Source organism: Hippocampus zosterae, unplaced genomic scaffold, assembly GCF_025434085.1.
Source record: "Hippocampus zosterae strain Florida unplaced genomic scaffold, ASM2543408v3 HiC_scaffold_22, whole genome shotgun sequence".
Taxonomy (NCBI): Eukaryota; Metazoa; Chordata; class Actinopteri; order Syngnathiformes; family Syngnathidae; genus Hippocampus; species Hippocampus zosterae.
In genome coordinates this window covers 2,134,381-2,206,469 of record NW_026262818.1, presented here as the reverse complement: position 1 = coordinate 2,206,469, position 72,089 = coordinate 2,134,381, and the positions used below count along the sequence as shown (strand labels likewise).

At 47.2% G+C, this 72,089-nt stretch overlaps 2 long non-coding RNA genes across 5 annotated transcripts; one reads left to right on the top strand and one right to left on the bottom strand.

Moving 5' to 3' along the window:
• Positions 1-7,483: 7,483 nt before the first annotated feature.
• Positions 7,484-19,445, bottom strand: LOC127594607 (uncharacterized). 4 transcript variants are annotated; one of them, XR_007960841.1, is made up of 3 exons: positions 18,967-19,445; positions 7,819-7,932; positions 7,484-7,717 (listed from the first exon to the last, which is right to left on the bottom strand). It is a non-coding gene; the product is annotated as an uncharacterized LOC127594607 (long non-coding RNA). The 4 variants fall into 4 exon arrangements; XR_007960842.1 differs by lacking the exon at positions 7,819-7,932 and adding an exon at positions 18,692-18,805 and having other exon boundaries at positions 18,967-19,443; XR_007960840.1 differs by lacking the exon at positions 18,967-19,445 and adding an exon at positions 8,098-8,625.
• A 4,158-nt stretch (positions 19,446-23,603) lies between these two features.
• On the top strand, positions 23,604-39,099 carry LOC127594611 (uncharacterized). Its single transcript, XR_007960846.1, has 2 exons — positions 23,604-23,752; positions 39,042-39,099. It is a non-coding gene; the product is annotated as an uncharacterized LOC127594611 (long non-coding RNA).
• The last annotated feature ends 32,990 nt before the right edge of the window (positions 39,100-72,089 follow it).

The following is a 72,089-nucleotide window of genomic DNA, read 5'->3' as shown; positions in this document are numbered from 1 at the left end:
AGTTCTCGCTTGTATCAAGTTTCACACAAGGAACAAGAAGCATTGAGGGAGTACATCGACAGCTGCCTCTCCGCTGGCCTTATTAGACCATCTAGATCTCCTTTGGGGGCCGGGTTCTTTTTTATAGAAAAGAAAGACAAGTCACTACGTCCTTGTGTAGACTATCGGGGGCTTAACAAAATCACCATAAAGAATAAATATCCAATTCCGCTATTAGATTCTGCGTTTGCCCCTCTCCAATCTGCAACCATCTTCACTAAACTGGATCTACGTAGCGCCTACCATTTAGTCCGCATACGGGAGGGGGATGAATGGAAAACTGCATTCAAGACCCCACTGGGACGTTTTGAGTATCTAGTCATGCCTTTTGGGTTGAGCAACGCCCCCGCCGTTTTTCAGAGCCTTATTAATGACGTGTTGAGAGATTTATTGAATGTATTTTGGTTTGTGTACCTGGACGACATATTGATTTTTTTCTCGTACGCCCCAAGAGCATCAACGCCACATCAGGCTCGTCTTGCAGCGTCTCTTGGAGAATCGACTCTTCGTTAAAGCAGAGAAATGCGAGTTTCATGTGGAGTCAGTTTCGTTTCTTGGTTTTGTCATAGAGAAGGGTCAGCTGAGAGCGGATTCCGCCAAGACTAAGGCTCTGTGTGTATCCTGTCATCTGCCAGCGGAGGACAGCTTCATGACAGGCAGGACATAACAGGTGAGGCAGGGGGTGGGCGGGGCGATATCCTCAACACACACCATCAGCACCAAAGGCCCCCAAGGATGTGTTGTCTCTCTGCTCCTCTTCTCTCTCCACGCAAACAGCTCCACCTCATCGCTCTCAGCTGTAAAACTCCTGAAATTGGCAGACAATTCCACAGTCATCGACCTCATGAACGATGGGGACAAGCCTGCATCTTGACACAAAGTGGAGCGGCTCAGGCTTTGGTGTGGCCAACACAACTCAGGGCTGAACATGTTCAAGACTTGTAGAGATGATTGTGAACTTCAGGTGACATCCTTCAGTCGGGTGGCATCCTCAGCTCCCACTAACGCTGTGCAAATGCCCTGTGCCAATCGTTGAGACCTTAAAGGTCCTGGGAATTACTGTCTCTCAGGAACTGAAGTGGGAGACTAACATCAACTCTATCTTGAAAAAGACACAGCAGAGAATGTACTTCTTGCAACTGTTGAGGAAGTATGGTCTGCCACAAGGCATGACAAAGAATTTGTCCTGAGCGTGTGTTAAAGACAGTTTTCCATTCATCTCCCTTTCTGATTTGAACCAGGTAATAAGCTTTTATCCCGTCTATCCATCCATCTATTGATTTACGAAAAAAACACTATTTTAAAGGTCGCCTCCCTGGTGAAGTGTTCTGGGCATGCCCTACTGGCAAGAGGCCCCGAGAAAGACCCAGAACACGTTGACAAAGAATTACAGGCATAAACTTACAGTTCCTCTTTTCTGTCAAAAATAAATCTAAACAGACAAGATTGTACACACAGTGATCCACACATGAACCTATTCACCGGTATTCCCGGGAAGGAAATCCATCTCAATATTCAAAGGTTTAGATACTTGAATGGCTTTTTAATTCTGGGGAAATGTGTCTCCGGATAGATATCATCGATGTAAGGCTTTTTCATCCACTTTTTCATAACAACTGCAGCATGAGTCAAAAGGGTTAATTTTACCTGAGACATGTCCTGCTCATTCTATGAAGAAAGCCTCCGCATGGCTCAAGGTTATGCTCTATTACCAGGAGAAATCATTGGAGGGAGACAAGGAGACACATCGATGGAGCCGAGTCCCTATTCCCCAACATCTGTCATGTTCCGGTCCTGGGCCTGGCCAGCAGGTGGCAGACTGAGCAGACTTTCTGGCTGCACACCTCCTGCCAATCTTTCAGTCAAGGAACTGTGTATTTAAGAACCAACAATCTGTCTGCTGGTTGTCGCGATATTGTTATGCCTTGATGCTTCCTTGCCCATAGACTGTTTTTTGCTATAGATCTCGTCGTGTTTCGCTCTTGAACTCTCGGTACCAATGGTTTTGTGAGTATTGGATTTTTTTTTTTTAGAATTGTCTTTCTCTTACGTGTGTTTTGATACATTGTTTTTGTTTGTCTTCGCCATCCTTATTATCCTCCCTTGCCTTTTGTGCAACCGCTTTTTGTTGTTCGTTGTTTGTGCCCTCTGGTCCTTGTTTTGACCAGCGCTTTATGTTTCTACTTTGTCGGTGCGATTTTTGTACATTAAATATTTTTGCTTCGGAGACCTTGTCTGGCGTCTACACTTTTGGGTTCCAAAAACTTGATTCGGTTAGACCGAATCGTGACAGAATATCCCGACCAACATGGAACCCGTAGACCTCAACAAGGTTATGACCGCCTTGACCAGCCAAGGACAACTGGTGGGTCAGCAGGAACAAGCGCTCGCGGAACTCCGGGGCACGGTCTCCCTGCTGGCCCATCGACTCGAGATTTTGGGTTCACCGGTGGAGCGGGAACCCAATATCCCACACTCACCGCGTTGTGGTGACATCCCCAGCTTTGCGAACGTGAGCCAACGGGCTCTGTTTTGCTATGGCTCACTTGGGCACGTAATCGGTTCAACAAGTGACAGTGATCGCCCGACTTGCTTGAAGTTTTTCCCCATCGTTTAACAACATTGAGAGGTCGACCAAGGAAAATACAAAAAAAGAAAGCGAATATGACATCAAGACAAAAACGGAACCCATCCCCTATTTCCCCCAGGCTGCAGAAGAAGCGAGTCCTGTGTCAGGCAGTGATGTCTACACCGACTGTCAATCCACTTAATGTTCTTTAAAAACGCACCCCAAAAAGATGCACGAGAGGGACAAAAAAAAACCACAAGAAGCATTCCACACCGACAGTCTGGCCACTGTGTGTTCCTTCGGAAGCATCCCCAAAAAATGCATGGGACGGCCAAGAAAAGCACCGGAAGCCTTCCGTACATCCACACCTTTGCATAGGTTGTCCACCGAACGACTGCCCAACATTTGTGACATTCGCTCTGAAGAAGAGGATGGGAAGGATAAGAAATCAGAGGTTGAGTCACCATGCGACACGCCAAGGTCTCAGAACAGGAAGAGGAGCATAGAGGCTGCCGAATCCAGACGACTTAGAAAAAAACTACCAGTGACGCAAACCACATCTTCTCCAGCAAAACGCCGCCGTTCTAAGAACCTGAAAAATAGGGTTATCACTCCTTCATCATCTGAACCCTCACGACCAAGATTCGAACTAAAGGAAGATGAGTCTTTGCTGTCGTCAGATCTGTCAACTGAGTTAAGTGACCACAAGGAACAGATGCCTCTTCTTTCTTTCCTGGAGGATGAGGAGAGTGTTGATGAAGAGGAGCTGCCAAGTTTATTGATGCAGACAAGACCACTGTCTATCACAGAGGGAGTTTTTGTGTGGTGCAAATTTAGACGCTTTCCTACATGGCCGCCACAAGAGGAAGCCCTGCAAGGAAGACGTTGATTAAGCTTCAGAGGATACCAGGAATCTATACAAAGAGTACTACAGTTTGAAACTGGCCAAAGAGAAAAGCAGCAGCAGCAGCAGCAGCACAAGTAACGTTGCAACCAGACATAACAGTGAACAATCTGATTCTGCCCTTCAGAAGGCCTGCTGGGGTTCTCATCTTGAATCGCAGTGCTTTTCCGGCGTCTTCGCCCAGACCGCTTAGTGCCCTGGACAGAGATGCTCTGAAGGCCTCTGCGCAATATTACGGCTTCAAGCTCAAGAGCAACCTGACAACGCTGACTCACAAGGAGAAACCCCTCTCGTTGAAAAAACCCGGACGTGTGCCTGTGAACTCCTTAAAAAAAGATGCTCCAAGTGTTCAGAAAGATAACACTGTCACCACAACCCCTGATGCGGAATCCAGCCCCCCCGGGCGGGTGGAGCCGAACCCTGAAGAACCTCTCGAGCCATTTCGGCACATTCCAGAACCGGCCAAAGGTTCTGTGAGTCCTGGTAGGACGCAAGTGTCACCTATGTCCAGTGGAGATGTAGAAAAAGATTCAGAGACTTTACCTGGAGCAGTTGGACCTGCAGATTTTGGAGGGCTTCCTCGTAACGACCCGCCGGAATCTATTTGTTTCGATAAAGTCCCGAGTATCTATCATGATTTATGACAAGTGTTCAGTAAGGACCGAGCTCAGTCTCTGGTACGATTGTGCCATCAACTTGCTCGCTAACACCCCCCTTCCGAGTTCTCGCTTGTATCAAGTTTCACACAAGGAACAAGAAGCATTGAGGGAGTACATCGACAGCTGCCTCTCCGCTGGCCTTATTAGACCATCTAGATCTCCTTTGGGGGCCGGGTTCTTTTTTATAGAAAAGAAAGACAAGTCACTACGTCCTTGTGTAGACTATCGGGGGCTTAACAAAATCACCATAAAGAATAAATATCCAATTCCGCTATTAGATTCTGCGTTTGCCCCTCTCCAATCTGCAACCATCTTCACTAAACTGGATCTACGTAGCGCCTACCATTTAGTCCGCATACGGGAGGGGGATGAATGGAAAACTGCATTCAAGACCCCACTGGGACATTTTGAGTATCTAGTCATGCCTTTTGGGTTGACCAACGCCCCCGCCGTTTTTCAGAGCCTTATTAATGACGTGTTGAGAGATTTATTGAATGTATTTTGCTTTGTGTACCTGGACGACATATTGATTTTTTTCTCGTACGCCCCAAGAGCATCAACGCCACATCAGGCTCGTCTTGCAGCGTCTCTTGGAGAATCGACTCTTCGTTAAAGCAGAGAAATGCGAGTTTCATGTGGAGTCAGTTTCGTTTCTTGGTTTTGTCATAGAGAAGGGTCAGCTGAGAGCGGATTCCGCCAAGACAAAGGCTCTGTGTGTATCCTGTCATCTGCCAGCGGAGGACAGCTTCATGACGGGCAAGACATAACAGGTGAGGCAGGGGTGGGCGGGGCGATATCCTCAACACACACCATCAGCACCAAAGGCCCCCAAGGATGTGTTGTCTCTCTGCTCCTCTTCTCTCTCCACGCAAACAGCTCCACCTCATCGCTCTCAGCTGTCAAACTCCTGAAATTGGCAGACAATTCCACAGTCATCGGCCTCATGAACGATGGGGACAAGCCTGCATCTTGACACAAAGTGGAGCGGCTCAGGCTTTGGTGTGGCCAACACAACTCAGGGCTGAACATGTTCAAGACTTGTAGAGATGATTGTGAACTTCAGGTGACATCCTTCAGTCGGGTGGCATCCTCAGCTCCCACTAACGCTGTGCAAATGCCCTGTGCCAATCGTTGAGACCTTAAAGGTCCTGGGAATTACTGTCTCTCAGGAACTGAAGTGGGAGACTAACATCAACTCTATCTTGAAAAAGACAGCAGAGAATGTACTTCTTGCAACTGTTGAGGAAGTATGGTCTGCCATAAGGCATGACAAAGAATTTGTCCTGAGCGTGTGTTAAAGACAGTTTTCCATTCATCTCCCTTTCTGATTTGAACCAGGTAATAAGCTTTTATCCCGTCTATCCATCCATCTATTGATTTACGAAAAAAACGCTATTTTAAAGGTCGCCTCCCTGGTGAAGTGTTCTGGGCATGCCCTACTGGCAAGAGGCCCCGAGAAAGACCCAGAACACGTTGACAAAGAATTACAGGCATAAACTTACAGTTCCTCTTTTCTGTCAAAAATAAATCTAAACAGACAAGATTGTACACACAGTGATACACATATGAACCTATTCACCGGTATTCCCGGGAAGGAAATCCATCTCAATATTCAAAGGTTTAGATATTTGAATGGCTTTTTAATTCTGGGGAAATGTGTCTCCGGATAGATATCATCGATGTAAGGGTTTTTCATCCACTTTTTCATAACAACTGCAGCATGAGTGAAAAGGGTTCATTTTACCTGAGACATGTCCTGCTCATTCTATGAAGAAAGCCTCCACATGGCTCAAGGTTATGCTCTATTACCAGGAGAAATCATTGGAGGGAGACAAGGAGACACATCGATGGAGCCGAGTCCCTATTCCCCAACATCTGTCATGTTCCGGTCCTTGGCCTGGCCAGCAGGTGGCAGACTGAGCAGACTTTCTGGCTGCACACCTGCTGCCAATCTTTCAATCAAGGAACTGTGTATTTAAGAACCAACAATCTGTCTGCTGGTTGTCGCGATATTGTTATGCCTTGATGCTTCCTTGCCCATAGACTGTTTTTTGCTATAGTAGTGATGGGTCCATGAGGCCTCATGAGGCGTGTCGACACACTGACACACTGTGTTGATACTGTGCTGATACTGTGTCACTGACCACTGCCACCTGCTGGACCTTCAAGATCCCTGCATCCAACCCACTCAACAGACTGAACTGACTGATAATTTTTTTTGTATATTGAACATATAATATAATATACAATTCGGTAATAAATTGGCAAAAAGTGAATGTAAGATATAAAAAAAGGAAAAGAAAATAGTCATCATCACAAATATGTGTTCAAAGGAGTAGAAAGAAGTAAAAAAAAACCCTAGAGTCCTACCCCTTCTTATATATGAATTGATCATTTTTCAAAATAGAAAAGAAAGTCTACATATCAACAAATGCTTTTACCCTTATGTATGCTGTACTTATACATTTTTACAACTTTAGGTTTGTATATACAGTACATACTCATTGGAGCACAAGTATATGTCGATTTTCTCATATTCATAATGGATGCTACATTTCATTAATATATTAAATAATCTCATCAATGTATTGCTATATTTCATGGGTGTATCGAATTTATTAGCTTAATTCTGATTTGTGTAGTTGTCTTGTACTACTCTCAAATTCATTTTTAATCTCAGCAAGAGAGTTACTCATTTTACTGGTCCGTTTCAGAATCATTCCACAGATTTACACCTATTACAGATACACTCCTTTGCGTGATGTTTGTTCGTGTTTTGGATTCTTCTGTATAGGTTAGTACCCCTTAAATTATGACAACTTTCTCGAATTTTAAAAAGCTTCTGGATGTTTTGGCAAAGGAGGTTATTGTGTGCTTTGTACATTGATTGGGCGATTTTGAAGTCAACCAGGTCATGAGATTTCATTGTTTAATTTGATAAACAGTGGATTTGTGGGTTCCGTCTATTTGGAGCCAGTGATTGTTTTAAAACTACAATACAAAGCTATCAGAACAGTGTTTTACTGGCATTTCCCCATATTTCCACACAATAGGTCAAATATGGAAGTAATAAAAGTGTGTACAAGGATTTCTTATTCAGCACATCCTTAGTTTTGGGAGGATCCCTATGGTTTGGGATATTTTTCTTTTATTATCTATTATGTAGCTGCCAGCACAGTTTTGCATCTACAACTGTTCCAAGACATTTTCATAAGGTCATTCATCGATTTGATGAAGTGTATACAATATCATTCACATCCATGCATTCATTCATTTTGCAACATTCAATGTGTTCAAATAATGTGAAGATCATTTGAATGAGGATGCTTGTGGGCTTTGATTTCACATGTTTATTGAGAAAAATAAGATGCTCCAATGTTTTAAACTTCAGCCTGTTGAGTCTTTTACAAGCAATTTCTCCTGCTGTGAAGAACACACGCTCACAAGGGATGGATGTGGCTGGCGTACAAAGGAACTCCTTTGCGAGGTGGGAGAGGTTTGGGAAAGAAGTGTGTTGGTCCTTCCAGTACAGCTGCTTCCTGGAACCTTGATTGTCAAACATGGAGTGGAGAGTCAACCAATAATTACTGATTGTCAATTAATCATCAACATAGCAACCGTGAAAAGATGAGTGAACGTTTGTATACCTGGCGTAATACCGGGTGTATCGCGAACTTCATTCTCATGCTTGGCCCGATAATGCCTCAGCATGGTGGAGGTGCTTCTGTTGGCGAATTGACTTGGCAAATTCGACATTTCACCTGTAATGAAATGTGAATAAGAAGTAACTATGAGTTACCTTGAAGTGTATTCGGATTAGAATGGTACAACACGTCAATAATCTGAGAGGCACTCGGCGAGTGCCTCTCGCCGAGAGGCTCTCGGCGACAGAAGGCGATTTGAATAAATAAATAAATAAATAATACCTTATTCTCCAGGACATCAAAATGGTCCCACACGGCGGATGATTTGCGTCTCTGCTCCATAATCGGCAAGGAAGGCAAGGCACGAACACGAAGTCTGCACTGACACGAGCTTCGACAAGCGAGCGTGAGTGAGGTCTGGCTTGTTTCGGCAGGTGTTCCTTATAAACACTGTGTGGCGGGCTTTTGCTGCGTCAACGCCCTCTGCACTGAGTCGACGCCCCCTGGACTAAGTGGCGCAGCCTGTACTGTGCCAAGCAGCCGATGCAGGTGCAGTTCACGTGTCAATTAGCAGCCTGGACTGTGTCAACGCAGCCGATGTGTCAATTAGCAGCCTGGACTGTGTCAACACAGTCGATGTGTCAATTAGCAGCCTGGACTGTGTCAACGCAGCCGGTGTGTCAATTAGAAGCCTGGACTGTGTCAACGCAGTTCACGTGTCAATCACGTGACGTAATGAGCCAGCACATGCATCGACACGTGGTTTGCTCTGTGAGCCCGGCGCATGTGTCAATGCATCGGTGTCGCTGGACCCATCACTATGCTATAGATCTCGTCGTATTTCGCTCTTGAACTCTCGGTACCAATGGTTTTGTGAGTATTGGATTTTATTTTTTTGGAATTGGCTTTCTCTTACGTGTGTTTTGGATACATTGTTTTTGTTTGTCTTCGCCATCCTTATTATCCTCCCTTGCCTTTTGTGCAACCGCTTTTTGTTGTTCGTTGTTTGTGCTCTCTGGTCCTTGTTTTGACCAGCGCTTTATGTTTCTACTTTGTCGGTGCGATTTTTGTACATTAAATATTTTTGCTTCGGAGACCTTGTCTGGCGTCTACACTTTTGGGTTCCAAAAACTTGATTCGGTTAGACCGAATCGTGACAGAATATCCCGACCAACATGGAACCCGTAGACCTCAACAAGGTTATGACCGCCTTGACCAGCCAAGGACAACTGGTGGGTCAGCAGGAACAAGCGCTCGCGGAACTCCGGGGCACGGTCTCCCTGCTGGCCCATCGACTCGAGATTTTGGGTTCACCGGTGGAGCGGGAACCCAATATCCCACACCCACCGCGTTGTGGTGACATCCCCAGCTTCGCGAACGTGAGCCAACGGGCTCTGTTTTGCTATGGCTCACTTGGGCACGTAATCGGTTCAACAAGTGACAGTGATCGCCCGACTTGCTTGAAGTTTTTCCCCATCGTTTAACAACAATGAGAGGTCGACCAAGGAAAATACAAAAAAAGAAAGCGAATATGACATCAAGACAAAAACGGAACCCATCCCCTATTTCCCCCCAGGCTGCAGAAGAAGCGAGTCCTGTGTCAGGCAGTGATGTGTACCCCGACTGTCAATCCACTTAATGTTCTTTACAACGCACCCCAAAAAGATGCACGAGAGGGACAAAAAAAACCACAAGAAGCATTCCACACCGACAGTCTGGCCACTGTGTGTTCCTTCGGAAGCACCCCCAAAAAATGCATGGGACGGCCAAGAAAAGCACCGGAAGCCTTCCGTACATCCACACCTTTGCATAGGTTGTCCACCGAACGACTGCCCAACATTTGTGACATTCGCTCTGAAGAAGAGGATGGGAAGGATAAGAAATCAGAGGTTGAGTCACCATGCGACACGCCAAGGTCTCAGAACAGGAAGAGGAGCATAGAGGCTGCCGAATCCAGACGACTTAGAAAAAAACTACCAGTGACGCAAACCACATCTTCTCCAGCAAAACGCCGCCGTTCTAAGAACCTGAAAAATAGGGTTATCACTCCTTCATCATCTGAACCCTCACGACCAAGATTCGAACTAAAGGAAGATGAGTCTTTGCTGTCGTCAGATCTGTCAACTGAGTTAAGTGACCACAAGGAACAGATGCCTCTTCTTTCTTTCCTGGAGGATGAGGAGAGTGTTGATGAAGAGGAGCTGCCAAGTTTATTGATGCAGACAAGACCACTGTCTATCACAGAGGGAGTTTTTGTGTGGTGCAAATTTAGACGCTTTCCTACATGGCCGCCACAAGAGGAAGCCCTGCAAGGAAGACGTTGATTAAGCTTCAGAGGATACCAGGAATCTATACAAAGAGTACTACAGTTTGAAACTGGCCAAAGAGAAAAGCAGCAGCAGCAGCAGCAGCACAAGTAACGTTGCAACCAGACATAACAGTGAACAATCTGATTCTGCCCTTCAGAAGGTCTGCTGGGGTTCTCATCTTGAATCGCAGTGCTTTTCCGGCGTCTTCGCCCAGACCGCTTAGTGCCCTGGACAGAGATGCTCTGAAGGCCTCTGCGCAATATTACGGCTTCAAGCTCAAGAGCAACCTGACAACGCTGACTCACAAGGAGAAACCCCTCTCGTTGAAAAAACCCGGACGTGTGCCTGTGAACTCCTTAAAAAAAGATGCTCCAAGTGTTCAGAAAGATAACACTGTCACCACAACCCCTGATGCGGAATCCAGCCCCCCCGGGCGGGTGGAGCCGAACCCTGAAGAACCTCTCGAGCCATTTCGGCACATTCCAGAACCGGCCAAAGGTTCTGTGAGTCCTGGTAGGACGCAAGTGTCACCTATGTCCAGTGGAGATGTAGAAAAAGATTCAGAGACTTTACCTGGAGCAGTTGGACCTGCAGATTTTGGAGGGCTTCCTCGTAACGACCCGCCGGAATCTATTTGTTTCGATAAAGTCCCGAGTATCTATCATGATTTACGACAAGTGTTCAGTAAGGACCGAGCTCAGTCTCTGGTACGATTGTGCCATCAACTTGCTCGCTAACACCCCCCTTCCGAGTTCTCGCTTGTATCAAGTTTCACACAAGGAACAAGAAGCATTGAGGGAGTACATCGACAGCTCCCTCTCCGCTGGCCTTATTAGACCATCTAGATCTCCTTTGGGGGCCGGGTTCTTTTTTATAGAAAAGAAAGACAAGTCACTACGTCCTTGTGTAGACTATCGGGGGCTTAACAAAATCACCATAAAGAATAAATATCCAATTCCGCTATTAGATTCTGCGTTTGCCCCTCTCCAATCTGCAACCATCTTCACTAAACTGGATCTACGTAGCGCCTACCATTTAGTCCGCATACGGGAGGGGGATGAATGGAAAACTGCATTCAAGACCCCACTGGCACATTTTGAGTATCTAGTCATGCCTTTTGGGTTGACCAACGCCCCCGCCGTTTTTCAGAGCCTTATTAATGACGTGTTGAGAGATTTATTGAATGTATTTTGCTTTGTGTACCTGGACGACATATTGATTTTTTCTCGTACGCCCCAAGAGCATCAACGCCACATCAGGCTCGTCTTGCAGCGTCTCTTGGAGAATCGACTCTTCGTTAAAGCAGAGAAATGCGAGTTTCATGTGGAGTCAGTTTCGTTTCTTGGTTTTGTCATAGAGAAGGGTCAGCTGAGAGCGGATTCCGCCAAGACTAAGGCTCTGTGTGTATCCTGTCATCTGCCAGCGGAGGACAGCTTCATGACAGGCAGGACATAACAGGTGAGGCAGGGGGTGGGCGGGGCGATATCCTCAACACACACCATCAGCACCAAAGGCCCCCAAGGATGTGTTGTCTCTCTGCTCCTCTTCTCTCTCCACGCAAACAGCTCCACCTCATCGCTCTCAGCTGTAAAACTCCTGAAATTGGCAGACAATTCCACAGTCATCGACCTCATGAACGATGGGGACAAGCCTGCATCTTGACACAAAGTGGAGCGGCTCAGGCTTTGGTGTGGCCAACACAACTCAGGGCTGAACATGTTCAAGACTTGTAGAGATGATTGTGAACTTCAGGTGACATCCTTCAGTCGGGTGGCATCCTCAGCTCCCACTAACGCTGTGCAAATGCCCTGTGCCAATCGTTGAGACCTTAAAGGTCCTGGGAATTACTGTCTCTCAGGAACTGAAGTGGGAGACTAACATCAACTCTATCTTGAAAAAGACACAGCAGAGAATGTACTTCTTGCAACTGTTGAGGAATTATGGTCTGCCACAAGGCATGACAAAGAATTTGTCCTGAGCGTGTGTTAAAGACAGTTTTCCATTCATCTCCCTTTCTGATTTGAACCAGGTAATAAGCTTTTATCCCGTCTATCCATCCATCTATTGATTTACGAAAAAAACACTATTTTAAAGGTCGCCTCCCTGGTGAAGTGTTCTGGGCATGCCCTACTGGCAAGAGGCCCCGAGAAAGACCCAGAACACGTTGACAAAGAATTACAGGCATAAACTTACAGTTCCTCTTTTCTGTCAAAAATAAATCTAAACAGACAAGATTGTACACACAGTGATCCACACATGAACCTATTCACCGGTATTCCCGGGAAGGAAATCCATCTCAATATTCAAAGGTTTAGATACTTGAATGGCTTTTTAATTCTGGGGAAATGTGTCTCCGGATAGATATCATCGATGTAAGGCTTTTTCATCCACTTTTTCATAACAACTGCAGCATGAGTCAAAAGGGTTAATTTTACCTGAGACATGTCCTGCTCATTCTATGAAGAAAGCCTCCGCATGGCTCAAGGTTATGCTCTATTACCAGGAGAAATCATTGGAGGGAGACAAGGAGACACATCGATGGAGCCGAGTCCCTATTCCCCAACATCTGTCATGTTCCGGTCCTGGGCCTGGCCAGCAGGTGGCAGACTGAGCAGACTTTCTGGCTGCACACCTCCTGCCAATCTTTCAGTCAAGGAACTGTGTATTTAAGAACCAACAATCTGTCTGCTGGTTGTCGCGATATTGTTATGCCTTGATGCTTCCTTGCCCATAGACTGTTTTTTGCTATAGATCTCGTCGTGTTTCGCTCTTGAACTCTCGGTACCAATGGTTTTGTGAGTATTGGATTTTTTTTTTTTAGAATTGTATTTCTCTTACGTGTGTTTTGATACATTGTTTTTGTTTGTCTTCGCCATCCTTATTATCCTCCCTTGCCTTTTGTGCAACCGCTTTTTGTTGTTCGTTGTTTGTGCCCTCTGGTCCTTGTTTTGACCAGCGCTTTATGTTTCTACTTTGTCGGTGCGATTTTTGTACATTAAATATTTTTGCTTCGGAGACCTTGTCTGGCGTCTACACTTTTGGGTTCCAAAAACTTGATTCGGTTAGACCGAATCGTGACAGAATATCCCGACCAACATGGAACCCGTAGACCTCAACAAGGTTATGACCGCCTTGACCAGCCAAGGACAACTGGTGGGTCAGCAGGAACAAGCGCTCGCGGAACTCCGGGGCACGGTCTCCCTGCTGGCCCATCGACTCGAGATTTTGGGTTCACCGGTGGAGCGGGAACCCAATATCCCACACTCACCGCGTTGTGGTGACATCCCCAGCTTTGCGAACGTGAGCCAACGGGCTCTGTTTTGCTATGGCTCACTTGGGCACGTAATCGGTTCAACAAGTGACAGTGATCGCCCGACTTGCTTGAAGTTTTTCCCCATCGTTTAACAACATTGAGAGGTCGACCAAGGAAAATACAAAAAAAGAAAGCGAATATGACATCAAGACAAAAACGGAACCCATCCCCTATTTCCCCCAGGCTGCAGAAGAAGCGAGTCCTGTGTCAGGCAGTGATGTCTACACCGACTGTCAATCCACTTAATGTTCTTTAAAAACGCACCCCAAAAAGATGCACGAGAGGGACAAAAAAAAACCACAAGAAGCATTCCACACCGACAGTCTGGCCACTGTGTGTTCCTTCGGAAGCATCCCCAAAAAATGCATGGGACGGCCAAGAAAAGCACCGGAAGCCTTCCGTACATCCACACCTTTGCATAGGTTGTCCACCGAACGACTGCCCAACATTTGTGACATTCGCTCTGAAGAAGAGGATGGGAAGGATAAGAAATCAGAGGTTGAGTCACCATGCGACACGCCAAGGTCTCAGAACAGGAAGAGGAGCATAGAGGCTGCCGAATCCAGACGACTTAGAAAAAAACTACCAGTGACGCAAACCACATCTTCTCCAGCAAAACGCCGCCGTTCTAAGAACCTGAAAAATAGGGTTATCACTCCTTCATCATCTGAACCCTCACGACCAAGATTCGAACTAAAGGAAGATGAGTCTTTGCTGTCGTCAGATCTGTCAACTGAGTTAAGTGACCACAAGGAACAGATGCCTCTTCTTTCTTTCCTGGAGGATGAGGAGAGTGTTGATGAAGAGGAGCTGCCAAGTTTATTGATGCAGACAAGACCACTGTCTATCACAGAGGGAGTTTTTGTGTGGTGCAAATTTAGACGCTTTCCTACATGGCCGCCACAAGAGGAAGCCCTGCAAGGAAGACGTTGATTAAGCTTCAGAGGATACCAGGAATCTATACAAAGAGTACTACAGTTTGAAACTGGCCAAAGAGAAAAGCAGCAGCAGCAGCAGCAGCACAAGTAACGTTGCAACCAGACATAACAGTGAACAATCTGATTCTGCCCTTCAGAAGGCCTGCTGGGGTTCTCATCTTGAATCGCAGTGCTTTTCCGGCGTCTTCGCCCAGACCGCTTAGTGCCCTGGACAGAGATGCTCTGAAGGCCTCTGCGCAATATTACGGCTTCAAGCTCAAGAGCAACCTGACAACGCTGACTCACAAGGAGAAACCCCTCTCGTTGAAAAAACCCGGACGTGTGCCTGTGAACTCCTTAAAAAAAGATGCTCCAAGTGTTCAGAAAGATAACACTGTCACCACAACCCCTGATGCGGAATCCAGCCCCCCCGGGCGGGTGGAGCCGAACCCTGAAGAACCTCTCGAGCCATTTCGGCACATTCCAGAACCGGCCAAAGGTTCTGTGAGTCCTGGTAGGACGCAAGTGTCACCTATGTCCAGTGGAGATGTAGAAAAAGATTCAGAGACTTTACCTGGAGCACTTGGACCTGCAGATTTTGGAGGGCTTCCTCGTAACGACCCGCCGGAATCTATTTGTTTCGATAAAGTCCCGAGTATCTATCATGATTTATGACAAGTGTTCAGTAAGGACCGAGCTCAGTCTCTGGTACGATTGTGCCATCAACTTGCTCGCTAACACCCCCCTTCCGAGTTCTCGCTTGTATCAAGTTTCACACAAGGAACAAGAAGCATTGAGGGAGTACATCGACAGCTGCCTCTCCGCTGGCCTTATTAGACCATCTAGATCTCCTTTGGGGGCCGGGTTCTTTTTTATAGAAAAGAAAGACAAGTCACTACGTCCTTGTGTAGACTATCGGGGGCTTAACAAAATCACCATAAAGAATAAATATCCAATTCCGCTATTAGATTCTGCGTTTGCCCCTCTCCAATCTGCAACCATCTTCACTAAACTGGATCTACGTAGCGCCTACCATTTAGTCCGCATACGGGAGGGGGATGAATGGAAAACTGCATTCAAGACCCCACTGGGACATTTTGAGTATCTAGTCATGCCTTTTGGGTTGACCAACGCCCCCGCCGTTTTTCAGAGCCTTATTAATGACGTGTTGAGAGATTTATTGAATGTATTTTGCTTTGTGTACCTGGACGACATATTGATTTTTTTCTCGTACGCCCCAAGAGCATCAACGCCACATCAGGCTCGTCTTGCAGCGTCTCTTGGAGAATCGACTCTTCGTTAAAGCAGAGAAATGCGAGTTTCATGTGGAGTCAGTTTCGTTTCTTGGTTTTGTCATAGAGAAGGGTCAGCTGAGAGCGGATTCCGCCAAGACAAAGGCTCTGTGTGTATCCTGTCATCTGCCAGCGGAGGACAGCTTCATGACGGGCAAGACATAACAGGTGAGGCAGGGGTGGGCGGGGCGATATCCTCAACACACACCATCAGCACCAAAGGCCCCCAAGGATGTGTTGTCTCTCTGCTCCTCTTCTCTCTCCACGCAAACAGCTCCACCTCATCGCTCTCAGCTGTCAAACTCCTGAAATTGGCAGACAATTCCACAGTCATCGGCCTCATGAACGATGGGGACAAGCCTGCATCTTGACACAAAGTGGAGCGGCTCAGGCTTTGGTGTGGCCAACACAACTCAGGGCTGAACATGTTCAAGACTTGTAGAGATGATTGTGAACTTCAGGTGACATCCTTCAGTCGGGTGGCATCCTCAGCTCCCACTAACGCTGTGCAAATGCCCTGTGCCAATCGTTGAGACCTTAAAGGTCCTGGGAATTACTGTCTCTCAGGAACTGAAGTGGGAGACTAACATCAACTCTATCTTGAAAAAGACAGCAGAGAATGTACTTCTTGCAACTGTTGAGGAAGTATGGTCTGCCATAAGGCATGACAAAGAATTTGTCCTGAGCGTGTGTTAAAGACAGTTTTCCATTCATCTCCCTTTCTGATTTGAACCAGGTAATAAGCTTTTATCCCGTCTATCCATCCATCTATTGATTTACGAAAAAAACGCTATTTTAAAGGTCGCCTCCCTGGTGAAGTGTTCTGGGCATGCCCTACTGGCAAGAGGCCCCGAGAAAGACCCAGAACACGTTGACAAAGAATTACAGGCATAAACTTACAGTTCCTCTTTTCTGTCAAAAATAAATCTAAACAGACAAGATTGTACACACAGTGATACACATATGAACCTATTCACCGGTATTCCCGGGAAGGAAATCCATCTCAATATTCAAAGGTTTAGATATTTGAATGGCTTTTTAATTCTGGGGAAATGTGTCTCCGGATAGATATCATCGATGTAAGGGTTTTTCATCCACTTTTTCATGACAACTGCAGCATGAGTGAAAAGGGTTCATTTTACCTGAGACATGTCCTGCTCATTCTATGAAGAAAGCCTCCACATGGCTCAAGGTTATGCTCTATTACCAGGAGAAATCATTGGAGGGAGACAAGGAGACACATCGATGGAGCCGAGTCCCTATTCCCCAACATCTGTCATGTTCCGGTCCTTGGCCTGGCCAGCAGGTGGCAGACTGAGCAGACTTTCTGGCTGCACACCTGCTGCCAATCTTTCAATCAAGGAACTGTGTATTTAAGAACCAACAATCTGTCTGCTGGTTGTCGCGATATTGTTATGCCTTGATGCTTCCTTGCCCATAGACTGTTTTTTGCTATAGTAGTGATGGGTCCATGAGGCCTCATGAGGCGTGTCGACACACTGACACACTGTGTTGATACTGTGCTGATACTGTGTAACTGACCACTGCCACCTGCTGGACCTTCAAGATCCCTGCATCCAACCCACTCAACAGACTGAACTGACTGATAATTTTTTTTGTATATTGAACATATAATATAATATACAATTCGGTAATAAATTGGCAAAAAGTGAATGTAAGATATAAAAAAAGGAAAAGAAAATAGTCATCATCACAAATATGTGTTCAAAGGAGTAGAAAGAAGTAAAAAAAAACCCTAGAGTCCTACCCCTTCTTATATATGAATTGATCATTTTTCAAAATAGAAAAGAAAGTCTACATATCAACAAATGCTTTTACCCTTATGTATGCTGTACTTATACATTTTTACAACTTTAGGTTTGTATATACAGTACATACTCATTGGAGCACAAGTATATGTCGATTTTCTCATATTCATAATGGATGCTACATTTCATTAATATATTAAATAATCTCATCAATGTATTGCTATATTTCATGGGTGTATCGAATTTATTAGCTTAATTCTGATTTGTGTAGTTGTCTTGTACTACTCTCAAATTCATTTTTAATCTCAGCAAGAGAGTTACTCATTTTACTGGTCCGTTTCAGAATCATTCCACAGATTTACACCTATTACAGATACACTCCTTTGCGTGATGTTTGTTCGTGTTTTGGATTCTTCTGTATAGGTTAGTACCCCTTAAATTATGACAACTTTCTCGAATTTTAAAAAGCTTCTGGATGTTTTGGCAAAGGAGGTTATTGTGTGCTTTGTACATTGATTGGGCGATTTTGAAGTCAACCAGGTCATGAGATTTCATTGTTTAATTTGATAAACAGTGGATTTGTGGGTTCCGTCTATTTGGAGCCAGTGATTGTTTTAAAACTACAATACAAAGCTATCAGAACAGTGTTTTACTGGCATTTCCCCATATTTCCACACAATAGGTCAAATATGGAAGTAATAAAAGTGTGTACAAGGATTTCTTATTCAGCACATCCTTAGTTTTGGGAGGATCCCTATGGTTTGGGATATTTTTCTTTTATTATCTATTATGTAGCTGCCAGCACGGTTTTGCATCTACAACTGTTCCAAGACATTTTCATAAGGTCATTCATCGATTTGATGAAGTGTATACAATATCATTCACATCCATGCATTCATTCATTTTGCAACATTCAATGTGTTCAAATAATGTGAAGATCATTTGAATGAGGATGCTTGTGGGCTTTGATTTCACATGTTTATTGAGAAAAATAAGATGCTCCAATGTTTTAAACTTCAGCCTGTTGAGTCTTTTACAAGCAATTTCTCCTGCTGTGAAGAACACACGCTCACAAGGGATGGATGTGGCTGGCGTACAAAGGAACTCCTTTGCGAGGTGGGAGAGGTTTGGGAAAGAAGTGTGTTGGTCCTTCCAGTACAGCTGCTTCCTGGAACCTTGATTGTCAAACATGGAGTGGAGAGTCAACCAATAATTACTGATTGTCAATTAATCATCAACATAGCAACCGTGAAAAGATGAGTGAACGTTTGTATACCTGGCGTAATACCGGGTGTATCGCGAACTTCATTCTCATGCTTGGCCCGATAATGCCTCAGCATGGTGGAGGTGCTTCTGTTGGCGAATTGACTTGGCAAATTCGACATTTCACCTGTAATGAAATGTGAATAAGAAGTAACTATGAGTTACCTTGAAGTGTATTCGGATTAGAATGGTACAACACGTCAATAATCTGAGAGGCACTCGGCGAGTGCCTCTCGCCGAGAGGCTCTCGGCGACAGAAGGCGATTTGAATAAATAAATAAATAATACCTTATTCTCCAGGACATCAAAATGGTCCCACACGGCGGATGATTTGCGTCTCTGCTCCATAATCGGCAAGGAAGGCAAGGCACGAACACGAAGTCTGCACTGACACGAGCTTCGACAAGCGAGCGTGAGTGAGGTCTGGCTTGTTTCGGCAGGTGTTCCTTATAAACACTGTGTGGCGGGCTTTTGCTGCGTCAACGCCCTCTGCACTGAGTCGACGCCCCCTGGACTAAGTGGCGCAGCCTGTACTGTGCCAAGCAGCCGATGCAGGTGCAGTTCACGTGTCAATTAGCAGCCTGGACTGTGTCAACGCAGCCGATGTGTCAATTAGCAGCCTGGACTGTGTCAACACAGTCGATGTGTCAATTAGCAGCCTGGACTGTGTCAACGCAGCCGGTGTGTCAATTAGAAGCCTGGACTGTGTCAACGCAGTTCACGTGTCAATCACGTGACGAAATGAGCCAGCACATGCATCGACACGTGGTTTGCTCTGTGAGCCCGGCGCATGTGTCAATGCATCGGTGTCGCTGGACCCATCACTATGCTATAGATGTCGTCGTATTTCGCTCTTGAACTCTCGGTACCAATGGTTTTGTGAGTATTGGATTTTATTTTTTTGGAATTGGCTTTCTCTTACGTGTGTTTTGGATACATTGTTTTTGTTTGTCTTCGCCATCCTTATTATCCTCCCTTGCCTTTTGTGCAACCGCTTTTTGTTGTTCGTTGTTTGTGCTCTCTGGTCCTTGTTTTGACCAGCGCTTTATGTTTCTACTTTGTCGGTGCGATTTTTGTACATTAAATATTTTTGCTTCGGAGACCTTGTCTGGCGTCTACACTTTTGGGTTCCAAAAACTTGATTCGGTTAGACCGAATCGTGACAGAATATCCCGACCAACATGGAACCCGTAGACCTCAACAAGGTTATGACCGCCTTGACCAGCCAAGGACAACTGGTGGGTCAGCAGGAACAAGCGCTCGCGGAACTCCGGGGCACGGTCTCCCTGCTGGCCCATCGACTCGAGATTTTGGGTTCACCGGTGGAGCGGGAACCCAATATCCCACACCCACCGCGTTGTGGTGACATCACCAGCTTCGCGAACGTGAGCCAACGGGCTCTGTTTTGCTATGGCTCACTTGGGCACGTAATCGGTTCAACAAGTGACAGTGATCGCCCGACTTGCTTGAAGTTTTTCCCCATCGTTTAACAACAATGAGAGGTCGACCAAGGAAAATACAAAAAAAGAAAGCGAATATGACATCAAGACAAAAACGGAACCCATCCCCTATTTCCCCCCAGGCTGCAGAAGAAGCGAGTCCTGTGTCAGGCAGTGATGTCTACCCCGACTGTCAATCCACTTAATGTTCTTTACAACGCACCCCAAAAAGATGCACGAGAGGGACAAAAAAAACCACAAGAAGCATTCCACACCGACAGTCTGGCCACTGTGTGTTCCTTCGGAAGCACCCCCAAAAAATGCATGGGACGGCCAAGAAAAGCACCGGAAGCCTTCCGTACATCCACACCTTTGCATAGGTTGTCCACCGAACGACTGCCCAACATTTGTGACATTCGCTCTGAAGAAGAGGATGGGAAGGATAAGAAATCAGAGGTTGAGTCACCATGCGACACGCCAAGGTCTCAGAACAGGAAGAGGAGCATAGAGGCTGCCGAATCCAGACGACTTAGAAAAAAACTACCAGTGACGCAAACCACATCTTCTCCAGCAAAACGCCGCCGTTCTAAGAACCTGAAAAATAGGGTTATCACTCCTTCATCATCTGAACCCTCACGACCAAGATTCGAACTAAAGGAAGATGAGTCTTTGCTGTCGTCAGATCTGTCAACTGAGTTAAGTGACCACAAGGAACAGATGCCTCTTCTTTCTTTCCTGGAGGATGAGGAGAGTGTTGATGAAGAGGAGCTGCCAAGTTTATTGATGCAGACAAGACCACTGTCTATCACAGAGGGAGTTTTTGTGTGGTGCAAATTTAGACGCTTTCCTACATGGCCGCCACAAGAGGAAGCCCTGCAAGGAAGACGTTGATTAAGCTTCAGAGGATACCAGGAATCTATACAAAGAGTACTACAGTTTGAAACTGGCCAAAGAGAAAAGCAGCAGCAGCAGCAGCAGCACAAGTAACGTTGCAACCAGACATAACAGTGAACAATCTGATTCTGCCCTTCAGAAGGTCTGCTGGGGTTCTCATCTTGAATCGCAGTGCTTTTCCGGCGTCTTCGCCCAGACCGCTTAGTGCCCTGGACAGAGATGCTCTGAAGGCCTCTGCGCAATATTACGGCTTCAAGCTCAAGAGCAACCTGACAACGCTGACTCACAAGGAGAAACCCCTCTCGTTGAAAAAACCCGGACGTGTGCCTGTGAACTCCTTAAAAAAAGATGCTCCAAGTGTTCAGAAAGATAACACTGTCACCACAACCCCTGAAGCGGAATCCAGCCCCCCCGGGCGGGTGGAGCCGAACCCTGAAGAACCTCTCGAGCCATTTCGGCACATTCCAGAACCGGCCAAAGGTTCTGTGAGTCCTGGTAGGACGCAAGTGTCACCTATGTCCAGTGGAGATGTAGAAAAAGATTCAGAGACTTTACCTGGAGCAGTTGGACCTGCAGATTTTGGAGGGCTTCCTCGTAACGACCCGCCGGAATCTATTTGTTTCGATAAAGTCCCGAGTATCTATCATGATTTACGACAAGTGTTCAGTAAGGACCGAGCTCAGTCTCTGGTACGATTGTGCCATCAACTTGCTCGCTAACACCCCCCTTCCGAGTTCTCGCTTGTATCAAGTTTCACACAAGGAACAAGAAGCATTGAGGGAGTACATCGACAGCTGCCTCTCCGCTGGCCTTATTAGACCATCTAGATCTCCTTTGGGGGCCGGGTTCTTTTTTATAGAAAAGAAAGACAAGTCACTACGTCCTTGTGTAGACTATCGGGGGCTTAACAAAATCACCATAAAGAATAAATATCCAATTCCGCTATTAGATTCTGCGTTTGCCCCTCTCCAATCTGCAACCATCTTCACTAAACTGGATCTACGTAGCGCCTACCATTTAGTCCGCATACGGGAGGGGGATGAATGGAAAACTGCATTCAAGACCCCACTGGCACATTTTGAGTATCTAGTCATGCCTTTTGGGTTGACCAACGCCCCCGCCGTTTTTCAGAGCCTTATTAATGACGTGTTGAGAGATTTATTGAATGTATTTTGCTTTGTGTACCTGGACGACATAATGATTTTTTCTCGTACGCCCCAAGAGCATCAACGCCACATCAGGCTCGTCTTGCAGCGTCTCTTGGAGAATCGACTCTTCGTTAAAGCAGAGAAATGCGAGTTTCATGTGGAGTCAGTTTCGTTTCTTGGTTTTGTCATAGAGAAGGGTCAGCGGTGGTAGAGTGGCCTGCACCCACCACTAGGAAACAGCTACAACGTATCTTGGGTTTCGCCAATTTCTACCGACGATTCATCAGGAACTATAGTCAGAGAGCCCTTCCGTTAACCTGGGTGGAATATGCCCATAACACTCTCGTCTCGTCAGCCACAGGTCGGTCTCCTTTCATGTCTGCCTGTGGCTATCAGCCGCCGCTTTTTCCGTCACAAGAAGGGCAGGTGGAGGTCCCGTCAGTGCAGCGTCATCTGAGACGGGCTCATCGCATGTGGAAAGAGACCAGGGCCGCGTTGTCTCGCACCGCCTCCAGGAACCGGATGATCGCAGATCGTCGTCGTCGCCCGGCGCCAGCCTATCAGGTGGGCCAGGAGGTGTGGCTGTCGACGAGGGATCTGCGTCTGGCCGGCACTTCGAGCAAGTTAGGGCCCCGCTTCACGGGACCGTTCGTGGTGGACGCGATCGTCAGCCCCGTCTCCGTCAAGCTCCGGTTGCCGCCCACCATGAAGGTCCACCCAGTCTTCCACATCTCCCTGCTTAAGCCGGTGGCCACCAGTCCCTTGGCTCCGCCTCCCACCTCGCCTCCTCCTCCACGGATTATCGATGGTGACCCGGTGTACATGGTGCGGGAAATATTGGACTCGCGGTGCAGGGGTAAGGGGTTCCAGTACCTGGTCGACTGGGAGGGCTACGGCCCGGAGGATCGGCAATGGGTCTCCCGCTCCTGGATCTTGGACCCGTCCCTTGTCCGCGCTTTCCACGCTGCGCACCCATCGAAGCCGGGTGGTCCGCCAGGAGGCGTCCGTTGAGCCTTGAAAACTTGATGTCATGCACTTGCACCATCAATTCCCAGCGCCTTTCACTTGATAGGCCAAGGCCTTCTTCGTCCTTCATTCCAACAGAGAATTGCTGACGAGCAAAGGACTTTAAAGCCAAACTGATTTATTCCCGGACTAATGGAATGGCAGGTGTTTGAAGTACACTTATGATAACCAAATGATAAGAGCAAAACTAATGCTTTCAATAAAGATATATCCTTTATTATTTACTCACATCTATAATCATTATATATTCTTCATTATATGATCACTTTTGCTTGCTGTACTGTGTGAAAGGTTAGGGTCGCAAACACCTTTCCGAGGACGTGGTTGGGAAGAGATAACTGTTAAGACTAAACAGTGAGTAAGGGTGAACAGTGAATGGAGACATCAACACCAGCTGCAACGTGATGTTCATGTGACATTTGCACACATGTACGTAAATTGCACTCACATACACACACATAGTCAAACAAGTTCAGTGTGTGTTCAACAGCCCCCACCCTTTAGGTTGGACACACCTATGTAGTAGCTTTCCCAATAAATGAGGAGGTGAAGGGGGAGATCGTTAGGGTTACGTGCCGAGAACTGAAACCGAACGCTTTTCCTCGTTCCCTCCTGGTACCAGAATCGAGTCTCCTGTCTCCTCCTTTTGGTTATTCCCGAGTGTCAAATTGGACCAACCTAACAATTTGTGTCCCACATGACATCCTTGCACGTTGCTCCTGCACCACAACAATCCACCCCCAAATTGGAAAGTTTGAAATGGCAGCAATAAACAGGGGGAGGAAAACAAAAAAGAATGGGAAAACAAAAATTGAAAGAGTTGCTATCCGGCCAAGTGGCACCGGTGCTGCTGCACAGATGAAGGTGCCAAAGCCTGTCAAACACAAGGCACCCGCCCAATCCAGTGGCTGAGGGTAGACCTGACTGCCACTCATCCAAACCTACAGAGGAGAGACACAAAAAGGACCAACAATCACCACTGTGTACTGTAGAGGTGTACGCATTCCTAAAAATGTCCAATGCGGCACAAACTGGCTTTGAAGTGACCTGAACAGCACAAATAAATGGTCGTTTGTCAACTTTTTCAATTATAGGGGTGTATTTGGCTGAGGATAAGCGCTAGCATTTTTAATAATTTTTCGACGAAGAGGCATTAATTCACCAAACCATATACGATTAAACGAGATGTTCTTCCCTATGTTACTTCTATTGCACCATATAGATCACTTTAAACATAGTTGTAAATGGAAAACGGAACAAACTGAAGACAAACACACACACACTGATGTGTCGGCCCGGAGCCAGACCCCCACGCCTTCTCCCAGGGACCAGGGGCGCGCCGAGGCGTTCCCGGGCGTCAGCTGAAGGATCCAGTGGGCCGACACCAAAGAGGCGAGAATCAAAAGGTTTCTTAATCAATCCGCAGCTAAGAGGACACACCAGAAGTTTCAAAGTGCTTGAAGCCGAGATCGTTCGAAGTCCAAAAATAAACTAAGTCCAGAGGCCAAGGTGCAGGCTGGTCACAAACGAGTTTATTCAATCAAACTCGGAGAGGTACAGATGTGCACATCGGAAGAGCTCTCAAAAACTCCCCGGAACATACACAGGTTTTATAGCGATATGAGGGCAACCCCTCTAGCGATATGAGGGGCAACCCCTCTCTTTCCATTGGTTAGTTTCCAAGATCGTTTGTTAACTTAATGGTGTCATATTGCGTTGTGTATTCTGATTGGCTGTGGCTTTTCTTGTTATGTAGATTTTAATGGTATCTATAATTATTCCATAACTTACTTTGTAGATTATAATGGTAACACAGTTGTTCTGTTTATTAAAATATAATAGGAGCCCCTACTGGGCCTTTTTATGATTGCTTATGGTTTTTACCATGTCTGTGTGGCTGCCTAGTATTGATCCTTCCTGAGTAGACAATGACCGTTTTTTTTGTTTGCTGATCTCAGCAATAGCTTGTCGGGGTGATCTACCTGTTTTCGCCATGTTTTGCTTATCTTGTGCAGATGGTGCCTGTAGATTTCCTCAGATGACGGACAACTTGTTTTTCTTTAAGGACGGGTACTATGCTTTGCTAGGTTCTGTTTTTTTCTTAACAATGACCTTTTAGGGGCGACCATCCTGTTTTGCTCTTGACAACCATACTTATTTTCCACTTGCTTCGTAGGAAAATGCAAGGTTTGCATTCTTCACTCACACCGTTTAACATAGGACGCATATTCTTATGTCCTTGCACTTCACCTTTTGCTAAGTAAGCCGTTGGTGAAATGATATAGCAATGCATTGAGTGTTTTGTCCGAATGAAACCTATTAGAAGAGATCAAAAGCGGGTAGCTAATACAATTCGTTAATATACCATTAGCTCCTGGGTTCTGCACTTGCTTGACATTAATTCCCCTGTTTGACAACCGTATGCCCGTTTTTTCTCTATCAGCTATGGGTTATTAACGTGGTTTAACACAGTATTAATATAAAACACACACACACACACAAAAGACTATTAATGGAGGGGCATCGAGCAATGGTTGTTTGAGATAACGCCAAACAAACATTAACCGAATACATTTGCATCACATACCTCTTCATAAATATCCAAAAGACCTGCCAAAACAATGACATTTTTCAAGTGAGTTGTGACCTAAGCTATGAATCTTTTCTGGAGATGAAAAAAAATGTGTTTGCAGGCGGTGTACAGTTCTTCCAGTTCTGGAATGAAGCAGTGAGCTAGTATTGATGAAAATGCAAAGTGCAAATGACTGGTTGAGACCCCCCCCCCCCCTCCCATCACTAGTTTGTCCCACTCCAAAAGGCGTAAGGATGATTTCCTTCTTACATTTGTAAGAGAACGTGGTAAGAATTTCGGACTAGTTATGTAAAGCTTGCACATAACCAGAAAAGAGAGCTTAGTGACCAGCCATCTCTGCGACCCGCGTCCTAGACGCATCATTTTCCTGCGGGACGCACAGTTCCAAATAATGTGCGATTTTGGAACGCAAGGAAATTTCTCAATCAAAACAAAAAAATATTTTTTTTCCAGCAATGATCGCAGTTTGACAATCGCCGCCATTGTTGTTTTGATCTCACGTTAAGTAATCTTGTGTGACGAGATTTCTGTTCTCGCGAGACGAGATTGGCGAGATCGGCAGACGATTGCCAAGATGAAACAAGTGTTGCGAACACGTGTTGTGAAAGTTTATTGCGGAGATATCGCAGAGGAAGCAGCTAAAGTTGGATAGTTTTTTTGCGATAAATTGACTTTGAGAAAGCCTTGCATCTGCCATGTTCCGTTTTTGGCACCAGGTGGCAGGTGTTTCATTTCTGCCGCCTGCACACCTGCTGCCTATTTGGTCCGTGATTGCACCTGCTATATCTAAGCGCTCCGGCGGTCGACTCATCGCCGGTGTATTGCATGTGTTGGGAAACAATGTCTTGTATCCTCATTTTTGTAATGATGTGATGTGTTCTTTATTTTGAACGGATCTGGCAAGCCAAGACACTACGCCATATCCGGTCTGTACTCGGCGCGAAATATTTTTCTTTTCTTATTCCTGTTCAGTAGCGATGAGAGGCGGCTGCTCTCTGTGCAGACGGCAAATCAAACATGCCACGTGTGTGAACTAAACGAGTAAATTCATCTCTCGTCGTTATTCTCCCAAATACATCCGGAAGAAGCGCACACCTCAACAGCATGCCATGCCACTCCTGTTGCCCATGATCGTAAATATCAATCGAGACCATTCGTTGTTAGTTGTATTTTCGCCATCCCAAGGGAATCATTATATTAGCACGCGTGAACTAGTATTTGTATTAAACATATCTTCCTTGCCGTTTTTTGCAAGCGTTTTCTGTTGTCGCGTTTTCCTTATTTCCTGGTTCTCGTTTTTTACCAGCGCTTTCTGTTGTTAATTTGGCGGGGGTTTTGTTTGTAATAAACATTTTTGTTTTGACGAAGTCCTTGTCGGTGTCTGCTCTTTCTGGGATCCACTTATTCTCGTTTGCTCTGTTACGTACGAAGCAATTCCTTTTCCTGCTTCGTGCGTAACGTGACAGAATCATTGGAAGCAGAGTAGAGAGAAGAATTTATTAACTCAAAAACTGAACCATGGGATGAAATAATAATAATACATTTTATTTAGAACCGCCTTTCATGCCACCCAAGGACACTGTACAGACAATACAATGTAAAAATAAATAAGAGAAATATTGTATAAAAACAGGACATAAAATCACAAGACAGAGGAAATGAATTATGTGTTGTAGACAGTCCTGAACAGGTGTGTTTTTAGATGGGACTTGAAAGTGGAGAGAGGTTTGTTTGTTTGATTATTGAGCATATATAGTACACACAATAACAGATTGACAAGTCAAACAAAAATTATGGAAGGAAAATTAAAAAGTAAGTAAAAGAAAGAGGGCGGCCCGGTAGTCCAGTGGTTAGCACGTCGGCTTCACAGTGCAGAGGTACCGGGTTCGATTCCAGCTCCGGCCTCCCTGTGTGGAGATTGCATGTTTTCCCCGGGCCTGCGTGGGTTTTCTCCGGGTGCTCCGGTTTCCTCCCACATTCCAAAAAAAACATGCATGGCAGGCTGATTGAACACGCTAAATTGTCCCTAGGTGTGAGTGTGAGTGCGCATGGATGTTCGTCTCTGTGTGCCCTGCGATCGGCTGGCAACCAATTCAGGGTGTCCCCCGCCTACTGCCCGAAGACGGCTGGAATAGGCTCCAGTACCCCCCGCGACCCTAGTGAGGATTAAGCGGTTCGGAAAATGAATGAATCAATAGGAGTCAATGTGTGACTGTTGGGACAGTTTTTTTTCATCTTCCGAACCGCTTGATCCTCACTAGGGTCGCGGGGCTGTCGGGATAGTATGTCGTAGAATTAAAAAAATAAAATAAAAGTATACTTATCTCTTGAAAATGTATTCACTTTTTTTCCTGTGTTTAATGAATGCATTTTTTAAGATCTTCAATTTGTAAAAAAAACTAGAGCTGTCAAACAATTAAAATATTTAATCTAATTAAAAATGCAATTGTCATAATTAACACAAATGAACTAAAAAATTAATCGTGATTACTCACATTATTTTATCGTTTCTGAATTTCCTTTTACATTTTTTGTCCTATTTTTCCCCATTTTAATGCTCTCATCTCAAAACTACTGATATACTCTAAAATGGTTCAATGAATTTGTTGTTTACGATGATACTAGTGCAGCGTGTTATACCGGAGACAAATTCCTTGTGTGTTCTACATACTTGGCCAATAAAGATGATTCTGATTCTGATCAACTTGGAATCATGAATCAGTTTTCTATGTGCCAAATGCAAATATTTACTGAAATAATTTCAATTTTACATGAACATTTTTCACTTGGAGCAGTTGTTCACACATAATCTCTCATACAATATTACTTTCCATCAACAACAGTGAAAAAAATATTTTGTCACACAACAGCTGCTTTAACAGTTTTTTTAATGAAATCAAAACAAAGCAATATAACATTATAAAGTGCACATCTAAGGTAAACTAGTACTCAGCCTATAGTGGATTTAAACCATAGTTGCATACTTCGTTTTTCTCAAGTTTGCTTTTAAGACAGCAGTCTGTTTCTGTATGTTTGTTGGAGAATAACGAGACCCTGGACACCAGTGTTCGTTATGTGTCGCTGTATTCAAAACTGCCGTGTCCATATAAATAGAGCGGGTGGAGCTTCTCTGTGTTCGTCTGACAGTGACGGTTCAGCGGTGCAGTGGTAGCGACCTAGCGAAAATAAAACGTCTCCAGTGTTGTCATCGAACCAAGTGCAGTGGTCCGAAATGAGGTAGACACAAAAACCGTAGAGAGACTTCCGCGAAAGAAGTACCAACATAATCAACATAGCCTGACTTTGTTAGGGGGAGTGAAACCCCCCTCTTTCAAAATGGTTTGGCCCGACCTAGCGTTTTATTTTCGCTACGTCGCTACCACAGCACCGCTGAACCGTCAATGTCAGACGAACACAGAGAAGCTCCACCCGCTCTATTTATATGGACACGGAACGCTGTAACCTTCCACACAAAATAGTTCCAAACAAGTAACAATCGCGTCAGTGGCATACACCGTATACCTGTATGATACACAGAGAGAGAAGAACAGGTAACTTTGATCTTGTCAGTGGAGCAATCTGGCAACTTTTCAAAAGTAAACTTTGCATTCATAAACTCTTTAAGTATCCGTTTTCGGTGTCTCGCGCTGCCATGGCTGGCAAGACATGGGCGTGGACTTCTGCAGCGCGCTTGTTGTTTTGTTCTGGTGTATTTATAGAGCAACGTAACATCCGCTTGTGACGTGTCCCACGTTAATCTCGCGAGAAAAATGTAATCCCGTTAAAATTCATTTAAATTAATGCCAATAAAAACGCGCTAAACTGACAGCTCTAAAAAAACATATATTATTTTTGTCACGAATGAAGGGTTCTGATCTAATGCATAGCGATGATGTACATATCATACAAACAGCTCTTACCTAGATTTCTTCTGGTCTTCCTATATTCAAATCCACCCCCATTGAAGTGGGAGTAACAAAGGATATTTGGTGGACTGTACAACAAACAGCATAGAGCTGAGGCACTCCACTCGACGTGAGGCAGAGTCGCTACTTTTCGGATCGCTACTTTTCGGATCGACGATCTACTTTTCGATCGACTAACCTCACGGGATCTACCCTTACCGACGTGCGCGCGCACACGCACGCACGCACACGCACACACACACACACACACACACGCCATGATGAGAAACAGCCTGAAACTGAGGCATGCGAAGCACTTCTGCAGCCTGTTAACTATCGTAGCTCACAAGTACCATTTTAAAGTGCTTCCCTGGACAAACCTAGATTCCTATTCTTTGCCCGTGCCCTCTGTGAATTGTACACGAAGCAAACTGAATGAGAAGAATGACGATAAAAGATAGAGCGCAACAGCTCTTATCACAAGCTGCAATTGCAGACTGCTAACAACTTCCGGTGATGTAATCAGGCGCCACCGTAAATTCAAGATTTACCTGCTTTATTTTATTTTTTAAATATTTATTTTGTCAAAATGAGACTGATAGGATGATTAGGGTGCAGCATACATGACACAAAAAAATATATTACTAACATGTACAAAGACACACAAATGGTTGTTTGTTTTTTTTTCTCCTCGACACTCTTCAGATCTACTCCGGACCTGTCTTAGATCTACCGGTAGATCAGGATCTACCTAATGAGCAGCCCTGTGCTAGATAGTAGTCAAGAGGACAAATAGTCGGTGTGGACGGGTACGATGGAAATGTGCTACGTACAAATAGAAAAAATTTGAGGCCAGTCATTTTTACTCTCGGACAAGGTGATCAAATAATACAGATGTGTAATCTACAAACAGATGCCTAACACCCCAAATTGCTTTTTTTGGTCCAGATGGAGAAAGGTCTTGTCCATCAGAGATGGTTCAAGGAGAACATTTGCTTCTAAAGGGGTTAGGAATTCCTCGATGAGGCCACCAGGCGAGAGGCCCTTCTGCCTTGGCAGAGAAAAAAGTATCCAAAGTGGAATTCCTACACCTTGGTTCTTAAAATGTTTACAGGTGATATTGTCCATCCATTTTCTGATCCGCTTCTCCTCACAAAGGTTGCGGAGGGTGCTGGAGCCTATCCCAGCTGTCTTTGAGCAGTAGGCGAGGAACACCCTGAACCGGTTGTCAGCCAATCGCAGGGCACACAGAGACGAACAAGCATCCACACTCACACTCATACCTAGGGACAATTTAGAGTGTCCAATCAGCCTGCCATACATGTTTTTGGAATGTGGGAGAAAACCCATGCAGACTTGGTGGGGAACATGCAAACTCCACACAGGAAGTCTGGAGCTGGAATTGAACCTGATACCTCTGAACTGTGAGGTCGACGTGCACACCATTGGTATTGTATTCAATGAAATTAAAACACACTGAACTTGTATTTGAGTATTTAATGCAACAAATAGTAAGTAGCAGAGGTGGGCTAGTTGCAAAAGTGTGTCATTCCTCAAAGGCCTGGGCACCTGTTCAACATCGTCAGTCCGTCATTATTTCAAGCCAAACCAAACTGTAATCATCAGTCAGTGACATTTTTTTTTCCCCATCCATGTACGTTGAAATACTAACTCCTTCTGTGAGATATAACACTTGTATTTAGTGCCCCATCATCTTCTACTCTTGGGAAAGATGTAAAATTATATTTATACATTTTAAAGGAGTGATCTGCATTGCTTATTTTTCCAATTTGAAACAGTTCTTAGTATCAAATGTATCAAAACCCATGCATCAAGGACTAATATGGCATTTTGTTTGGTGGCTGGCCAGTAGGCGCCAGACGATCACCACCAAGAAGACCTTAGAAAAATTCCACTCAAAATGAAAAAAAAAATGTATATATATAAAAAATGTATATGTATATATATATATATATATATTAGTGTATCTGTCTATGTAGTCTACTGTATCTATTTTATATCTCTATGTATTTGATACATATTATAACAATTTTAGATAAGCAGAATACATCGATCACTAATGATAAGAAATGTTTCCTTCATCTGCGCGTCTGATTTTGTACGGAGCCCCTAAGGGGACATGGAAGGAAAAAAAAAACTTTGCGAGATCTCGCAAAGTAATGCGAGATCTCGCAAAGAAAGATTGCGAGATCTCGCAAAGAAAGACTGCGAGATCTCACAATACTTTATTTATTTTTAATGGTCGTTGACGTGCTTCCGGGTCATCGTACGTGCTTCCGGGTCATCGTACGTGTAAGCGCACACAACAGTTATGGAGCGTGTTCAACCGTTCGTGAATTTAATAGAATTTTACTTTGAAATTGGCTTGAAATACAAAGACATTAAATCTGTTCTTGATGTTAAGTACGGTTTCCAAATAAGTGAAAGACATTTGAAGCGAGTGCTGAACCAAAGAGGACTATTTCGTCGGAAAACGTTCGATGACTGGTGACTACACGATGTTCTAGGCACAAGACTGGAGACGTTTCGTATTTTTCTGTGGTCGCTACCACTGAGTCGCTGAACACCCAACGTGCCTCAATGCATCGTCACTGCCAGAAGCGAACTGCAGGGAAGCTCCACCCCCTTTATTTATATACACCCCATAACACGGTATCCCTCCACACAAAATAGCACCAAACATTAAGCAATAATACCAGTGGCATACATTGTCACCCAACAAGGACGTTCGTCTGGTCCTGAAAGAGTTGGATCCGAGAGGAGTGTCGTTAAGGCAAGCAAGACGTCTGAGACGGCGAAACTACTCCTCCAAAGGGCCATATTTTATATGGCACATTGACTCCTATGACAAAATGAAACCATTTGGAATTTGTATCAATGGACCTATTGATGGTTTTTCAAGGAAAATAATGTGGCTCAATGCCGACATAACAAGTAGTGACCCGAAGTTGATTGGAGGTTACTACATCAACGTTGTGCACCGTTTGGGGGGGTTGTCCTCGTATCGTTCGAGCTGATCTTGGGACTTAAAATGGTCACGTTAAAGGCTTCCAGCGTTTCCTGGTGCCAATACCACCAGGCAGCACTCTTGACAGTTACTTGGATGGAGCCAGCACCGCCAATCAAAGAATTGAATATTGGTGGCGGTTTCTTCGCAGCCAGTGCATGGAGTTCTGGTTATCCCTCTTCACAGACCTCAGAGACAATGTCTTCTTTGATGGTGGATTTCTGGACAAAAACATACAACTACAATTTTGTTGCATGGGACCTATTCAGGTGAGTTCATACATTCTGGTAGACTCATTAATTAAATGTGTATTTTTGTATGTGAGAGTGAGTTAATGGGAAAGTGGACAGGAACACCCAAGAAGATAATGGTGTGTGGTGAAGGTGAAGGAAAAGTGGGGAGTGGTGAGATCTGGTACATATGAGAGGGGAGGAGTGAGACAAAAAAGCAGCTTCATGCTAAAATTTCTTGCTCATAATAGCTTATATGACTGTGCAACTCTTATTTAATCTGTCTGTATATTATTTTCAACAGGATGAGTTGGATGACACGGCCCTAGTTTGGAACAGCCATCTCATCAGGCCCTCAAAGAACATGAATGTCCCCAGTGGTCGGCCCAACGTGATGTATACGTTACCTGAACTTTATGGTACAAGGGACTTCCTCTCCCCAGTTGACAATGAACAAGTTCAACTGTGCAAATGCCAGTGTGTCTTTCGTTTGACCATGCCTTGTGATCCAGATGTATTTGCATTGTGTGCTTTTTTAATGGCCCAGTATGATCTAATGCCACCAAAAGACCCATTTCAGGCTGTGAACTTGTATTTACACCTCAGAGAGCCCCTCACCGCTACTCTTTAAGATAAGATAAGAAAACCTTTATTAGTCTCGCAATGGAGAAATTCCCAATTCACAGCAGCAAATTTATGAAGGGAAGAATATAAAATATACAAAATATAGGAGCTGCCTGTAAAGGCAGCCACTCTCGCGGCGCCATTTTGAAGTCAAAATAACACAACACATAGGACAGACAGCCGTGCAATCTTCACCAATTTTCTGCATACACTTTATAAATTACAGCCATCTATGTATTGCTTGGTGTTTGGACCAAACTATATTACGGCTCCTCAACTGGTGTGAGAGGTAACATTTACTGAAGCCTGAATTTGACCATTGTCATTTCTTTGATCACTTCACCTTCAAAGGATAATTGAAACACTTTTGATGACAAATAATATATAGCCATCATAATTAAAAGCATTGTTTATCTGCTGTTTTTCTACCTGTATATGGACAACATATTTGATCTACAATATAAAATGTTTGTCAAAGCATTATTGGTGTAAATAAACATTCTTTCTTGGTTGCTGACTTTATACACAAATACTTAATCAACGTGGATGCTGAGGAGTATTCCTGCATAATTGTACATCATCCCAATAGAATTTTCACCTGCCTATAAATGATGACTACGTAATCATCACTCCTCACTTTCGTCAGCAGGTGGTTTGTTGTGTTTAAAAAAACTGTTAAGAATGATTTGGAACAAATTTTATTCACATTGACAAATTCTTACAAACATCAATCTCAACATTTTAAATGGAATATAAAACTTCAGACCTTTGGGTAAAACTGAAAACTCCCATCTTGCCTGAAACCATCATGAGAATAAGTGGTAAGTATATTTGCCCATTTGCTCTTCAGTCATTAGAGAAATTACTGCCATGTCAACCTGCAAAGATAAATTGTGAGAATGAATACTTGAAATTTTGACTTAATAACTTTTAACAAATGTAACATGAGTGATGGTACAGAGCAGTCATTATTTGTATTCAATATCACATAATATAATAATAATAATACATCAGGAAGCAGCAGCACATTTACTTACTGTGATGTCTTTTTTAAATTGTGTGACATAAAGTCATTATTGTAAGAACTAAGAACATCAACAGTAGAGGTAGAGTAGATAGAAATGCTAGCTTCACTTTCCCCGCCAAGTTAGTTTCTCACTGTATTTGGAGGTCTGCATGACCAATTACTACTACGATGACTACTACTACGATTAATAATAATAATAGAATTTATGTAATGCTTTTCTTACTTCTCAAAAGAATCAAACGGTTTGCACTACAGTAGCGTATTTACAAAACAGAAAATTAACAGTAGGGAAAGTGACCGTGTCGGAGCCAGCGTCCATTTTGCTCTTGTTACGCTTATTATGTTAGTGTATGGCTGTATGCCCACCTTGTCTCTTTTCATGCGTGTAATGTCCACCTGAGTGACTTTTCTTGATCGCAAGAAGTGTTCCAAGTCCTCCTCCATGATTCTCTCCTCCCCCGAGGTAGTGTTGACTCTCAAATGAGCCGCGCACGTGATTCTCTCCTCCTCCGAGGTCGTGTAGTCTCTCAAATTAGCTGTGCACGACAGTCAACATTCGCCAAACTGACCCGGAAGTAGATCAACGCGCATGAAAAGATTGCGAGATCTCGCATTACTTTGCGAGATCTCGCAATCTTTCTTTGCGAGATCTCACGATGTTTTTTTTTCCCTTCCATGTCTCCTTAGGGGCTCCGTAGATTTTGTGACTTTTCCAGTATGGAGGGTTGAGGGGGCTAGGGGGGAGGTCTTCACCAGCAGACTCTTGTTACAAGTTGGACAACATCTGCAGTACATATTTTCAAGCCATTTGAGCATTTATTCCAAATCCCTGATATCAAACATGAGTGTGTTACACTAGTTCGATATCTTTCAGCACATGTTCGACACTCAGCCACACTAGTGACACACTTTGTCGAACTAGTTGCACAGAAATCCTCACTAGCCACTCATTGTTGGCAACTAGTGCCACTTTTGTCCAACTAGTGCTGACAAAATTCTAACTAGTGACTCCTGGAAGCACACAAGCAGAAGGAACTTCCCAGCTAGTCAGCTTTTTTTATGCCCGAGTGGCACACTAGACCAAACTAGTGAGGTTCAAAGTCTTACTAGTTTACTAGTAAGGTTTAAAAAGTGTTAACATGTTAACTAGTGAAACATGGATTGTTCTAACATGTTAACTAGTGGCCTATGATTTCCTGCACTAGTTAACTAGTGGGAGCTGAAATATCCACTAGTTAACGAGTGGAGGGTAAAACATTGATAGTGCACTAGTTTAAGACCGTTAAAGCCTTGATATCCAACTAGTGAGTCCAAAAATGTTACTTACTCACCAGTGATGCCCCATATATCCACTAGTGCATCATTTTGACTTCACTAGTCAAACTAGTGAAGTCAAAATGTTGCACTAGTGGAACTAGTGGATGTCACCCTACTCACTAGTCAACTAGTTAAATGGTCGTTTGATTTAACTAGTGATGGCAAAATGTTCACTTGCACAACATGGGAAACACTAATGGCTCACTGGTCACACTAGTACGCTAAATGCTAATCAGGAGGCAGGACAGTGCCAGAAGTGAACACCTCCTATTGGCTCCATGATAAGAGCTCCACCCAGCAAAAAAGTAACCCTTTAAACCCTGATGCTGAGCTTTCACAATTATTTACCACCATTTGCGTAATATCTACAGTATACAGAAGGAATCAAGCAATTTTTACCAGTCAATGTATCTGTAGGTGATGTTTATTTATTATGTACACAGAGATTAAGAGTAATGGTACAGCTCTGCAGTATCTTTCCACTTTTATATATGTATGCTAAATAAAATTAATAGGGGGCCGTATAATGCGCATAATGAAGATGAATGAATGAATGAATAATGCAACAGTTCTGCAACTCCCTAAATAATGATGTGAATTTTCAGTTGTTGCTAAATCAGTTAGGATGCTATAATTTGTGGTGTAGATGCGAATTTAGGAGAGCAGGACAATATATCGCATTGCAATTGGAGCAGCAGCTTAGTTGATGATGTCCCCAAACCGGCTCATCTATTATATTTGTCGTGCAATACAACGAAAATGAGCACAATTGAAAAACAAAGGCTTCTTATATTTTAAAATAAAATAATCACATGTTTACCGTTCTGGGGTTTCTACAATCATGAATGAAGGCATGATTTACAGCAGGTTGACAGCAGTGTGATCGAGCAAATTAGATGGAGTAAAATTTGATTGGGGCTTCACTGATTTATTTCATACAATTCATATCGAAAACACAGTTGAAAAATATTTGATTGTTAAAATATTTAAATACAAGAACCATATCAAGAAATTAACAAAACATACAGTTTTTGTAATGAGGAGAAAAGTCTAAAAACATATCACAAATGACAAATGTTGTGCCTCCTGATCACCCTCCAGCTCCCGTTAGAAACATAGTGCTGCTGAAGGTGTGCCGGCAGAATGGTTGTGATGCAGGAGGTGCTGTGGACTCTCCCAGAAATAGTATAGGTCTCCCAGGACCTAGTTTAGTTTAGTTGGAGATCCAGTAAAACACAGTGCAAATGTTACATTATTTATAATGCACAGTTACAGTCTTGTGAATATTAAAAAATGTACTTCATGTAATGCAGGCAGCGAATAATTCAAACGAACTAAGGCAGCAAACAGTAAGAGCAAAATCGTGTTCCAAACATTAACTTTAACTATTTTTTAAATGTCTGTTGAGGTGTGCGCTTCTTCCAGATGTATTTGGGAGAATAACGACGAGAGATGAATTTACTCGTTTAGTTCAAACAAGTGGCATGTTTTATTTGCCGTCTGCACAGAGAGCAGCCGCTTCTCATCGCTACTGAACAGGAAGAAGAAAAAAAAGTATTTCGCGGCGAGTACAGACCGGATATGGCGTAGTGTCTTGGCTTGCCAGATCCGTTCAAAATAAAGAACGCATCACATCATTACAAAAATGAGGATACAAGACATTGTTTCCCAACACCCCCACTTATACTCAGTTTGCTGTAATGTCAACAAAATTAAATGCACCAAAATAGAAAACAATGTGGACCCTCTCACACATTTCAGATTCCAAAAACAATAGGTGCAACCTCAATCAGCTTTGACTTGGTGGCTGGCTTCGTCATAATGTCAGCAACCATAGCTTCAGTAGGACAGTACAGCAAATTTATTTTACCCTCATTAACTGTGGACCTGATAAAGTGGTAATTTATGTCCACATGCTTACACCTCTGTCTATGAACAGGATTTTTAGCAAAGGCAATTGTCCCCTGGTTGTCCTCGTACACCGTTGTTTTTGTGTATTGGTAGTTGTCAATAGCCTCTAGCAACTGTTCTAGATACAGGCACTCTTGTATTGTTGAAGCTAGAGCCATATATTTAATTTAAGGATATCATCATAATTGCAGTGGCCTAATATCTCGTGCCTTTTCTGAATGTTGTGACATGTATTTTTTAATTTGTCATTAGGCTCATTCTCAGTATGCAAATAATACAACTTGCCATACACATGAATATCATATTTTGTACCTCCTTTTGTAATCCATCTTTGCCTTCTTTGAATACAACTGTAGCTCCGCTGGTGGTCGCCTTCTTCACGGAGAAAATATCTTGGGGATATGAAGGAATGTATAGAGCATCCCTCAGCGTCGTTTTGTGTCTCAGTCCTTTGCTGTCTATCAGAGAAACCTCAGCATTCCCCCTCCTCTGTGCGACCCCGCTGCATCGCGTGCCGTCCGCCAGCTCCACACTGTGTTTTTTGGCCTGAACGTGCTGTTGAAATCCTTAAACATGGTCACGTCTGTGATGATGTGAGAAGTGGCCCCTGTGTCCACCATCAGCCCTCTCTCCAGGATGTCGGCGTCCAACCGCTCTCTGCACCCGGTGTCGCTGTGTTGGATTTATTATTTTTTAGTAATCATACATTCGCGTATTATTCGATTGTCAATTTATGCTCGGAAAGAAGAATGCTTCTGCCTGTCATGATAGTTTGATTTTGCTTGCAAAGAAGAACGCTTATGCTTGCAATCATTAGTTGGCTTTGCCTGCAATGAAGAACGCTTATGCTTTCAATAAAGATATATCCTTTATTATTTACTCACATCTATAATCATTATATATTCTTCATTATATGCTCACTTTTGCTTGCTGTACTGTGTGAAATGTTAGGGTCGCAACCACCTTTCCGAGGACGTGGTTGGGAAGAGATAACTGTTAAGACTAAACAGTGAGCAAGGGTGAACAGTGAATGGAGACATCAACACCAGCTGCAACGTGATGTTTATGTGACATTTGCACACATGTACATAAATTGCACTCACATACACACACATAGTCAAACAAGTTCAGTGTGTGTTCAACAGCCCCCACCCTTTAGGTTGGACACACCTATGTAGTAGCTTTCCCAATAAATGAGGAGGTGAAGGGGAAGATCGTTAGGGTTACGTGCCGAGAACTGAAACCGAACGCTTCTCCTCGTTCCCTCCTGGTACCAGAATCGAGTCTCCTGTCTCCTCCTTTTGGTTATTCCTGAGTGTCAATTTGGACCAACATGACATTTTTGGGGGCTCGTCCGGGATCGCAACATACCTGACGCCTCCAGACGCTGAGTCGACAGCCAGGAAGACCGTGGCCACGGTCAAAGACACCCTTTCTGGGACTGGGTTTCGGCTCCTCGTCTGGGGGCTGAGGGTTGAAGCGAATCCCAGAGGAGAGAGGACTACTCTTGGTGGTAAGTAGGGCGGCGGTGTCCTGTACGTACTTAAACTCCGCATCAACACTCTAGGTGAGTGTTTGCGCGCCGGGTTTGTAAAGACGGAGGTCAGGGTGGTCTTTAAACCTGTTTTTAATTGAAACCCTCTCAGAACAGGTATTCGGATGTCGCAAACTGCAACATCCGAATACCTAGACTACACCTGGTTCGAGAACCTATTTGAGCCTGAGAGGTGTTTGTTGGGAAGGAACTCTTTCAACGGTGATTGAGTGTTTGCGCGCCGGCAAAAAAAGGATGTGGTCTTTTTAAGCCGCAAAGCCCTGAGCCATACTAGTCCCTATCAGGCATACAGACCGGCAAGTCTCATTGTCACGTCGCGTGCTCGCCAGCAGGTGGCGGGTTTTTCCCTCCGCCTGTTCGGCACACCTGCCCGTTATTTCGGGCTGATTACCTGCCTTTATTAGGCGACTCCGGCAGTCACCTCACTGCCGGAGAATTCCTTACCGTGCCATTGCTCTCTATTTGCTATTCTCGTCGTTCGACTATTTCTCGCTGCCCTATTGCCTTACGGCCTCAATCTTCGCGTACTTCTTATTGTGATCAGATTGTTATCTCGGTAGTTCCTCGCCCTTTATCGTTTCGCGAGCGTTTTCGGTTGTCTTCCTTATTTTTTCCTGGTCCTTATTTGACCAGCGTTTTCTGTTACCGTTTTCCCTGTTCGGGCTCCTTTTGTTCTTTATTAAAACCCCTTTGTTCTCACAAGATCTTTTCGTTGTCTGCTTCTCCGGGGATCCACCTCGTTTTTTCTGTTGTGCACGAGGCGATTTCTCATCGCCTCGGGCTCAACGTGACAGAATTCTCCGGCCACCATGGATCCCGCAGACGCCGAAAAGATCTTGTCCGCTCTTGCTCGACAAGAGCGGCAAATGAGTCAGCACAGCCAAGCCCTTACGGAACTCAACGGCGCGGTCTCCATGCTGGCCCATCGGTTCGATGATCTCGAACCTCGCCTTATTCGGGTGGAGGAACGAAGACCACCTTCCGGGCTTCGTCCTACCACCCCGGAGGCTCCCTCTTCGTACCCTACTATGTCGAGGGAGCCCTCGCTTCCACATCCCCCTCGTTACGGGGGTGAGCACGGGCAGTGTGGACACTTCCTACACAATTGCTCGCTAATATTTGACCAACAGCCGTCCGCCTACGCTACTGACGCCGCCAAGGTGGCTTATGTCATGAGTCTTTTAACAGGTCCGGCAGCGTCGTGGGCTATCGCGACCAGTGACGCTAAACCGAATCTCCGCACCTCCTATCCTGACTTCGTGGCAGCCTTCCGTCGAGTGTTCCACCATCCCGTGCGGGGCAGAGAGGCGGAGGGTCGGCTGCTCGCCCTGCAGCAGGAAGGGCGGTCGGTCGCTGACTACTCCATCAAGTTCCGGATCCTGGCCGCGCAGAGCGGGTACGCCGATCGGGCCCTGTGTGGACTGTTTCGCCGTGGTCTGAACTCACTACTCAAGGACGAGCTGGCGACCCGCGACCACAGCACCGATTTGGAGGAGCTGATCGACCTCGCCCTCCTTATGGACAATCGCCTGAGGGAGCGAGGCCGGGAGCGTGGAGGTGATCGGTATCCGTCCCGCCGCACCACGTACCGTGAGGAACATCGTGGGTTCGGTGATCACTCCCGGGGCCGGGAGACAGCAACCACGGACGAGCCGATGCAGCTGGGCGGCAAGGACGGTGGTGCGGAGGAAGGAAGGCGCCGTCATCGCGACCATGCTGCAACAAACGGCGCCCAACCATCCCCCCGCGCCGCATCCAGCTATCCGGGATCGTTTTTCCACGCTCCTCCCGAGTACTGTGAGTCACGGCCCCGCGCGTCGCCCCCCGAGCCTAGGCGAGTAGACAAGCGACCAGGACACCCCAATAGACTCGAGCTCGAGGCGGAGGTATTCGGCGGTTCCCGGTCAAGACGGGTTCGGGCCCTGGTGGATTCGGGAGCAGATGACTGTTTAATGGACACTAATCTCGCGTCCGAACTGGGGTGCTTTTTAGAGGAGTTGGTTGTGGCGAAGCGGGTGCGTGATCTGGATGGGCGCCTCCTGGCGGTGGTAACGCATCGAACGGAGCCGTTAAAGCTTTCGTTATCCGGTAATCATATTGAGCATCGCCGTTTTTATGTTATGCGGTCCCGGAACGCCCCGATCATCCTCGGTCTACCCTGGCTACAGACGCATAACCCGGTGATCTCATGGGCGCGCCCCGCTATCGATAGCTGGAGCCCTTATTGTTACCAGCACTGCCTGCAGTCAGCCGTCGGGAAGCACGAACGCGTCACGCCCCCCGAGGAGATCTGCCTTGACGGAGTGCCGGAGTGCTATCGGGACCTTAGGGAGGTCTTTAGCGAGGATCGCGCGCGCTCCTTGCCCCCACACCGCCCCTACGATTGCGCGATAGACCTGCAGGCGGGCGCTCCGTTGCCAACCTCGCGTCTGTATCAGGTATCCCATCCCGAGCGTGAGGCGTTAACGGAATATATTAACAGCTCGCTCGCTGCAGGTCTCATCAGACCATCACGCTCACCGTTAGGGGCGGGTTTCTTCTTCGTGGGGAAGAAGGATAAGTCCCTACGACCCTGCGTAGACTATCGTGGATTAAATGAAATTACAATTAAAAATAGATACCCGCTACCCTTGTTGGACTCCGCCTTCGCTCCATTACAATCAGCCACAATATTCTCAAAATTAGACTTACGCAGCGCTTACCACTTGGTTCGCATCCGAGAGGGCGACGAGTGGAAAACCGCGTTTAAGACCCCCCTGGGCCATTTCGAATATCTCGTCATGCCTTTTGGCCTCACAAACGCACCTGCCGTCTTTCAGAACCTCATTAATGACGTGCTCCGGGACATGATCAACATCTTCTGTTTCGTTTATCTTGACGACATTTTAATTTTTTCTCGTTCTCTGCATGAGCACCGGCAACATGTTCGGCTGGTGCTACAACGTTTGCTCGAGAACCGGCTCTTCGTCAAGGCAGAAAAGTGTGAGTTCCATGTTCCCGTCATCTCCTTCCTGGGGTTCATTATAGAACAGGGCAAGCTACGGGCGGACCCCATTAAGACGCGTGCGGTCACTGAATGGCCGGTCCCGTCCAACCGTAAGGAACTGCAGCGCTTCTTGGGGTTCGCCAACTTCTATAGGCGTTTCATCCGTGGTTACAGCCAGATGGCGCTTCCCCTAACCCGCCTTACTTCGACCAAGATCCCTTTTAAGTGGGACCCTGCCGCGGATGCGGCGTTCGCTCGTCTTAAGGCGGCGTTCACTAGTCCCCCGGTTCTGCAACATCCTGACCCTGACCACCCTTTCGTCGTAGAGGTGGACGCCTCGGATTCAGGGGTGGGTGCGGTGCTGTCCCAACGCTCCCCAGTCGACCAGAAGCTGCACCCCTGCGCCTTCTTCTCCCGTCGACTCAGTGCCGCCGAGTCCAACTACGACGTGGGCAACCGGGAACTGTTGGCAGTGGTAACCGCCTTACAGGAGTGGCGGCACTGGCTCGAGGGGGCTAAGGAACCCTTTACTGTTTACACCGATCATAAGAACCTTGCATATCTCCGCTCCGCAAAAAGACTTAACGCCCGTCAGGCCCGGTGCGCCCTCTTCCTCACCAGGTTCGACTTCGTCCTCACCTACTCCCCCGGGTCTAAAAACACTAAGCCTGACGCCCTTTCCCGGCTCCACGAACCTGCGGGAAGGGACCGTTCCCCGGAGACCATCCTCCCGACCCAGTGCATAGTGGGGGCCGTCCAGTGGGAGGTTGAGCAGCGGGTCCAGTCCGCCCTGGTGGGGGTGCAGGTGCCGGCAGGGTGCCCAGCGGGGAGGCTGTTCGTGCCTCCTGCCCTTCGTTCGGAGGTCCTGCAGTGGGGTCACGGATCCAAGGTGGCGTGTCATCCCGGGGTGAACCGGACTGTGCAGCTCGTCGCCCAGCGTTTCTGGTGGCCGGAGCTCCGCCACGACGCGACAGAGTTCGTCAAGGCCTGCACCTCCTGCGCCTGCGGCAAGTCGTCACGTCAACCTCCGGCAGGACTGCTCCAGCCGCTGCCCATTCCTCCCCGCCCGTGGTCTCACATCGCTGTGGACTTCGTCACGGGCCTACCGCCTTCCCGGGGCCGGACGGTCGTGCTCACGATCGTGGACCGCTTCTCCAAGGCCGCTCACTTTGTGCCCTTGTCCAGGTTGCCGTCGGCGCTGGAGACCGCCAACCTCCTCATCCAGCACGTCTTCCGTCTCCACGGCATTCCGGCGGACATCGTTTCGGATCGGGGGCCCCAGTTTGTGTCCCGCGTCTGGAAGCGGTTCTGCCGGTCCCTCGGAGCTACGGCCAGCCTGACCTCGGGATACCACCCTCAGTCCAATGGACAGGCTGAGCGCGCCAACCAGGATCTGGGGGCGGCCCTCCGCTGTGTTTGTCTCCACCGTCCGGCATCCTGGGCCGACCACCTGCCCTGGGTGGAATATGCCCACAACACTCTCGTCTCCTCCGCTACTGGCAGGTCGCCGTTCATGACGGCCTACGGTTACCAGCCACCGCTGTTCCCGTCCCAGGAGGGGCAGGTGGAGGTCCCTTCCGTGCAGCGCCACCTTAAGCGGGCCCATCACGTGTGGAGGGAGGCCCGGGCTGCGTTGTCCCGCACTGCGTCCCGGAACCGGCAGATCGCTGATCGTCGTCGGCGCCCGGCGCCCTCATATGCGGTGGGAGAGAAGGTGTGGCTGGCTACGAGGGATCTTCGCCTGGCCGGCTCGTCTGCCAAACTGGGGCCCCGATTCGCTGGCCCGTTCGAGGTCGAGGCCGTCATCAGCCCCGTCGCGGTCAGGCTCCGGCTGCCGGCCTCCATGAAGGTCCACCCCGTGTTCCACGTCTCCCTGCTCAAGCCGGTGTCTTCCAGCGCCTTGGCGCCCCCTCCCGCTCCGCCGCCGCCCCCGCGGGTGGTCGACGGGGACCCGGTGTACACGGTTCGTGCCATCCTGGACTCTCGGCGCAGGGGCAAGGGCTTCCAGTACCTGGTCGATTGGGAGGGCTACGGGCCGGAGGAGCGGCAATGGGTGCCTCGCTCCTGGATCCTTGACCCGTCCCTTCTGCGCGACTTCCACACTGCTCATCCGTCCAAGCCGGGTAGTCCGCCGGGAGGCGTCCATTGAGGGGGGGGTACTGTCACGTCGCGTGCTCGCCAGCAGGTGGCGGGTTTTTCCCTCCGCCTGTTCGGCACACCTGCCCGTTATTTCGGGCTGATTACCTGCCTTTATTAGGCGACTCCGGCAGTCACCTCACTGCCGGAGAATTCCTTACCGTGCCATTGCTCTCTATTTGCTATTCTCGTCGTTCGACTATTTCTCGCTGCCCTATTGCCTTACGGCCTCAATCTTCGCGTACTTCTTATTGTGATCAGATTGTTATCTCGGTAGTTCCTCGCCCTTTATCGTTTCGCGAGCGTTTTCGGTTGTCTTCCTTATTTTTTCCTGGTCCTTATTTGACCAGCGTTTTCTGTTACCGTTTTCCCTGTTCGGGCTCCTTTTGTTCTTTATTAAAACCCCTTTGTTCTCACAAGATCTTTTCGTTGTCTGCTTCTCCGGGGATCCACCTCGTTTTTTCTGTTGTGCACGAGGCGATTTCTCATCGCCTCGGGCTCAACGTGACACTCATAAACTGGTGAGGGCGACGATGTCCTGCACGTGCTTAAACTCCGTGTGTAAATAATGTGTATTAAACTCCGGGTATAAATAATGTGTATATAGTGCGTTACCTCTGGTCAAGGTAGTCGGATAAAAGCAAATTAAATGCGCATAAATGAATGACTGTGTAACTGTGTGAGTGGACGGTCGCTACCTCATCTGAACAGGACATTTGTTGTGGCAACTGTCTGAGGAAGCAGATGCAAGAATTTCCCGCCACCTTGGTGGTAGAAGGTTGGAAATTACCTCAGTCGGAGAAATTGCCACCCTGTTCAAGGGAATAGTCAGCCTAGTTACCCTAGGTAAATCGCTGACTCTAAACAAAAATTCTCAAATTCTCAAAGTTCCACCCCCAAATTCGCAATGGGGGTTCATAATAGTAAGACCGTGGAGAGAGGTGATCCCAAAAAGAAGTTAACATGTAAGGACTGGAGATTCGTAGAGAGCCAATGTCCTTCGAAAATAAAACATTTAGATACGTGGATAGAAAAATACAAATTCGCTGGACAGCTGAATATACAAACGTTGATGCGCCTGCAGCATGATATTAGATCAATGTGCAAGAAGGACAAAACGAAAATGGATAAAGATGGGTTTGGAGACATTGATTTCTGGGTGTCCTTGGCTGAAAAGAGGCGGAAAGTGAAAGTAAAGAGGGGTTTAGAGAAAGTGGAAAGAGGGGATTGTGTAAGTGAGTTTGAAAAGAATGAGGGAGACGTTATGTTTCACAGGAAAGAAGAAGATGAATCGGGTCCGGTAGGTATACTGACAGGGGGAAAAACAGAAAGTAGAAAGAGAGAATGCATTGGAGCAGAAAGAAGAAAGAGAAAATGCGTTGGAGATGGCATCCACAAATACTGTTGTTACACCATCATCTTCCGACATCTCCTTTTCCACCATTATTTTTTAATAATAATTCTTATTTGTTGGTGTCGTGGGGCAGAAGGCCACATTTCCCGTGACTGTCCCAAGAGTAAATTTGTAAGTGCACGACAAGACATTCCTGCTTCTCAGCAAAAGATAGCAACTTTCCTTGTTGACTTTGTGATGGAAGGAAGTTTCCTTTTGAAGGAACACGGAAAGTAATGGCGGCTTGTTTGACAGTAAATTGATGGTGTATACTATAGCGATATTTGGATGGGGTGACGTTTTCTCGCGGATGACAAAATTTAAAGTTTGGATGTGCTTAACTTGGTTGTGAGCGGTAGCAAGGTGAATATTTTGGTTTGTCTGTAGGGTTGTGTCTGCGAATATGTGTTGAATTAGTCTTTGCGTGTGGGTGTGTAGATAAGCGTGACTCTTGGCGCGACTCATGGAGTCTTGTTTGTTTTGTTTTCTGGCTTTTGCAGTGTAGAAGGTTTGTATGGCATCTATTATAATTACTTGTAATTGTAACTGTTTTTATTATAATTCCTAACGCCACTTCAGCTTCATTATTTCAACCGGCGCTACATGAAGTATGTGTAAATCAGGTAAAGAAATAAAATGGTTGAGTATGGGTGTGGTGACACAGAGAGTTTTGGATACTTATAGTGAGTGAAAGGCAAGTGAAAATATTGATGGTGAGACGTAAGGTGATGATGGAAGTTGAGTATGTTGAGAATAAAGAAAGGCACAGGTAGGTGAGGGTTGACACAGTGATGCTACGAATGAGGAGGTCACCGTGTGTTTAAGTTGAAAAGGGCCATAAGGTCACGAGATGCTTAGATGGTTGTTTGTAAGTCGTAAACACAATTTTTTGTTTGTGTTGAGTAGTCGTCAGTGGACGTGTGTGGAACGTTATTGACTTTCTGGGAGGAGTTAGAATGTGTAAGTATGCACAGTGAAGGCCTTGATCTGGATGATTTGTGAACGTTAATGTCTGTGGGTTTCAATTATCTTATTTGTTTTATAAATGCTTCTGTTATGCTGCTAATTGCCAGAATGTTCCGATTATGTTCCAATGTTTTTTTAGATTACGTTCATAAGATGCACATTTCTCTTGAAACATGAGAAGAGCCATCACGGCTCCTGATGTGGGAGAAATTATGGTCTTGTCTCATGAAATGTTGTAAATTCAGTTACAACTTTACTATCCGTGGATTGTGCCTTCCGTCATTATGAAATTTAATGACGAGAGTTGAAGCTATCGTCGAACATACAAATTCTTGTTGGTTTGAGTCATTAAAAAAAACGTCAGATTTTAAGACATGTCTCATTTGTGCATACACGGGCTGGAGTTCTAATTTCGTTCGTCACAAGAGCTAAATCTTCCAGCTTTAATCAGCATGTTTCAGGGTCACGTGTGAATAATTTACAATTGGCTTCGTTAACTTAGTATGACTGCACGTTTTAAGGTCAACAGTGGCATTTTTGAGAATCACGCACCCTAGGTGGTGTTTACCAAAGACAGTTGTGGCATAGATAAGCCTTTTGGCAGCCTTGAGCAGTGTATGGTGCGAACTCTGCATGCTGGAAGAGTGCTAGGAAAAAAAAAAAAGGGATGAGCTGTTGCACACTAGCATGACGTTTTTTGTCGCCTGGATGGCATTTATTTTGTGTGTCTATGTTGTTATGCCGATCCCCTTTAATGCTGGAAAAATGCACAGTGCTTAACCGTGCTACTTTGTTATTGCTTCCTGATGGGTGTTTGTTTGTTTGTTGGAATGTAAACAGGTAATAGTGATTTGAGAGGTTGTAGGAGGAAGTACAACAAACTCATCTCATCTCCCGTTTTGTGTGTGTGTTGATTTGTTTCATATTAATATTGCAATAACATGCATGACGGGCTGATTGGAAACTCTAAATTGTCCCTCGGTGTGAGCATGGGCTTGGGTGGTTGTGCTTGTGTCTGTGTGCCCTGTAATTGGTTGGCGACCGGTTCAGGTTGTCCCCCTCCTACTGCCCGGAGATGGCTGGAATAAGCTCCACCCACCCCCGCGAACGTCGTGAGGGTACGGCGGATCGGGGAATGGATGATTGAGTGAATTGCTTAATATAGTACTGGGTCGTTTTTTGTGTACCGGTACATCTCGGTTTAACGGGCGAAGGGAGGAATCTAGATATAAACAAGCACGTTTTGCGGGCTATATTTAGGTAGGTTTGTGCGACTTTCGGTTTGTGCACGAACTGTTTGAGCATACTGTATACGGGAGCATATTTTTGCGTCGCTTTTCAAAATTGGTGCCCCGTTACATTACGGCATCTCATCAGTTTATTGGCTTAAAACTGATTTGTATAGTTATTTTGCGGTTTGCTTTTGAACCTCTTTTTGGACACAGCGGGTGGGTCGCACATTTTCTGGTCAGCATGGTGGCCAACGGCCATCTTGATGTCCAAGTCGTCAGGGTCCATACTGTCGAGCGACTCGAGATTTGACGTGCGATGCCTGCAGCAGGAGCTCATTTGGCTTTTCTTTCTAATGCTTGAAGGTCTTTTTGACGAGGACATAGAAAATTTCTTTTTACTTTCTTTGTTAAGGTCGCGGTTGTTGTGAATGTGCCTTTTGAAGTGGAGTATGTTGTATAACACGTGAAGTATTGTTAATTCAGTGTGACGAATGTTGTTCGTTTTTGTATCAAGTTGCGATATTTACGCGGCTCACACGGCAGCGATTTATTTTTTTTTAGGGGGGACTTGCTGACTAACAGCAACATGTTAACGTTTTGGGTTCAGTTCACTTCTGTTTTATATGCGGCAACAAATTGGGCAGTGAACCCAAACTTCTTTTTTGTGTCAAGGATTATCTCACGCATTGGCAGGGGGAATGGTGTCTCTGGTTCGGAAACATGATACAACCTATGGTTTTAACCAATGTTGGAATACGGTACATTTTGAACTACATCTCCATTTCAGATAATGTAGATGGTTTTCGTTGAATTAATGAGGGGATGCCATATTGCCGGGGTTTGGTTGAGGCTTTTCCAAAATGGGTCGAAAATTGATAAAATGGAATGCATGTTTCACATTTTATTTGAGACACTATTGCTCCTGCCATCCACAATCTGCAGGATTGGTAGCAAGTCTGAAAGTACGGTATATGGTTAAAATTCAATTAAATAAATTGAATTGACTTATATGTTACTATTACGAGAATGGTGTTTTCTTCTTTGTTTGAAATATTGTTTGGGAGACTATATATATTATTGATAATTTCTACAAAATTGTGAACAAGGAAATGAAGCTGATTCGGTTGACAACATGTGAGAACGTTTAGAAAAAAAAAAAAAAAGGAATTGAGATTGCCGTAGGACGATTGTGCTTTTTCACAGCAGGTTCCAGCAGACATTGCTCTGATTCGAAACATGAAAAACAAACATTGTGTTTCTTTGAAGTGTTGATGACCACACCGTTTGATGGACATTGTAAAAAGGTAATCTCGACAGAAACATCCACTGAGGAAGGTGAGCGAAGTCCGGTGACGCGATGGGCACAGTATTTTAGTTACTGGGAACATCAAACGACCGGCGGAAGAAGTTTCAAGACACCTTTGCACTCATTTAGGGTGTTTCTGTCGACATGCTAGAATATCAGTGGTGGCATGTCATTTCCTGTTATATGATCACACCAACACATGGTCGACTGTTCTTCTTTTTTATATGGTATTTGTGCTCTCCTTTAGCACATGTGAATGGGAATGTATTTTTTTAATAATAACCTACATTTTGCGAATAGATCTAGACCAGGGGTGTCAAACTCATCTTCGAGGCTGCTTTGGGGTTACACCTTCCTTCGATGGGCCGGTACGACGGAGAAATTTGATTAAATGGTTATATTTTATTAATGGTACAACTCAACTGTGTTTATAGAGCAACTTGAATCAACCATCGCTGTATACAAAGATATGTACATGGAGTGGATATATCAGAAATACAATGATGAAATTATTTGCTAACAACTACATATGGATGAATTCTGCCAATTCTGAAGCCAGTCATATTTTGTTCGATTATTGTTTCGTTGATTGTTTTAACAGGTATCAAAATTATCACAAAATCTCGACATTATTCATATAGAATTTGGGCATTTCGACTTTGACACCTGTGATCTAGATGATCTAGGGAAGTGAAATGAAAAACACATTTCGGCACAAATTGTTGTATACTTTTTTTGTTTTGGCGGCAAAAGTATTTATATTTACAATCGATGTAGTCGATCTCATTATGAAAATAAAAAATAAAAATGGAGAAGTGAACACACCATGAGTGGTAGAAAAGAGCACAACTTTTTTTATTTGGGTTTGTTTTGGGGATTGAAGTGATGTGTGTACTATCTACAACCTGACACGCTGTTTCTCATCTTGAACTCGTTGTCGGTGTCACCATCTTCTGAAGCTTTACTGGCGTCATCTCGTCTGTTCTTATTATCCTTGTCCCTGCGTCTACATGTGTCATCTTTGTGTGTGTCGCTTTTACAATGACTGCACCAAGTTTTCTGTCGACATTCTTTTGCTCTGTGGCCTTTGATTCCACCCTTGAAACAAATCATATCTATGTCATCCTTGATCCGTTCTTTGTGTGTCGCCGCCCATTTCGACCCTGGGCCTGTGTTTTCATCACACCGTCACCTGACTCTGTGTTTAATTTCTCGGTTGCTTCATAACTTCGTAATTTATTCTTGAAATCTGCAAACTTGATTTGGTCATCTGAATGTGTCACATGTATTGCGAATGGTTTAAAACTCTCTGGTAGTCCTTTTAAAACCATGGCAACAAGTAGTCCATCGCCCATAGTCTCGCCTGCATTCCGCAGTGCTGTGATGGCGGTCTCAGCTCTGATAATGTAATCTGTAACGCTTTCATCGTTCCTCTTTTGAAGCGATGTGAGCGTGGTGTACAGAGTTATTATCTGTGGTTTTCCTTTCCCGGCATAATACTCTCTTAATATCTTCAGAGACTTCGGCTTACTTAGCAAAAGGTGAAGTGCAAGGACATAAGAATATGCGTCCTATGTTAAACGGTGTGAGTGAAGAATGCAAACCTTGCATTTTCCTATGAAGCAAGTGGAAAATAAGTATGGTTGTCAAGAGCAAAACAGGATGGTCGCCCCTAAAAGGTCATTGTTAAGAAAAAAACAGAACCTAGCAAAGCATAGTACCCGTCCTTAAAGAAAAACAAGTTGTCCGTCATCTGAGGAAATCTATAGGCACCATCTGCACAAGATAAGCAAAACATGGCGAAAACACGTAGATCACCCCGACAAGCCATTGCTGAGATCAGCAAACAAAAAAAACGGTCATTGTCTACTCAGGAAGAATCAATACTAGGCAGCCACACAGACATGGTAAAAACCATAAGCAATCATAAAAAGGCCCAGTAGGGGCTCCTATTATATTTTAATAAACAGAACAACTGTGTTACCATTATAATCTACAAAGTAAGTTATGGAATAATTATAGATACCATTAAAATCTACATAACAAGAAAAGCCACAGCCAATCAGAATACACAACGCAATATGACACCATTAAGTTAACAAACGATCTTAGAAACTAACCAATGGAAAGAGAGTGGTTGCCCCTGTCACGTTCTGCCCGAAGCGATAACGATCGCTCCGTGCAGAACAGGGAAATAAAGGGTTGGATCCCCCGGAAAACAGACAAGAAAGAATCTTTGTCAACGAAAAGAGTGTCTTTAATGACAAAAACAGAAAGAGCCCGACAGGGAAAAAACGGTAACACAAAACGCTGGTCAAATAAGGACCAGGAATAACAAGAAGGAAACTACAACTGAAAACGCTCGCGGAAAACAAGACGACGCGAGGGGGGCCTGAATTGGCGGAAATACAATGAATACAAAATTTAGAAGCGAAACGCGAATAACAAGAGTAATCGGCCGTAAGGCAAAAAGGCAACAGGTCGAACGACAAATAGCGAAATCGAGCGCGAGAGCAATATGGCACGGCGTGGAATTCTCCGGCAGTGAGATGACTGCCGGAGTCTCTAAATAAAGGGGGGTAATCAGCCCGAAATTACGGGCAGGTGTGCCGATGGCGGAGGAGAAAACCCGCCACCTGCTGGCGGACACGCGACGTGACAGTACCCCCCCCTCAATGGACGCCTCCCGGCGGACTACCCGGTTTGGATGGATGTGCAGTGTGGAAGTCGCGCAAAAGGGACGGATCAAGGATCCAGGAGCGAGGCACCCACTGCCGCTCCTCAGGCCCGTAGCCCTCCCAGTCGACCAGATACTGGAACCCCTTTCCCCTGCGCCGAGAGTCCAGGATGGCACGAACCGTGTACACCGGGTCACCGTCGACGACCCGCGGAGGGGGCGGCGGCGTGGGAGGAGGAGCCAAGACACTGGAAGACACGGGTTTGAGCAGGGAGACGTGGAAGACGGGGTGAACCTTCATGGTGGGTGGCAGCCGGAGCCTGACTGCAGCTGGACTGATGACGGCCTCGACCTCGAATGGTCCAGTAAATCGGGGTCCCAGTTTCGCAGACGTGCCGGCCAGGCGAAGATCCCTCGTTGCCAGCCACACCTTCTGTCCCACCACGTATGAAGGAGCCGGGCGCCGGCGACGATCCGCGATCCGCTGGTTCCTGGCCGCCGTGCGGGACAACGCAGCCCGGGCCTCCTTCCACACGCGATGGGCCCGCTTGAGGTGGTGCTGCACAGAGGGGACCTCAACCTGCCCCTCCTGGGACGGGAACAGCGGCGGCTGGTACCCGTAGGCGGCCATGAAGGGGGACCTACCAGTGGCAGAAGAGATGAGGGTGTTGTGCGCGTACTCCACCCAGGGTAAGTGGTCGACCCAGGATGAGGGACGGTGAAGGCACACACAGCGGAGGGCCGCCCCCAGATCCTGGTTGGCACGCTCGGCTTGTCCATTGGACTGGGGGTGGTACCCCGAGGTCAGACTGGCCGTGGCCCCGAGGGACCGGCAGAACCGCTTCCAGACGCGGGATACGAACTGGGGCCCCCGGTCCGAGACAATGTCCAGTGGAATGCCGTGGAGACGGAAGACGTGTTCGACGAGGAGGTCGGCGATCTCCAGCGCCGACGGCAACCTGGACAAAGGCACAAAATGAGCCGCCTTGGAGAAGCGGTCCACGATCGTGAGCACGACAGTTCGACCCCGGGAAGGCGGGAGACCCGTGACGAAGTCCAGGGCGATGTGGGACCACGGGCGAGGAGGAATGGGCAACAGCTGGAGCAGTCCCGCCGGAGGTTGATGGGACGACTTGCCGCAGGCGCAGGAGGTGCAGGCCTTGATGAACTCCGTCACGTCGCTGCGGAGCTCCGGCCACCAGAAACGCTGGGCGACTAGTTGCACAGTCCGGTTCACCCCGGGATGACACGCCACCTTGGACCCATGTCCCCACTTCAGAACCTCAGATCGTAGGGAAGGAGGTACGAATAGCCTCCCTGCTGGGCACTCCGTCGGCACCTGAACCCCCTCCAGGGCTGCCTGGATCCGCTGCTCAACCTCCCACTGGACGGCCCCCACGATGCACCGGGTCGGGAGGATGGTCTCCGGGGATCGATCCCTCCCCGCAGGCTCGTGGAGACGGGAAAGGGCGTCGGGCTTAGTGTTCTTAGACCCGGGGGAGTAGGTGAGGATGAAGTCGAACCTGGTGAGGAAGAGGGCCCACCGGGCCTGACGGGCGTTTAATCTTTTGGCGTAGCGGAGGTAGGCGAGGTTCTTATGATCTGTGTAGACCGTAAAAGGTTCCTTTGCCCCCTCGAGCCAGTGCCGCCACTCCTGCAAGGCGGTCACAACTGCCAACAGTTCACGGTTGCCCACGTCGTAATTGGACTCGGCGGCACTGAGTCGACGGGAGAAGAAGGCGCAGGGGTGTAGCTTCTGGTCGACCGGAGAGCGCTGGGACAGCACAGCCCCCACCCCCGAATCCGAGGCGTCCACCTCCACGATAAAGGGGATATCAGGATCAGGGTGCTGTAGTACGGGGGGACTGGTGAACGCCGCCTTCAGGTTTGCGAACGCCGCATCCGCGGTCGGATCCCACTTAAACGGGGTTTTAATGGACGTAAGGCGGGTTAAGGGGAGCGCCTTCTGACTGTAACCGCGGATGAAGCGTCGGTAGAAGTTGGCGAACCCCAGAAAGCGCTGCAGTTCCTTGCGATTGGTAGGAACCAGCCAGTTAGTGACTGCACGCGTCTGAATGGGGTCCGCCCTTAACCTGCCCTGTTCAATAATGAACCCCAGGAAGGAGATGACGGGGACATGGAATTCACACTTTTCTGCCTTGACGAAGAGCCGGTTCTCCAGTAGACGTTGTAGCACCAGCCTAACGTGTTGCTGGTGCTCGTGTAATGACCGGGAAAAAATTAAAATATCGTCAAGATAAACGAAACAAAAGATGTTAATCATGTCCCTTAACACGTCATTGATTAGGTTTTGGAAAACGGCAGGAGCGTTGGTCAGCCCAAAAGGCATAACCAAGTATTCAAAATGACCCAGAGGGGTCTTAAAAGCCGTCTTCCACTCGTCACCCTCCCGGATGCAAACCAAGTGGTAAGCGCTGCGTAAGTCTAATTTTGAGAAAATGGTGGCTGACTGTAATGGGGCGAAGGCGGAGTCCAGCAAGGGTAGCGGGTATCTATTCTTAATAGTAATCTCGTTTAACCCCGATAGTCTACGCAGGGTCGCAGGGTCTTGTCTTTTTTCCCTACGAAGAAAAAACCCGCCCCTAACGGTGAACGCGATGGTCTAATAAGACCTGCAGCGAGCGAGCTGTTGATGTACTCCGTCAACGCCTCGCGCTCGGGTTGGGACACCTGATACAGCCGCGAGGTCGGCAACGGAGCGCCCGCCTGCAGGTCTATAGCGCAATCGTAGGGGCGGTGTGGAGGCAAAGAGCGGGCACGATCCTCGCTGAACACCTCCTTAAGATCCCGATAGCAGTCCGGCACTCCGTCAAGGCAGATCTCCTCGGGGGGTGTGACACGTTCATGCTTCCCGACGGCCGATTGTAGACATTGCTGGTAATAATACTGGCTCTAGCTGTCTATCGCTGGGCGCGCCCAGGAAATCACGGGATTGTGTGTCTTAAGCCAGGGTAATCCGAGAACGATCGGGGCGTTGCGAGACCGCATCAAGTAAAAACGGCGGTGTTCGACATGGTTGCCGCACAGTAGAAGTTTCAACGGCTCCGTCCTATGCGTAACTACCGCCAGGAGGCGCCCATCAAGATCACAAACCCGCTTCCTATCTATCAACTTCTCCACGGAACAACCCAGCTCGGATGCGAGATCGGTGTCCATAATACAGTCATCTGCCCCCGAGTCTACCAGAGCCCGAACCCGCCACGACCGGGACCCCCCAAATATCTCCCCCTCGAGCTCAAGTCTGTTGGGGTGTCCAGGCCGCGAGTCGACTCGCCTAGACTCGAAGGGGGGCGCGCGAGGTCGTGACTCACAGTACTCATGGTGGGCAGGGGGTGACGACCCCGGATGGCTGGTTGCGGCGTGAGGAGATGGTGGAACGCCGTCAGTCGTTGCTCGATCACTGAAACGACGCTTTCTTTCCTCCGCACCAACGTCCTTGCCTCCCAGCTGCATCTGTTCCTCCGTGGGTGTTCGTCGGAACTGGGACCGATCACCTCCACGCTCCCGGCTTCGCTCCCTCAGGCGGTTGTCCAAGAGGAGGGAGAGGTCGATTAACTCCTCCAGGTCGGTGCTGTGGTCGCGGGTCGCCAGCTCGTCTTTGAGTTGAGGGTTTAGTCCGCGGCGAAACAGACCACACAACGGCCGATCACCATATCCACTCTGGGCGGCCAGGATCCGGAACTCGATGGAGTAGTCTGCTACCGATCGCTCTCCCTGGTGGAGGGCGAGTAACCGGCCCTCTGCCTCTCTGCCCCGCACGGGATGGTGGAACACCCGGCGGAACGCTGCCACGAAATCGGGGAACGAAGTACGGAGATTCGGCTTAGCGTCACTGGTCGCAATCGCCCACGACGCCGCCGGACCTGTCAACAGACTCATGACAAATGCCACCTTGGCGGCGTCATTAGCATAGGCAGACGGCTGTTGGTCAAATATGAGAGAGCACTGGTGGAGGAAGTGTCCACACTGCCCGTGCTCGCCCCCGTAGCGAGGGGGGTGTGGAAGCGATGGCTCCCTCGTCATAATGGGATATGAGGAGGGCGCTTCAGGAATGATAGAACGAACCCCGGGGGGAGATGGTCCCCGCTCCTCCACCCGGACCAACCGAGGTTCTAAATCATAGTACCGATGAGCCAGCATGGAGACCATGCCGCGGAGTTCCTTAATGGCTTGGCCCTGCTGACTCATCTGTTGCTCTTGTCGGGAAAGAGCGGACAAAATTTTTTCGAAGTCTGCGGGATCCATGGTGGCCGGAGAATTCTGTCACGTTCTGCCCGAAGCGATAACGATCGCTCCGTGCAGAACAGGGAAATAAAGGGTTGGATCCCCGGAAAACAGACAACGAAAGAATCTTTGTCAACGAAAAGAGTGTCTTTAATGACAAAAACAGAAAGAGCCCGACAGGGAAAAAACGGTAACACAAAACGCTGGTCAAATAAGGACCAGGAATAACAAGAAGGAAACTACAACTGAAAACGCTCGCGGAAAACAAGACGACGCGAGGGGGGCCTGAATTGGCGGAAATACAATGAATACAAAATTTAGAAGCGAAACGCGAATAACAAGAGTAATCGGCCGTAAGGCAAAAAGGCAACAGGTCGAACGACAAATAGCGAAATCGAGCGCGAGAGCAATATGGCACGGCGTGGAATTCTCCGGCAGTGAGATGACTGCCGGAGTCTCTAAATAAAGGGGGGTAATCACCCCGAAATTACGGGCAGGTGTGCCGATGGCGGAGGAGAAAACCCGCCACCTGCTGGCGGACACGCGACGTGACAGCCCCTCATATCGCTAGAGGGGTTGCCCTCATATCGCTATAAAACCTGTGTATGTTCCGGGGAGTTTTTGAGAGCTCTTCCGATGTGCACATCTGTACCTCTCCGGGTTTGATTGAATAAACTCGTTTGTGACCAGCCTGCACCTTGGCCTCTGGACTTAGTTTATTTTTGGACTTCGAACGATCTCGGCTTCAAGCACTTTGAAACTTCTGGTGTGTCCTCTTAGCTGCGGATTGATTAAGAAACCTTTTGATTCTCGCCTCTTTGGTGTCGGCCCACTGGATCCTTCAGCTGACGCCCGGGAACGCCTCGGCGCGCCCCTGGTCCCTGGGAGAAGGCGTGGGGGTCTGGCTCCGGGCCGACACATCAGTGTGTGAGTGTTTGTCTTCAGTTTGTTCCGTTTTCCATTTACAACTATGTTTAAAGTGATCTATATGGTGCAATAGAAGTAACATAGGGAAGAACATCTCGTTTAATCGTATATGGTTTGGTGAATTAATGCCTCTTCGTCGAAAAATTATTAAAAATGCTAGCGCGTATCCTCAGCCAAATACACCCCTATAATTGAAAAAGTTGACAAACGACCATTTATTTGTGCTGTTCACGTCACTTCAAAGCCAGTTTGTGGCGCATTGGACATTTTTAGGAATGCGTACACCTCTACAGTACACAGTGGTGATTGTTGGTCCTTTTTGTGTCTCTCCTCTGTAGGTTTGGATGAGTGGCAGTCAGGTCTACCCTCAGCCACTGGATTGGGCGGGTGCCTTGTGTTTGACAGGCTTTGGCACCTTCATCTGTGCAGCAGCACCGGTGCCACTTGGCCGGATAGCAACTCTTTCAATTTTTTTTTTCCCATTCTTTTTTGTTTTCCTCCCCCTGTTTATTGCTGCCATTTCAAACTTTCCAATTTGGGGGTGGATTATTGTGGTGCAGGAGCAACGTGCAAGGATGTCAAGTGGGACACAAATTGTCAGGTTGGTCCAATTTGACACTCAGGAATAACCAAAAGGAGGAGACAGGAGACTCGATTCTGGTACCAGGAGGGAATGAGGAGAAGCGTTCGGTTTCAGTTCTCGGCACGTAACCCTAACGATCTCCCCCTTCACCTCCTCATTTATTGGGAAAGCTACTACATAGGTGTGTCCAACCTAAAGGGTGGGGGCTGTTGAACACACACTGAACTTGTTTGACTATGTGTGTGTATGTGAGTGCAATTTACGTACATGTGTGCAAATGTCACATAAACATCACGTTGCAGCTGGTGTTGATGTCTCCATTCAATGTTCACCCTTGCTCACTGTTTAGTCTTAACAGTTATCTCTTCCCAACCACGTCCTCGGAAAGGTCGTTGCGACCCTAACCTTTCACACAGTACAGCAAGCAAAAGTGATCGTATAATGAAGAATATATAATGATTATAGATGTGAGTAAATAATAAAGGATATATCTTTATTGAAAGCATAAGCATTCTTCATTGCAGGCAAAGCCAACTAATGATTGCAAGCATAAGCGTTCTTCTTTGCAAGCAAAATCAAACTATCATGACAGGCAGAAGCATTCTTCTTTCCGAGCATAAATTGACAATCGAATAATACGCGAATGTATGATTACTAAAAAATAATAAATCCAACACAGCGACACCGGGTGCAGAGAGCGGTTGGACGCCGACATCCTGGAGAGAGGGCTGATGGTGGACACAGGGGCCACTTCTCACATCATCACAGACGTGACCATGTTTAAGGATTTCAACAGCACGTTCAGGCCAAAAAACACAGTGTGGAGCTGGCGGACGGCACGCGATGCAGCGGGGTCGCACAGAGGAGGGGGAATGCTGAGGTTTCTCTGATAGACAGCAAAGGACTGAGACACAAAACGACGCTGAGGGATGCTCTATACATTCCTTCATATCCCCAAGATATTTTCTCCGTGAAGAAGGCGACCACCAGCGGAGCTACAGTTGTATTCAAAGAAGGCAAAGATGGATTACAAAAGGAGGTACAAAATATGATATTCATGTGTATGGCAAGTTGTATTATTTGCATACTGAGAATGAGCCTAATGACAAATTAAAAAATACATGTCACAACATTCAGAAAAGGCACGAGATATCAGGCCACTGCAATTATGATGATATCCTTAAATTAAATATATGGCTCTAGCTTCAACAATACAAGAGTGCCTGTATCTAGAACAGTTGCTAGAGGCTATTGACAACTACCAATACACAAAAACAACGGTGTACGAGGACAACCAGGGGACAATTGCCTTTGCTAAAAATCCTGTTCATAGACAGAGGTGTAAGCATGTGGACATAAATTACCACTTTATCAGGTCCACAGTTAATGAGGGTAAAATAAATTTGCTGTACTGTCCTACTGAAGCTATGGTTGCTGACATTATGACGAAGCCAGCCACCAAGTCAAAGCTGATTGAGGTTGCACCTATTGTTTTTGGAATCTGAAATGTGTGAGAGGGTCCACATTGTTTTCTATTTTGGTGCATTTAATTTTGTTGACATTACAGCAAACTGAGTATAAGTGGGGGTGTTGGGAAACAATGTCTTGTATCCTCATTTTTGTAATGATGTGATGCGTTCTTTATTTTGAACGGATCTGGCAAGCCAAGACACTACGCCATATCCGGTCTGTACTCGCCGCGAAATACTTTTTTTTCTTCTTCCTGTTCAGTAGCGATGAGAAGCGGCTGCTCTCTGTGCAGACGGCAAATAAAACATGCCACTTGTTTGAACTAAACGAGTAAATTCATCTCTCGTCGTTATTCTCCCAAATACATCTGGAAGAAGCGCACACCTCAACAGACATTTAAAAAATAGTTAAAGTTAATGTTTGGAACACGATTTTGCTCTTACTGTTTGCTGCCTTAGTTCGTTTGAATTATTCGCTGCCTGCATTACATGAAGTACATTTTTTAATATTCACAAGACTGTAACTGTGCATTATAAATAATGTAACATTTGCACTGTGTTTTACTGGATCTCCAACTAAACTAAACTAGGTCCTGGGAGACCTATACTATTTCTGGGAGAGTCCACAGCACCTCCTGCATCACAACCATTCTGCCGGCACACCTTCAGCAGCACTATGTTTCTAACGGGAGCTGGAGGGTGATCAGGAGGCACAACATTTGTCATTTGTGATATGTTTTTAGACTTTTCTCCTCATTACAAAAACTGTATGTTTTGTTAATTTCTTGATATGGTTCTTGTATTTAAATATTTTAACAATCAAATATTTTTCAACTGTGTTTTCGATATGAATTGTATGAAATAAATCAGTGAAGCCCCAATCAAATTTTACTCCATCTAATTTGCAAAGCCAACTAATGATTGCAAGCATAAGCGTTCTTCTTTGCAAGCAAAATTAAACTATCACGACAGGCAGAAGCATTCTTCTTTGCGAGCATAAATTGACGATCGAATAATACGCGAATGTATGATTACTAAAAAATAATAAATCCAACACAAATGCTGTGGAGGTTTCGATGGGAAGTCTACTTTCCAAACAGACTCAACTCGGTGTGCCAATTTCTCCCTTACATCTATAATTAGTTTTGCTCTTATCATTTGGTTATCATAAGTGTACTTCAAACACCTGCCATTCCATTAGTCCGGGAATAAATCAGTTTGGCTTTAAAGACCTTTGCTCGTCAGCAATTCTCTGCTGGAATGAAGGACGAAGAAGGCCTTGGCCTATCAAGTGAAAGGCGCTGGGAATTGATGGTGCAAGTGCATGACATCAAGTTTTCAAGGCTCAACGGACGCCTCCTGGCGGACCACCCGGCTTTGATGGGTGCGCAGCGTGGAAAGCGCGCACAAGGGTCCAAGATCCAGGAGCGGGGGACCCATTGCCGATCCTCCGGGCCGTAGCCCTCCCAGTCGACCAGGTACTGGAACCCCTTACCCCTGCGGCGAGAGTCCAACATTTCCCGCACCGTGTACACCGGGTCACCATCGATAATCCGTGGAGGAGGCGAGGTGGGAGGCGGAGCCAAGGGACTGGTGGCCACCGGCTTAAGCAGGGAGACGTGGAAGACTGGGTGGACCTTCATGGTTCATGGTGGGCGTCAACCGGAGCTTGACGGAGACGGGGCTGACGATCGCGTCCACCACGAACGGTCCCGTGAAGCGGGGCCCCAACTTGCTCGAAGTGCCGGCCAGACGAAGATCCCTCGTCGACAGCCACACCTCCTGGCCCACCTGATAGGCTGGCGCCGGGCGACGACGACGATCTGTGATCATCCGGTTCCTGGAGGCGGTGCGAGACAACGCGGCCCTGGTCTCTTTCCACATGCGATGAGCCCGTCTCAGATGACGCTGCACTGACGGGACCTCCACCTGCCCTTCTTGTGACGGAAAAAGCGGCGGCTGATAGCCATAGGCAGACATGAAAGGAGAGCGACCTGTGGCTGACGAGACGAGAGTGTTATGGGCATATTCCACCCAGGTTAACGGAAGGGCTCTCTGACTATAGTTCCTGATGAATCGTCGGTAGAAATTGGCGAAACCCAAGATACGTTGTAGCCGTTTCCTAGTGGTGGGTGTAGGCCACTCTACCACCGCCTTAGTCTTGGCGGAATCTGCTCTCAGCTGACCCTTCTCTATGACAAAACCAAGAAACGAAACTGACTCCACATGAAACTCGCATTTCTCTGCTTTAACGAATAGTCAATTCTCCAAGAGACGCTGCAAGACGAGCCTGATGTGGCGTTGATGCTCTTGGGGCGTACGAGAAAAAATCATTATGTCGTCCAGGTACACAAAGCAAAATACATTCAATAAATCTCTCAACACGTCATTAATAAGGCTCTGAAAAACGGCGGGGGCGTTGGTCAACCCAAAAGGCATGACTAGATACTCAAAATGTCCCAGTGGGGTCTTGAATGCAGTTTTCCATTCATCCCCCTCCCATATGCGGACTAAATGGTAGGCGCTACGTAGATCCAGTTTAGTGAAGATGGTTGCAGATTGGAGAGGGGCAAACGCAGAATCTAATAGTGGAATTGGATATTTATTCTTTATGGTGATTTTGTTAAGCCCCCGATAGTCTACACAAGGACGTAGTGACTTGTCTTTCTTTTCTATAAAAAAGAACCCGGCCCCCAAAGGAGATCTAGATGGTCTAATAAGGCCAGCGGAGAGGGAGCTGTCGATGTACTCCCTCAATGCTTCTTGTTCCTTGTGTGAAACTTGATACAAGCGAGAACTCGGAAGGGGGGTGTTAGCGAGCAAGTTGATGGCACAATCGTACCAGAGACTGAGCTCGGTCCTTACTGATATCGTGTGGGATATCGGGTTCCCGCTCCACCGGTGAACCCAAAATTTCGAGTCGATTGGCCAGCAGGGAGACCGTGCCCCGGAGTTCCGCGAGCGCTTGTTCCTGCTGACCCACCAGTTGTCCTTGGGTGGTCAAGCCGGTCATAATCTTGTTGAGGTCTGCGGGATACATGTTGGCTGGAGTATTCTGTCACGTTCGGACAAGCCGAAATAAAGTTTGGATCCCAGAAGTGCAGACACCAAACAAGGTCTCCGTAGCAAAAGGGTTTAATATACAAAAATTCACACCGACAAAGTCGTAACATAAAGTGCTGGTCAAAACAAGGACCAGAAGGCCCAAAAACGAATAACAAAAAGCGCTTGCACAAAAGGCAAGGGGGGAAAATAAGAATCGCGAAGGCAAACCAAAAACAATGTATCCACCACACGCAAGCGAGAGCCAAATCACAAACTAAGAACCATACTTACAAAATACTGAGCACCGAGAGTTCAAAAAGCGAAACACGACGAGGTCTGTAGCAATAGCACTCAATAAGCAAGGAAGTGGCAAGGCAAAATTCAATACTCCAGCGACATGTGCATATCAGAGGGCTCCTTAAATACAGAGTGAGACTAATCATAGATTGGCAGAAGGTGTGCACAGAAGTCCGCTAATGCCACCTGCTGGCCAGACTGAAACATAACCGTGACAGTACCCCCCCCCCCCTCAACGGACGCCTCCTGGCGGGCCACCCGGCTTCGATGGGTGCGCAGCGTGGAAAGCGCGGAGAAGGGACGGACGGGTCCAAGATCCAGGAGCGGGGGACCCATTGCCGATCCTCCGGGCATTAGCCCTCCCAGTCGACCAGGTACTGGAACCCCTTACCCCTGCGCCGAGAGTCCAACATTTCCCGCACCGTGTACACCGGGTCACCATCGATAATCCGTGGAGGAGGAGGCGAGGTGGGAGGCGCAGCCAAGGGACTGGTGGCCACCGGCTTAAGCAGGGAGACGTGGAAGACTGGGTGGACCTTCATGGTGGGCGGCAACCGGAGCTTGACGGAGACGGGGCTGACGATCGCGTCCACGACTCCATTTAGTCCAGGACTCACAGAACCTTTGGCCGGTTCTGGAATGTGCTAAAATGGCTCGAGAGGTTCTTCAGGGTTCGGCTCCACCCGCCTGGGGGGGCTCGATTCCGCATCAGGGGTTGTGGTGACAGTGTTATCTTTCTGAAAACTTGGAGCATCTTTTTTTAAGGAGTTCACAGGCACACATCCGGGTTTTTTCAACGAGAGGGGTTTCTCCTTGTGAGTCAGCGTTGTCAGGTTGTTCTTGAGCTTGAAGCCGTAATATTGCGTCGAGGCCTTCAGAGCATCTCTGTCCAGGGCACTAAGCGGTCTGGGCGAAGACGCCGGAAAAGTGCTGCGATTCAGATGAGAACCCTAGCAGGCCTTCTGAAGGGCAGAATCATATTGTTCACAGTTATGTCTGTTTGCAACGTTACTTGTGCTGCTGCTGCTGCTTTTCTCTTTGGCCAGTTTCAAACTATAGTACTCTTTGTATAGATTCCTGGTATGCTCTGAAGCTTGATCAACGTCTTCCTTGCAGGGCTTCCTCTTGTGCTCCTTGACAAATCTCTGTTCCCATCTTTTGAGCAACACTTTCACCTCGTCGTAGCGACCCATAATCGGACCAAAAGATTTAGTCTAAACTATTAGATGCACTTTGGGACATATTCCGCGATGTTTAACACGGTTCAATAGACGTTTTTAAAGGGTGATCGTGAAATAAAATGCGTGCGTCATAGTAGCGAACAACGAAGACCTCATTGAGCTTGCGGGCACAAACCACTTCAGATTTTCCCGCGCCACAAAATGGCTGACATCGCTCCTGGTTTCCTGCCGCGGGCTTCCCTTCAGCTTCCAGCTCAGCAAAAACCTGACATCTCTCCAGCCACTTCTTGTCCACATTGCTCAGCCGGTTGGCGGGAGAAGGCCTTCCCGCGGTGGCGGCTATTCGAAGCCCTCCACCCCCGAATCCACCAATGCCCGAACCGGAAGAGCCAGTGATAGACCATAAAGAGTACCGTCCAACTCGAGTCTCTTGGGACGTCCTGCCCTGGACTCCTCGAGACCCACACATCCTCCTACCAGCTGCAGGGGCTCCTCCTCTGCGTCGGCTGGGCTGGAACACGAATAACGCTCGGGTCCGGATGGCCGCCTGGACTCGTGTTCAGCAGGCCAACTACCCGCCCGTCGGGGTTGAAAACGGGTAGTTCCTTGTTCGTGCATGCGTTCCCTCTCACGCTCCCGCAAGCGGTTGTCCACGACGAGGGCCAGACTGATGAGCTCCTCCAGGTTGGTGCTATCATCGCGGGTAGCCAGTTCATCCTTTAAAGCAACACTTAACCCGCGGCGAAACAAACCACACAGCGCGCGGTCCCCGTAACCGCTACGGGCTGCCAAAATGCGAAACGAAATAGAGTATTCGGCCACTGATTGCTTTCCTTGCCGATACTCTAGTAACCGACCTTCGGCCTCTCTTCCCATCACTGGATGGTGGAAGACCCGTCGAAACTCTGCCACAAAATCAGCGAAGGAAGACCGAAGGCCGGGTTTAGCATTGCTCACTTCCAACGCCCATGACGCCGCCTGACCAGTCAATAGACTCATTATGAACGCCACCTTGGTTTTATCCTTGGCATAGCTGTTGGGTTGTTGGTCGAATACCAACGAGCATTGGTGAAGAAATTGTTCACCGAGCCCAAGTTCACCACCATAACGCGGTGGGTGTGGGATATCGGGTTCCCGCTCCACCGGTGAACCCAAAATTTCGAGTCGATTGGCCAGCAGGGAGACCGTGCCCCGGAGTTCCGCGAGCGCTTGTTCCTGCTGACCCACCAGTTGTCCTTGGGTGGTCAAGCCGGTCATAATCTTGTTGAGGTCTGCGGGATACATGTTGGCTGGAGTATTCTGTCACGTTCGGACAAGCCGAAATAAAGTTTGGATCCCAGAAGTGCAGACACCAAACAAGGTCTCCGTAGCAAAAGGGTTTAATATACAAAAATTCACACCGACAAAGTCGTAACATAAAGTGCTGGTCAAAACAAGGACCAGAAGGCCCAAAAACGAATAACAAAAAGCGCTTGCACAAAAGGCAAGGGGGGAAAATAAGAATCGCGAAGGCAAACCAAAAACAATGTATCCACCACACGCAAGCGAGAGCCAAATCACAAACTAAGAACCATACTTACAAAATACTGAGCACCGAGAGTTCAAAAAGCGAAACACGACGAGGTCTGTAGCAATAGCACTCAATAAGCAAGGAAGTGGCAAGGCAAAATTCAATACTCCAGCGACATGTGCATATCGGAGGGCTCCTTAAATACAGAGTGAGACTAATCATAGATTGGCAGAAGGTGTGCACAGAAGTCCGCTAATGCCACCTGCTGGCCAGACTGAAACATAACCGTGACAGTACCCCCCCCCCCTCAACGGACGCCTCCTGGCGGGCCACCCGGCTTCGATGGGTGCGCAGCGTGGAAAGCGCGGAGAAGGGACGGACGGGTCCAAGATCCAGGAGCGGGGGACCCATTGCCGATCCTCCGGGCCTTAGCCCTCCCAGTCGACCAGGTACTGGAACCCCTTACCCCTGCGCCGAGAGTCCAACATTTCCCGCACCGTGTACACCGGGTCACCATCGATAATCCGTGGAGGAGGACGCGAGGTGGGAGGCGGAGCCAAGGGACTGGTGGCCACCGGCTTAAGCAGGGAGACGTGGAAGACTGGGTGGACCTTCATGGTGGGCGGCAACCGGAGCTTGACGGAGACGTGGCTGACGATCGCGTCCACGACTCCATTTAGTCCAGGACTCACAGAACCTTTGGCCGGTTCTGGAATGTGCTAAAATGGCTCGAGAGGTTCTTCAGGGTTCGGCTCCACCCGCCTGGGGGGGCTCGATTCCGCATCAGGGGTTGTGGTGACAGTGTTATCTTTCTGAAAACTTGGAGCATCTTTTTTTAAGGAGTTCACAGGCACACGTCCGGGTTTTTTCAACGAGAGGGGTTTCTCCTTGTGAGTCAGCGTTGTCAGGTTGTTCTTGAGCTTGAAGCCGTAATATTGCGCAGAGGCCTTCAGAGCATCTCTGTCCAGGGCACTAAGCGGTCTGGGCGAAGACGCCGGAAAAGTGCTGCGATTGAGATGAGAACCCTAGCAGGCCTTCTGAAGGGCAGAATCAGATTGTTCACAGTTATGTCTGTTTGCAATGTTACTTGTGCTGCTGCTGCTGCTTTTCTCTTTGGCCAGTTTCAAACTATAGTACTCTTTGTATAGATTCCTGGTATGCTCTGAAGCTTGATCAACGTCTTCCTTGCAGGGCTTCCTCTTGTGCTCCTTGACAAATCTCTGTTCCCATCTTTTGAGCAACACTTTCACCTCGTCGTAGCGACCCATAAAAGGGCCAAAAGCTTTAGTCTAAACTATTAGATGCACTTTGGGACATTTTCCGCGATGTTTAACACGGTTCATTAGACGTTTTTAAAGGGTGATCATGAAATAAAATGTGTGCGTCATAGTAGCGAACAACGAAGACCTCATTGAGCTTGCGTGCACAAACCACTTCAGATTTTCCCGCGCCACAAAATGGCTGACATCGCTCCTGGTTTCCTGCCGCGGGCTTCCCTTCAGCTTCCAGCTCAGCAAAAACCTGACATCTCTCCAGCCACTTCTTGTCCACATTGCTCAGCCGGTTGGCGGGAGAAGGCCTTCCCGCGGTGGCGGCTATTCGAAGCCCTCCACCCCCGAATCCACCAATGCCCGAACCGGAAGAGCCAGTGATAGACCATAAAGAGTACCGTCCAACTCGAGTCTCTTGGGACGTCCTGCCCTGGACTCCTCGAGACCCACACATCCTCCTACCAGCTGCAGGGGCTCCTCCTCTGCGTCGGCTGGGCTGGAACACGAATAATGCTCGGGTCCGGATGGTCGCCTGGACTCGTGTTCAGCAGGCCGACTACCCGCCCGTCGGGGTTGAAAACGGGTAGTTCCTTGTTCGTGCATGCGTTCCCTCTCACGCTCCCGCAAGCGGTTGTCCACGACGAGGGCCAGACTGATGAGCTCCTCCAGGTTGGTGCTATCATCGCGGGTAGCCAGTTCATCCTTTAAAGCAACACTTAACCCGCGGCGAAACAAACCACACAGCGCGCGGTCCCCGTAACCGCTACGGGCTGCCAAAATGCGAAACGAAATAGAGTATTCGGCCACTGATTGCTTTCCTTGCCGATACTCTAGTAACCGACCTTCGGCCTCTCTTCCCATCACTGGATGGTGGAAGACCCGTCGAAACTCTGCCACAAAATCAGGGAAGGAAGACCGAAGGCCGGGTTTAGCATTGCTCACTTCCAACGCCCATGACGCCGCCTGACCAGTCAATAGACTCATTAGGAACGCCACCTTGGTTTTATCCTTGGCATACCTGTAGGGTTGTTGGTAGAATACCAACGAGCATTGGTGAAGAAATTGTTCACCGAGCCCAAGTTTACCACCATAACGCGGTGGGTGTGCGATATCGGGTTCCCGCTCCACCGGTGAACCCAAAATTTCGAGTCGATTGGCCAGCAGGGAGACCGTGCCCCGGAGTTCCGCGAGCACTTGTTCCTGCTGACCCACCAGTTGTCCTTGGCTGGTCAAGCCGGTCATAATCTTGTTGAGGTCTGCGGGATACATGTTGGCTGGAGTATTCTGTCACGTTCGGACAAGCCGAAATAAAGTTTGGATCCCAGAAGTGCAGACACCAAACAAGGTCTCCGTAGCAAAAGGGTTTAATATACAAAAATTCACACCGACAAAGTCGTAACATAAAGTGCTGGTCAAAACAAGGACCAGAGGGCCCAAAAACGAATAACAAAAAGCGCTTGCACAAAAGGCAAGGGGGGAAAATAAGAATCGCGAAGGCAAACCAAAAACAATGTATCCACCACACGCAAGCGAGAGCCAAATCACAAACTAAGAACCATACTTACAAAATACTGAGCACCGAGAGTTCAAAAAGCGAAACACGACGAGGTCTGTAGCAATAGCACTCAATAAGCAAGGAAGTGGCAAGGCAAAATTCAATACTCCAGCGACATGTGCATATCAGAGGGCTCCTTAAATACAGAGTGAGACTAATCATAGATTGGCAGAAGGTGTGCACAGAAGTCCGCTAATGCCACCTGCTGGCCAGACTGAAACATAACCGTGACAGTACCCCCCCCCCCCCTCAACGGACGCCTCCTGGCGGGCCACCCGGCTTCGATGGGTGCGCAGCGTGGAAAGCGCGGAGAAGGGACGGACGGGTCCAAGATCCAGGAGCGGGGTACCCATTGCCGATCCTCCGGGCCGTAGCCCTCCCAGTCGACCAGGTACTGGAACCCCTTACCCCTGCCCCGAGAGTCGAACATTTCCCGCACCGTGTACACCGGGTCACCATCGATAATCCGTGGAGGAAGAGGCGAGGTGGGAGGCGGAGCCAAGGGACTGACGGCCACCGGTTTAAGCAGGGAGACGTGGAAGACTGGGTGGACCTTCATGGTGGGCGGCAACCGGAGCTTGACGGAGACGGGGCTGACGATTGCGTCCACGACTCCATTTAGTCCAGGACTCACAGAACCTTTGGCCGGTTCTGGAATGTGCTGAAATGGCTCGAGAGGTTCTTCAGGGTTCAGCTCCACCCGCCTGGGGGGGGCTGGATTCCGCATCAGGGGTTGTGGTGACTGTTATCTTTCTGAACACTTGGAGCATCTTTTTTTAAGGAGTTCACAGGCACACGTCCGGGTTTTTTCAATGAGAGGGGTTTCTCCTTGTGAGTCAGCGTTGTCAGGTTCTTCTTGAGCTTGAAGCCGTAATATTGCGCAGAGGCCTTCAGAGCATCTCTGTTCAGGGCACTAAGCGGTCTGGGCGAAGACGCCGGAAAAGTGCTGCGATTCAGATGAGAACCCCAGCAGGCCTTCTGAAGGGCAGAATCAGATTGTTCACAGTTATTTCTGTTTGCAACGTTACTTTTGCTGCTGATGCTGCTTTTCTCTTTGGCCAGTTTCAAACTATAGTACTCTTTGTATAGATTCCTGGTATGCTCTGAAGCTTGATCAACGTCTTCCTTGCATGGCTTCCTCTTGTGCTCCTTGACAAATCTCTGTTCCCATCTTTTGAGCAACACTTTCACCTCGTCGTAGCGACCCATAAAAGGGCCAAAAGCTTTAGTCTAAACTATTAGATGCACTTTGGGACATATTCCGCCATGTTTAACATGGTTCCTTAGACGTTTTTAAAGGGTGATCGTGAAATAAAATGCGTGCGTGATAGTAGCGAACAACGAAGACCTCATTGAGCTTGCGGGCAAAAACCACTTCAGATTTTCCCGCGCCACAAAATGGCTGACATCGCTCCTGGTTTCCTGCCGCGGGCTTCCCTTCAGCTTCCAGCTCAGCAAAAACCTGACATCTCTCCAGCCACTTCTTGTCCACATTGCTCAGCCGGTTGGCGGGAGAAGGCCTTTCCGCGGTGGCGGCTATTCGAAGCCCTCCACCCCCGAATCCACCAATGCCCGAACCGGAAGAGCCAGTGATAGACCATAAAGAGTACCGTCCAACTCGAGTCTCTTGGGACGTCCTGCCCTGGACTCCTCGAGACCCACACGTCCTCCTACCAGCTGCAGGGGCTCCTCCTCTGCGTCGGCTGGGCTGGAACACGAATAACGCTCGGGTCCGGATGGTCGCCTGGACTCGTGTTCAGCAGGCCGACTACCCGCCCGTCGGGGTTGAAAACGGGTAGTTCCTTGTTCGTGCATGCGTTCCCTCTCACGCTCCCGCAAGCGGTTGTCCACGACGAGGGCCAGACTGATGAGCTCCTCCAGGTTGGTGCTATCATCGCGGGTAGCCAGTTCATCCTTTAAAGCAACACTTAACCCGCGGCGAAACAAACCACACAGCGCGCGGTCCCCGTAACCGCTACGGGCTGCCAAAATGCGAAACGAAATAGAGTATTCGGCCACTGATTGCTTTCCTTGCCGATACTCTAGTAACCGACCTTCGGCCTCTCTTCCCATCACTGGATGGTGGAAGACCCGTCGAAACTCTGCCACAAAATCAGGGAAGGAAGACCGAAGGCCGGGTTTAGCATTGCTCACTTCCAACGCCCATGACGCCGCCTGACCAGTCAATAGACTCATTAGGAACGCCACCTTGGTTTTATCCTTGGCATACCTGTAGGGTTGTTGGTCGAATACCAACGAGCATTGGTGAAGAAATTGTTCACCGAGCCCAAGTTTACCACCATAACGCGGTGGGTGTGCGATATCGGGTTCCCGCTCCACCGGTGAACCCAAAATTTCGAGTCGATTGGCCAGCAGGGAGACCGTGCCCCGGAGTTCCGCGAGCGCTTGTTCCTGCTGACCCACCAGTTGTCCTTGGCTGGTCAAGCCGGTCATAATCTTGTTGAGGTCTGCGGGATACATGTTGGCTGGAGTATTCTGTCACGTTCGGACAAGCCGAAATAAAGTTTGGATCCCAGAAGTGCAGACACCAAACAAGGTCTCCGTAGCAAAAGGGTTTAATATACAAAAATTCACACAGACAAAGTCGTAACATAAAGTCAAATCTAGTTAGAACATCTTGTTGCAGGCTCTCATTGTGGCCAGTGGCCAGGAGACATTCAAGGAAGTTGCCAAAGAGAGATCAGAGTTGTTTATGTCACAGATGAAAATTAAAAAAAAATAATTCTTGTCCCAAGCAATCTGTCTTTTATTTCGGGAAATACAGCATATACATTTCCATATTTTTTCAGTGAACAAAAAAGCCCTTTGCAGTTCAGGTCATGTGGACCAGACTGCTCCCTCTCTGAAACAAGAGAGGCTTGCGTGCCTGCAATAAAACAACCACATATTGATTAATAAAATTTAAGAAAAATTCCAAATGATCAGGAATTTAATCTCTACTTCAAAATTCCAGCACATGCCTAACATAGAGAAAGCTACTACAAATTCAACTTGTTTCAAGGACCACAAAATTGTGATTGAAAGCTTCTGCTTTCCCAGTCCTGCTTCTATGTGAAGAGAATGTTTTTTCTTCACGAGAAAAAACAATTCATAACAACAACTATCTTGGTGAGCAGTTTATTTGTGCCCTTTCAACTCCCAGCTCTCATGATTCTATTCAAGAAAACCTATCCAGTGCAGTGAACGCACTTCAAATGAATTAAATATACTGTATAACAGGGGTGGCCAACCCACGGCTTGCGAGCTGCATGCGGCTCTTTGGCTGGTTCAATGCGGCTTCCGGACTTTCACGTGACAAGCGTCGAAAACGTCTCGGCAGTGGTGATGCCATTCAAACAAGGCGCTAACTACACAGAACGTACTACGTCAGCCTATCATCGTTCCCGTTACTTAATTGACATAGAGGGTAACCAATCAGATGACTGCATCACCGCTCATGCGCAAACAATGGCGCTAAGCTCGTAAGCCTCTCATCAATCCCGTTATTTGATTGATATAGAGGGCAACCAATCAGATGACTGCATCTATCTATCTATCCATCCATCCATCCCTCTCACTGATTTCCAAACCTTATTGAGCCGAGGCATACATTTGAAGTTGGTAAAATTTCACTTCACGCCACCAAACAAAAATGTCTCCAAAAGTACAAACACATAGATCGATGAAAAAAAAATGCATTGTTTGTCATAAATAAATACTTTTTGGGCCAATTAGGTGAAATTTGATAATGTCCCATGCACACACGACGTCGATCATTTTTCATTTAAGAAGAGAAATATTGATTTTTATTGTTAGATGTTATGCTTTGGAATATTTTGATGGACATACGTCTTTAACAATGTGTCGTGCATCAATGCAGGAATGGGCACTTTTGGGCACTGTCGAGCATATTTTTGAAAGGTGCTCCAATTGTG